The sequence below is a fragment of the Nelumbo lutea genome, chromosome 5, assembly GCF_056320005.1.
Source record: "Nelumbo lutea isolate HS-2025 chromosome 5, American lotus-T2T, whole genome shotgun sequence".
Lineage (NCBI taxonomy): Eukaryota > Viridiplantae > Streptophyta > Magnoliopsida > Proteales > Nelumbonaceae > Nelumbo > Nelumbo lutea.
The window spans coordinates 48,076,148-48,148,236 of NC_142688.1; the positions used below are offsets into that span (position 1 = coordinate 48,076,148).

At 36.9% G+C, this 72,089-nt stretch overlaps 3 protein-coding genes across 4 annotated transcripts; all 3 read right to left on the reverse strand.

Moving 5' to 3' along the window:
- Positions 1 to 292: 292 nt before the first annotated feature.
- LOC148852222 (wall-associated receptor kinase 2-like) lies at positions 293 to 11,643 on the reverse strand. 2 transcript variants are annotated; one of them, XM_088943714.1, is made up of 5 exons: positions 10,663 to 11,641; positions 10,279 to 10,440; positions 9,311 to 10,156; positions 2,226 to 2,396; positions 293 to 1,701 (listed from the first exon to the last, which is right to left on the reverse strand). In XM_088943714.1, the coding sequence occupies exons 1-5, from the start codon at positions 11,591 to 11,593 to the stop codon at positions 503 to 505; spliced, it is 3,309 nt and encodes a 1,102-aa protein (XP_088799840.1). In that variant the 5' UTR covers positions 11,594 to 11,641; the 3' UTR covers positions 293 to 502. The 2 variants fall into 2 exon arrangements, with proteins under 2 accessions (XP_088799840.1, XP_088799841.1); XM_088943715.1 differs by lacking the exon at positions 2,226 to 2,396 and having other exon boundaries at positions 10,663 to 11,643.
- Positions 11,644 to 30,110: 18,467 nt separating this feature from the next.
- Positions 30,111 to 39,593, reverse strand: LOC148852223 (wall-associated receptor kinase 2-like). The gene is made up of 4 exons (XM_088947479.1): positions 39,441 to 39,593; positions 37,116 to 37,967; positions 32,126 to 32,296; positions 30,111 to 31,414 (listed from the first exon to the last, which is right to left on the reverse strand). Exons 1-4 carry the CDS (start codon positions 39,484 to 39,486, stop codon positions 30,216 to 30,218), a joined length of 2,268 nt encoding a protein of 755 aa, XP_088803605.1. The 5' UTR covers positions 39,487 to 39,593; the 3' UTR covers positions 30,111 to 30,215.
- A 4,883-nt stretch (positions 39,594 to 44,476) lies between these two features.
- On the reverse strand, positions 44,477 to 45,464 carry LOC148852224 (wall-associated receptor kinase 2-like). Its single transcript, XM_088945753.1, has 2 exons — positions 44,612 to 45,464; positions 44,477 to 44,523 (listed from the first exon to the last, which is right to left on the reverse strand). Exons 1-2 carry the CDS (start codon positions 45,462 to 45,464, stop codon positions 44,477 to 44,479), a joined length of 900 nt encoding a protein of 299 aa, XP_088801879.1.
- Positions 45,465 to 72,089: the final 26,625 nt, after the last annotated feature.

Below are 72,089 nucleotides of genomic sequence, written 5' to 3' on the forward strand. Positions count from 1 at the left end.
ATTACTAATGTAAACTAAGTAAATAAATGTAGAAAAGAAAAAGAAAAAGTAGAGATTCAAGGAAAGCTTTTGGAATATCTCAACTCTATTTAAAATTACATTGGACTATATATAAATAGGAATCATAATTATCCATGCAATCACTCAATTCGTTATCAATAATGATTTGAAAGCTAGTTAGTACTGATATCTATTGTACCATAATACTCATGGGTCTTAAGACGAAGCCTAATCCAATCTATCATTAAGCTCATTGCTAATGATGCTTTTCTAACCAAATAAACACAAGCAATTTAGCAAACGGCCATGGGCCTCAATAAATATGGAGGTATTTCTCGTAGCATCCAAATACATAGCTTATTCTACAAACATAAAACGCATAGTTTATTGTCCTACTATTGTTCTTTTTGTTAGAAGATCTATGAGAACATTATTTTCAAATACCATGGACTTATAAAAGATAAGAAATATTTACTTACCTTAAGAGATGTGTTGGATCATCTCAACGGGGGAAATCCATTGATAACATTACATCTGTCTCCGAATTATACTGCCCAGATGCTTCACTTGGATAAAGGCTTAGTGATGTTGGATAGAGGTATGAAGGTTCATATAATAAGCTCTTGTTTTCTTCTTCTATCGGTTGAACCCATGGGTGTTTCTCTGACCTTCTCAATCCTTCTAGCTCCATTGCCACTTCTTTCATAGTGGGCCTTTCTTCACTCTTCACATTAAGGCATCTTTTTGCAAGTTCAGCAACAACAAGAAGATTTTCAGTCTTTCCTTTATCTACGAATCGATTTTCAATAAGTTGAAAGAGAAGATTCTCTTTCATTAATGAAAGAAAATATGTGGCTAGGTTTCTTTGTTCTTGTGATCTTTCAAAAGAAAGAGGTTTTTCAGCTGTTAAGAGCTCAACAAGAACAACACCAAAGCTATAAACATCACTTTTCTCTGTTAACTGACTGGTATGAAAGTACTCTGGATCTAAATACCCCAAGGTCCCTTGAACCAATGTGGTTATTTGGGTTTGATCCATGGGAACTAACTTTGAAGCTCCAAAATCAGATATCTTTGCTGTATAGTTATCATCTAATAATATATTTGTGGATTTGATATCTCTATGAATGATTGGTGTGGAAATTCCAGAGTGTAGATAGACAAGTGCAGTAGCAGTTTCTATTGCAATCCTCAACCGGTCTTCCCATGAGAGTAAGGAGATGCCATTTGCTTTATGAATGTGGCGGAAAAGGGTTCCATTGGAGACATATTCATAAACTAGTAAAGGAACTTCAGTCTCTAAGCAACATCCCAAGAGCTTCACCACGTTTCGATGGTTAACTTGAGAAAGAATGATAACTTCATTTATAAATTGTTCAATTTGACTCTCATCCATGATTCTAGACCTTTTGATGGCAACAACTCGATGATCAAGTAGAGTTCCTTTATATACTATGCCTTGACCACCTCGTCCTATGATGCATTCTTCATTATAATTGTTGGTTGCCAACTTTAGTTCTTCAGTTGTAAAGATCTTTAAGAATTCTGAACCCCTTCCATTTAAAGATATCTGTTGTTGCAAAAATAGGCCACCATTTTGTCGAAAGAATTTTTCTTTTAACTTCATGAGTTCTCTTTTCTTTATGATGAAGTATAACCAAGAGACACCAATGAATGAAAATAGAATCCCAAAGCCTATACCTATAACAAAAATCAATTACTTGTCAATAAAGTTGTTATAGAAGCAGTGAAGAAAATTGTAAAATGCATGTCAAAGTTATTTTCAGATTGTGATTTTAAAGGAGAATCATTTCCAAAATGTATTAATAGAAAAGTTTACCATAAAGGTCAATTGTGAATATTATTCCTTCTAGTAAGTTTCTATGACACAAAATTATGTTTTTAACCATGAAAATATATAACAAAAAAATCATTATATTGCAAGTTATTGAAAGTTTCATGTTATTATTTATAAAATGCATGTGTCCACGATTGATGAATTGTTGTGAATGTATTAGGTAGGCCTTAGTTTAACAAATGTAGAGTGAAATGCAGCATGCATATATGCAAGAATTCAACCATGCAATTATTGAATAATTAATTTTATGTTAAATATGGTTATGTTTCATGGAAAATTTTATCTTTAGTTATAGCACATGTATTTAAAATGCTTGAATGATAGTTGTATATTATCATGATCAACTAATATTAGTCAAAGAAATTACCTACAGTGACCTTAATAATTGGGAAGACTTTACTCTTCCGGGTGCAACCATTTCCATCTTTTCTACCATCACCATAACTACCCTTTGGACAAGAGCAGTTATAAGACCCTTCTGTGTTAGTGCAAATGCTTATGCAAAGATTACTCTTTGGATCATCACACTCATTTTTATCTGGCAAAACAATAAAATAAATGAGTCATTAGTTTAAATGTTTTGCGTGGCAGTTATAATTTGGAACCTTAACCGTTGGAACTTGGAAAAGAAAATTATATAGTACAAATCACTTCATCGAATCATAATTCAAAGATTATTTTTTCGACCATCACACTCATTTTTTTGAAAGCTCATCACACTCGTTTATCTCTAGCAAAACAGAAGATAATAAAAAAGCCATTAGTTCAAATGTTTTGTCTAGTAGTTGTAATTTGAAATCTGGAACATTGGAACTTGGGAAAAGAAAAATATGTATCACTTCATCAAACCATAATTCAATGATTATTTTCTGAATTAATACTTATTTAGGCCCTGTTTGGTTCACAGGAATAGGGGTTTGGAATCAGAATCGGAATGAACCATTTTGATTTCAACTGTTTGGTTGGGTGGAATCGGAATCTCATTCCCATTCCTACTGGAATGACATTCCCCTATTTGAGGGAATGGCCATTCCCTGCTCCTATTTCCCTTGGGAATGAAATCCCATTCCTACTGATTCTGATTTCCATTTCCATTCCTGTCTGAACAAAACAGACTATGGGAACAAACCATTCTGATTTCGATTTTGGAAGATTTTGATTTCAATTCCGATTCCAACCATGAATCAAATGGACCCTTATATTTGGTATGGTAAAAATCACATTAGGGTTGTTAGAGTAAGACCCTTCTGTATTAGTACAAATGCCTATGCAAAGATTGTTCTTTGGATCATTACACTCATTTATATTTGGCAAATAAGGGTCTGTTTGATTTGCAGTCAGAATCGAAATCAGAATCTTTTAGAATTGGAATCGGAATGGCTATTCCTATAGTCTGTTTGGTTCAGACAGAATCAACAAGAATGAGATTTCATTCCCAAGATAGGGGCAGAGAATGGCTATTCCCTCAAATGGGGGAATGCCATTCCAGCAGGAATGAGAATGGAATTCCAATTTTGCCCAACCAAACAGTTGGAATCAGAATAACCCATTCTGATTTTGATTGTTTACCCATTCCTGTTCCTGCGAACCAAACAAGAAAGATTGTTTACCTTCCATTACAAGCCAAGGTGGAGAGTGTTGTGTTTATGAGGTTTCATCAATGGCACTTTTGGGAATCTCATAAGTGTAAGTTGTCTTATAATATCAGCCATTGGAGGTCTCAATAGATCCAAAGAATGGTATCTTTTAAGTAATTTTTTTTTTGTTTCTTTGCTTTTGAGAAAAATGAGAAAAATGTAAGAAGATGGAGGTGATGGGAGACGGAGGGGATGAAAGTGTTCTTGTGTTTCCGGTTGCATCTAGATTGCAGCCTTCAGCTTGACTAATGCAAGTTCCTCATCTAAGCCTGTTCTCCCTGTTTCCTGCAACACCTAAAAGGTGCTATTCTCAAATTCAAATTCCCCACCAGGTCAGAGGTTAACGGTGTCTAGAAAACAACTAAAGTGCTTGTTACTCTGTCAGGCCCTCGATGTGGACCTCGGCCAAACCCGCACCCCCTCTCACTTGGATCCTCACCTTGGACCCGATTTTGGTATCCTATCCGATGATTCTTCCTTTGAGGGAGGAGAGCTAGGACTGCATTAAACCCAAAGCACCCTCCCCACCTGCTTGCATTCCCATTGAAAAGGCTTGGGGTCGACTCCACTCTACTATTCATTCAAGGAAGAGTGTAGGGTACCCCGTGGTTCCAACTTCCAACCTTCCAGGTCCCCTAGACAGCTCGATTCCGCCTGAGCTAGTTAATCCATAGATTCCTAAAGAAACCGCTACATCTAGCATCCTTAAGTCCATGGTCGTGTCCCAGTTGCAGATTGGGTATATCTCCAATTGTGTAGGTTCTCTTACAGATTTTTCTCATCATGATCTTGAGGCCAATAGGGTAGATCATCATGTCAAGAATATGATGGCTTTCGGCAAGGCACTTGGAGTACTTTTGGTAACGGTTAATACTACAGGCTCGAGTTTGGCTTCAAGTCAATTAAATTGCTTCTCCAAGGGGTTCCCTACCTCCTACAGTTACCAGTAATAGATCCGGGAGACATTTGGACTTGGATACTATTAGCTTAATTGGTACCTTCCTCAAATGGTCTGGATTACATACCTGGGTGTAGGAAGTCTAAGAAGATTAAGGAACTCCTTAAATAAGACAGTGGTCTCTCTATGTCCCAAGCCTCTAGTAGACCAAGGGGACGAGGTAGAAGAGGTGGTAGCAGCTCAAGGGGACGGGGTAGAAGAGGCAAAGGCAAGTCAATAATTGTTCCTTAATCGTTTTTACCGTGTTTGTTGTTTTTTAAGTGTGGGTGTGAGAGGGGTTGTGTCGTAAGTTGCAGTGGGGTTTACCTTGTTGTTTGTCTAAGGTTGTTCTGTGCTTTGTTTTTGGAGGTTGCACAGGGTGCCTCCCTGGAGTATACTCCTTGTATATATACCTTTTCTGCTCTTAATAATATACCTTACCTTTTATCAAAAGAATAAAAGAAAAAATGTAAGAAGAAAACAAGGGAAGGAGAGAGGAACATAAGAAAATGAAATGGATTGTAGAAGGGGACCCCATGCCTCCTATTTGGAGGGGTGCCAACTGCCAAGTGGCCATCTTAACTATACTAGATCATTGGCATAAGTAAGGTTTTATATTAGAGATGGCTAATTATTTTTTACTTAGTATATATTTGATTGTTGCACTAGTGGGAGTTTAGAGAGGATGAGCTAGTGTAATTTTGCTTCAGATTTGACCTTGCCTTATTAGTTTTAGAAAAGCAAAATAAAAAGTAAAATGGTATGGCCCATCTTATATGCAAAAGAATGGAGGTTGTTAGGAGGAGGGTTATTTGTTTTGGAGTGAGGTAGGAAGCAAGATGATTTCATCCCCATTTTATATGAGAGAGAATTAATGAAAGTAAAGTGATAACAAATTGAATATATCTATTCATAGTTTGTCGAAGATCTCCATGGGAATCTAACTATTTCAATTTTTTTTTATTAAATCATACTTATAAATCACTAATCTCCCCATGTTTTAGGCTGAAGAGAAATTTGAAATTCTTCCTTGAATGCAACAATCTAATCAACCCAAGTTTATCTAATAGTAACCACTGCTTGCTTCCTTAGTCTGTAGCTTTTACAATCCTCTAATCCAGATCTGTTGGGCACTAAAAGCACTAGTTTGACGTCCACTTTCTAATGCTTCATTTGGATGCAGTGTAAATACAAAAATACACCGATATATTTGAAAAATGGCCCCAGGTAAGTGCAAAAGATGAACCGGTCATGTAAAAGTTTTACATTGATGTTTGGAAGTTCAGTGTAAATTATGAGCCAATCAAATAATTCTCTGAAGCTAAAGAATCGTTGGTGGCCAAGAACAATGACCAAGTTAGCCTCACACAACTGAATCCCATTGATACAATCCTTTTGGATATCACGTCCAAAGGCTGTTTGCTTAGGCCCTCCACCACAATGGCTTTAAGGTGCGCTGCCCAATTTACGCATGCCAGCTTCACTCGTTGCCCATCTTCATCAATGATCCACCGGGAATTGGTATAGAGAGGCAGAGCAACAACCGGAGAAACATCAAAAAAGAAAGAATGACAAATGACTAGAAGAGCAAACCCAAAATCCTGAGGATGGCGGAGCCCTTCTTTAGTAAATCCTCTCTCCTCCATTGTCGGATGATGGACGATACCACGAACATTGGTGTCTCTTGGTTCTCAATCCACCACGATTTTTTTATGGGGGGGCTAAAACTTATGGATGGATCATAAAGAGAGCCAACCATTAAGTGAGAAGTGAAGGGAGGGAGGAAACTTACATAAAAACATGTATTCAAAGTGTGCAGATTTTTGGACCATAGGGAGGTCATGGCTCCCCTGGGTCCCCCCTAGCTCTGCCCCTGTTTACAGAAGGGTCCTACTCTCATTGGGATTCCACTGTTAGAGTTATAGTCTAACTAAGATTCCTAGCTAGAGTCTTGATACAAACCGATTTCTTAGCTATGACACTCTCCTCTTTCCTAAGTATGCAAATTCCTTACTGGCAATCTTCAGTATTGTTTTATCACTTTCATCCTCCCAACATTAATGGCATGTTAGTTACAATACAATAGAACATCACTCATAATATATCAAAATGATTGATTATGATACTACTATCTTGAAAATTCCTTAGGTCTAATATTAGAGAAGTCTTTGCATCTACGTGACTAGTCATTGATAGTCACTAACAAGTTCTGTGATGGACCAAACTTAGTTGAATTAGTGTCAATGTGCATACACAATGCACACCCATGGGAGTCCAAAGTTTTAGCTCAACAGTTTAGATATCACTATTAACTGTTCACATGTCAACCATAAACTGAACTACTCAACTTCAACCATAGTGGGGATTATTCTAAGCTTACAAGAAATTGAGTCATTCAGATCTCTTGCGATGAGTTTTATTCATCACCTAAATGTTTCATAATGTAACGTCTGGCTAAATAAAAGGACATAAAATGGTTTTAAATGTGCACATGGAAATTACATTTTCAACAGTTGAGGTAGGAGGAAGGAGGTGCAAATTTTGCATCTGATTCTGAGATGCAAAATTTACATGCTAGTGAGTGAAAATATGATAAAAAACACAAATTTTATATCAGCTGGTAGGAGTGCAAATCATACTTACAACCAAAAAGATGCAGAACTTAATCAAGTACAAAATTTGTATCTGGTTCAGATACTACAACCAAATACAGCCTTAAGAAATGAAGGACAGGAAGTGGAATGCAAAGACTCCCCAAATATAAGTGCCCGTTTGGGAGGAAGTTTACACAGTAACTTTTAGCATTACAAGGTAGGCCTAACATGGAAAATCATGAAGCCGTGTTTGGTGAAAAACTAGAAAAGTCGAAACTGTACTTACATGATAATGAGCAATCGACTTTTTTGGTGCAGCTATGTTTGGTAGCATCTTTCAAGTGGCTTAGTCCATGTAGCTTAATCAACACTAAAGCCCTCCCGAATGGGCTCAATGTTGCCTCTTCGAAGTTTTCTAGGTCATAAAGGATTCATTGCTAAACAGCTCGACATATACGCACATGTAATTAGGGGTGCTCACGGTTAGGGTGGGCCTTTGTTTTTAACCGAACCCGATAGTACTGGTTTTTTTGAAAACTGGTAATGGGAACCGAACTGAAATCAGTTGGTTAACCGATAGTCCGGTTTGTTGGTTTTTCGGTTTTTTTTTTTTTTATAATATTTATTATAAAAATATATAATAAAAATTATAAATATATATAAAATATTATATTTTAAATAATAATAAATAATATATTATAAAAATATATATATATATATATTTATATATAATGCATATTTATTAATTTATAATATATAAAATATATGAAATATATATAATATACATAAATATATAGAATATATATAGAAAAACATGTATACTGGTCGATTTGGTTAACCACTAATTTTTTAAATTGATTAACTGAAATCAAACGGGTACCTTCGGTTTTTATAAACATTGAACCAAAACCGAACTGACCGGTTTGGTTAACTGATTTTTTGGTTCAGTTTCGGTTGATTTTTTCGATCGGTTCATTTTTTTGGTTTTTTTTGTTCACCCCCCTACATGTAATAGGTTTCTTAAACAGGTCCACTTATAATAGGCATGTTAGGTAAGTACAACGAGTAAGCACCTAATAGCTGTGTGACATCTGTCCCAACTAATATGCCTTTCATCAAAACCTTTTTGTTCTGTTAGGAATTATCTATTATTTTATTATTTTTGTTAAAATAATTAAAAATAAAAAAAGAAAACCTAAACGTGTTGGGAGTTGAAACTTATTGGACTCTCTCCCACCTTCTGCCGTTTAAGTTTCTCTCTCCGATTCCTACCTTCAATTGTGAGGTCGACAATTAAACCCCCGAGTACCTGACTCTAAACCATATCTCACTCAGCCCTGAAACCCACCCGAAAGTGAATGGTGTGAAAAGTAGCATCTGCTCTGAAGTCTTCTTTTCCTTTCTTCGACGAGACCGAGCGGATAAGAAAAAAAAAAAAAAAACAAATTAAAAAGGTACATACCTCAAAAGAAAGGGAAGAGACGCCCAAATTGGTCTTTGAGCGGATAAGAAATCTGGATATTTGGGCACGTTGGGCCCGGAAAACAAAATTTCCAGCCCGTCCTAATGGTCAAAGCTTAGGTTTTCCAACCCACGCCTAGGATAAACCCAACACAACTCAGGTTGGGTTCAAACTTGATTGGGCCTGAGCATGTGTGGGTTGAATTCTTTCTTTTCATGTTTTGTACTTTTATCTTCCAATTGGGTTTTAAAATAGAATTAAAAACAATATACACATGATATTAAAGAATGTATTTACACTTGTTTCACACATACATATAAATATCAAAACTACTTTTGTATAAAAAAAAAATAGTTCATATCTGCGCCCCACAAGGGGCACCCCATAGTGTCCCACAGTACATTCCCGCCGTAAATTGGATAAACTACATAGTATATGGATAGATATACTATAAAACGTCAGTCTCGAGTTGGATTGTGCTTGGCCTGGGTCGGGCTATCTGAGGCCTTAAGCACTTATGATAAGGTTTGGGACTGGGAATGATCATGTATTGGGCTGGGTCAAGCCAGGCCCAGAAAAACTCAAGCACTTATGATAAAGGTTTGTAGTTATTAATTAGGGTGCAATTTGGGCAGGGTCGGATTAGGCTTTTGTCAAAAGTTGTATGGGCCTGGGCCTAGGCCTGGAGTCTCGAGCACAAAAATTTTGTACAAGACTATAAGGTATTTCTAAACCTTGTATTTGTAAATAAGAAGCCTACTAACCCCATTAAGATGCCCTATCTTATAAAGCCAAAAAGAGAATCAAGTGACGAATTCATACCTCGGCAACCATCAGGGAGATAAGGATTCCCCTCGTAACCTTGCTTGCAATGACAAAGATATCCAGGCCCATTTTTGGCGTTGGCGCAGTAGGTGCTGCTCCCACACGCATAATCGGATGCTCGACTTTGTGCTTCCTTGCAAGAGTTGCTGCTACGAATTGCCCAGTCGAGTTTTATTGGAACGAACATCCCAATGTTGACAAGTTCTACCTCATTTCTTCTATTCCATAGATCGGTCGAATGTGATTCGAACCAGTCTTGGTCGGACAGAAACGCAAAGCTGCATCTGCTGATTTTTGAAGTGTAGGCGTAGGTGATTCCTTTGACATAGGTTGAAAGGTTTAGATTAAACGTACTCAGATCCTCTGGTATCACGGTCTGGCAGCACCCAATGCCATCACAAGATATCTTCGTCAATTTTGTAGCAGATGGACAAAATGAAATGCATCCACCTTGGAATATAATGCCGTTAAAGTCAGACATGACTCCTAGTGTGTTACATCCGATAACGGTGAATTTGTTTAGGGTGTTGGAGATCCTGTATCCCTCCGGCAGTGTCATATATGTGTTGTAACCTTCTGAGGTTTGGTTTTCCCCCTTGTAACAGGAGATAGCAGACCACATGGATAGCGTCAGTTGGCCTTGTAATAATATGTTCGAGACCAACAGTGTAGAGCTGCCCAAAAGCTCCAGTTGGGGAGGGTCAACGGCGGTGTTACAGAGCAACACAAATTCATTTCTGAAACAGGTTGGATCATCTCCCTTTGGACCAAAGGGATATGGAATGCTAATATTCCCACATTTGTTCCGGCATCCCGGCTTTGTCTCTGATGATGTCAATGTTGCTGTCTCCGCAGATTATGGCAAGTGAAATTTTAACTAATATAGGAAACTGAAACTGGGAAGGTTTCATGATCATCTTCATCAATTTAAAATTTGAAACAAAGAAAAAAGAACAAATTCATACCTTGGCATCCTTCAGGGAGATAAGGATCTCCTTGGTAACCTTCCATACAGTGGCAAAGATGTCCTGGACCGGTGTTGGAGTAAGAGCAGTAAGTGTTGTTTCCGCATGCATAATTGGTGCTTCCTTTCTCACAGCTTTTGTTTACAATTGACCAGTCGTGTACTAAGCACCCAGAATTAAGGTTTTCTTAGAGTCATTTCTCAAATTAAACAACAAGTAATGAATGAAGTACTCGGAAGGACGCTTTCGTCCGTCCTGGATTAATGATCAAAATAAACTCCTTATACAACGGCCAATCTAGAGAAGAAGCTAGCGTATAATTAACTTATTAAAGATATCTTCTGTATTGAGAAACAAAAGGAAGCCATTCAAAAGAATTTATACCTTGGCATCCATTGGCAAGATAAGGATTCCCGTGGAAACCTTGCAAACAATGACAGAGATATCCAGGTCCATTAGTGGAGTTAGTGCAGTAGGTGTTGTTCCCGCAGGCGTAATCAGTCACTCCTCTTTGTGCTTGCTCACAGTAAGTATTGCTTCGAATTGCCCAGTCAAGTGTAATTCGACTGAGTCTCCCCCTTAGATTGTCTTTCACATTGTTTCTTTCATTCCAGAGGTTGAAAGTATCTAAATCGCCCCAGTTCTCGTCGTACAGAAAGGCATACCCACATTTGCTGAAGTTTAGAGCATAGATGGCCTCGTAATAGTTTCTAATTTTCATAGAAAATGAACTAAGGTTTGCTGCTATTGTGCTCTGGCAGCATCCATAGCCATTGCAAGATAAATTCGTGAGTTTCGTATCGTCCAAGCAGTATGAAGAGCATTGGCCATAGGACGACGAGACGTTATACTCAGTCAATACGCCACCAATCGCACAACCGAGAGTCATGAATTTGTTTTTGGTGTCCGAGACCCTGTACGCCTTTGAAAGATTAAAATATGAGATTTTTGGCGTGAAGTTTCCGCTTTCCTCCGCGTAACAGATCACAGACATCCAAGAGACGGTCTGCAGTTGTCCTTTCAAAGAGATGTTATAAACAGGCAGACCCTTGAAGGTCTGTAGGGGTGTGTCACTAGTGCCATTGCAGAAGAACCGAAAGTCTTTATTCAGGAAACAGTCGGGATTATCACCAATGCCAAACGGGTACGGGATGCTGAGGTTTCCACATTTATCCTGGCAGCCGAGCTTTGTCAGAGGCAACGTCGACAACGCTGCCACTGCTACTGCCACCTTCATCATTAGAAGCAGCCGTAGGAGGAGATGAAGCAAAATAGGCCAACACATGATTGTATGATATTTGGGAGTTAAAGGCATCCTGAAAGCTAGTGAAGGGGCCAAGGGAAACAGGGGGCTGCTAATACAGCTTCAAGTCACCGTGAATTGTCGGGTACGTTTCATTGACTTTGCCTGAGTCGTTACCTAATGGCGTTCGACAGGAGACCAGATGAAGCCGAACTAATGGCTGTTCCTAACAACTAGTCCAATGCAAAAAAGAGAATAACGTCCAAAAATCTGTCATAGTCGAAAGACAAAAATGATGGAAAATTTTGCCTGGTTGGAAAAAGCAGACATGTTGTTGAGCTTCCTGCACATTTCACATTTCAAGGTCACGTAGCCAGGTATGCACCACCAGATGCCAACTCCTGTCTCTCTCCATCAATATATATGAATAAATCTTGCATGGGAACAAAAAATGGAGATGTCAAGGTAAGTTATGAAAAGGGCATAATTCTGAGGTTTAATATTCTCATCAAATTTATTGATGTTTTGTAAAATATTCACTCCTAGTGCTCAGATGTCTCAGTTCCCCGTTATTATTGGTTAAACAGCCCCTAATGCAGCCATCAAACGCAATGCATCCAAATGGGCTGAGCTCACAAGTAGAAAATTGTGTGGGTCAGGGATGCTGGACAACATGGTTGGTATATTTGCTACAATAGTGTGGTAGCCTTCGCTGAGACAACTAAATCAAAGTCTTGATTTTTTTTTACGACTGTTAGCGAGATGAAGTGACTTTTCGGTGGGGTCGACCTAAGGCCTTTGAGTTTCTGTTTTAGCCCTGCGATGCGGGAGTTTAATCCAAGTCGTGTATTTAAAATATTTCCTAATTACATCATTGTTTCTGTATTATCATTTGGAGATATTTTCAATAGTGGGAATGTGTTGTAGAACGTTGTGGGGCGCAGATCTGAAGTGGTACGGTGCGGTAGAAAAAATGAATTCTGGTTTTAAAAGACAGTAAGCAATGTTTAATTTTACCTGCAGGTTAATCTGAGCCAACGATTTTGTCTATAAGGTGCTCCCATAGAAGGTAAGAAACCACACGACGGATGACACTTGGTGGTCGCTCGGTTTATGTCTAAAATTATTAAGGGTAAATTGCTGAAACCTCCCCTAAAGTTTATGGTTGTTGTGGAAACCTTCCTTGAAGTTTGATAATTGTAATCACCTCTCTTAAACTTTATAACATAGTTGCAAGTAGACCACCCTTTTGTCACAATCCTATAACAAGAGGCACAAAAATATCTAGAATATCCATGTAAATTTGAAAAAAAAATCAATTTCAGAAAATAGATTGGAAGGGTTTGTGCTAACAATTTATATGAAGAGAAAGTAATTGCATCCGTATTTTGGGCATTTTCATTTTCTATACTTCTTTTTTAGAGGATTCTAACAAAGGGAGTCTATTTGCAACTACGTCAAAAGTTCAGGGGAGGTTTTAACAATTTACCCAATTATTATTTAGGGAAAATTCCACTTTGGAACCCTGAACATTGGGAGTAGTGTCAAGTTAGTATTCAAACTTTCAAACATGTCACTGTAATACCTAAACTTTAAAAAAGTGTCAAGTTAGTCCCTACTGTTAACCAAGTGTCAATTATCTGTTGAAAATGTCAAAATTACCCTTCAAAGGAAGACATTGTTCATTGTCTTCTACCTTAAGATTGAACCGGTTAGGGTGTTTGAGATTCTAGACTAATGAAGCCATTGTCTTCAACCTTTAGATCTGAAACACATTCTTGTCTAGTTATTTCTTTTGCTTTCAATTATTGTTTCCCTATATCATCTTCTTTTGAAGGGTAGTTTTGACATTTTTAACAGATAACTGATGGACAATTAATGATAAAACCAACTTGACACTTTTTGAAAGTTTAGGTACTACAGTGACACGTTTGAAAGTTCGGGTACTAACTTAGCATTACCCCCAAAGTTCAGGGTACTAAAATAGAATTTCCCTATTATTTTTGTCATGTTTTGTACACCGAAGATTTATGTTAATTTAGTACAAAAAGAGAGAGAGAGAGAGAAACAGAGAGAGATGAATTAAAATTTTGGAATGGGCATGGCAATTCAGTTTAGATCTCCAATCCACAAGAACCCTATCCAATCCTCACTACAGCTATACATTGACATCTCCTACATTTGCATATTACCCTATGGGGAGATGTCCCGTGAGTAGGAGATCTAAATTGCAATTATGAGTCTCAATCTGTCAACTTCAAAAATTGTGCTCTCAAAACACGGCATCCAGCTGTACATTTTAATTGTCCGATTCATGCTTGCATCTTAATGATAGTGGTGCACATTAGTCATGATCTTGTCATTGTCTTTGAAACCTGTAATTTTCTTCCTTGACAAATCATTTTCATGTCTCGTACCGGAAAGAAGATTCAAGCTGAAAATATCTACCCTCTCACTCTACCGAGGGACCTAGTAAAATTTCATTTTCTTATATTATCGAAAAAGAGATATTATCTATATCTATATTATTATTAAAAGTGTGAATGAGGTTTAAATTCTGGATTTTTCATTAAAATACCCCTGCTTTTTAATTTGTTCTCTTCTTTATTATGAGGGAAAAAAGATAATTTGAATTATTAATTTTATTAAAATCATTTTATTATCTTATTTGTGAATTTGATCACTCCCTAACTGTGGGTAAAAAATGTAATGTAAATTACAATTATTATTTTTCATTTCATTCAATTTCCTCTCATTAAAGAGTTAACTCCCATTCTCTTTCTTTAGATGCTTTATTTGAAGAATTTTTTTATTTCTCACCAATAAATTTTATTAATTAAATTTATATCCAACATGGAAAGCAAATATAGAGGGTATTGAATATAGAAATTATGTTATCTAGCTTGAATTGTTCAAAAATAATTGAATCTACAACTCGTTAGCATAAAAGACAGAAAGAACGATAAATGTTGATGGAAAAAATCAACTTTAACTCCTTTGGTTGGTTGATAAAAGAGCCATGATCCACGTCATAGCCATCTTCCACAGCAGAAGTTTAAAGTTCTAATGTTAATATGGGTGACGTCTTTTATCCACCTTTGGAAGGAGCTATCCCTCCTTTATGGAAAGAGAAAAGATAATACTGTTGATCATCATGAGGTACCCAGAATGTATGTTGGATATGTTAAGGGATAGAGGCGAAATGAGAAAAAAGATGGCTGATCAAACAGACTTGTGTTTGTTCTCTGAGTCGTAGAAACAATTAAGGTGCACATGGGTTGTCTCTTCAACACTTATTTTCGTCTACAGACTACAGTAACGTTTCCAAAACGAAAATGTACAAAATATTTTATGAAACGACTAAGATGGCTTGTTTCTTTGTCTAATATTTATAGGTGCACATGGGTTCTCAGATTTATAGATGCATGTTTTGTAAAATATTCACTCCTAGTGCTCAGATTACTTGTTTCTTTGTCTAATATTTAACAACCATTTAGTTCTGTGTTCAAAGTTTGAAAAGGTGAGATTGAAGAAACCAAAATCAGAATCAAGGGAACTAGGCAATAGACATATGGCTGGGATTGATCCAGCTTACTACGGTCACCGTTTAATTAGCAAGTCAACTAATTTAATGACTCTATCTCCATCATCTTAAATTCAGAACAGTAAGTCAATGAACTATCGCGTCGTTTCTTTCCTTGTCTTGATTGAACGAGCAATTTGCCATACTAATAAACTGAGCATTATGGACTTTGCTTCTGGTTCAGTGCAGTAGCAACCGTATTACACATCTTGTATGCGGCGGTAGATCGATTTCAAAAATTTTGTATCTTGTTGATAAACAGTCTACTAGAAGCTGGTGGGTCACGGTTTAACTCTTACTCGGTCTGGTTCGAATGATTTGATTAATGGGATGTTATTAATAATACACAGTAGTGGTGGCAAAACAAAGAAATAGTTCACATTTTTTTTACAACATTTTACATATTGCTAACAGGTCACTAGTTCTCTTTGATCAATAACATTTTCCGAAGATAAAATTTGATCAATTAATTTAATAGATATATTTCTTTTTTTTTTTTTAATTTCTCTATTATATCTTATGAAATTTCTTCATTTAAACCAAAATATAGGCAGGCGATCCAATGTGAATTGTTTGTTTTGTTTTGTTTTTTGTGTTCAGTCGTTCTAAAAATAATTTGAAAATGATTTGTATTTTCGTTTTAAAACAAAACAAAGTTCAATAATGTATTTTTATTTTTTCTTATATGGTTATTTAAAAAACAAATGGAGCTCATGGTATTGTAAAGATGTAGGAAGATGTCGACATTAACAACCAAATAATTCTAATAATAAGGCTTCATGTCACAATTATAATTTCGTGTGTAGCAGGGGCTGGGCTGCAAGGGTAATATGATTTTAAAGCAATTTATTTTTGGAGAAGTAGGGACAGGCCCGATGAAGATTTCTGATTTTCACTGCATAGTTATAAACATTCAAAAGGTCAACAACCCACTCTATGCACCAATGCCGCGGTGAATTGGCATCAATTCCAAGTTAGCACCTACCCCAACAGTATTTTGTGCCTATAAATCCTGACCCTAGGCTGAACTGTCTTTCTCCCATTTATTTATTTTTTTGGTCCAAAGATTCTAAAGTCATTATCTATCCCATCATGGTTTGCATTCAATTCTAAATATCTACAAGAAGATTTATCTTTATTTTTTTGAAAGCTATTCACTTACCGGGTAACTCATAAAATTCCATAAATCTCTCTCGGTTCTGAATCACACCTCTCTTGGTGGTATTATGATTAGAGTTTGAGTCAGCTATCAATAGAAGCTTAGATATCCATAAAGCATCACCTTCAATAACAACTGGGTTGAAAGAGAATTCCTTTGTAAGAAAGAAAGCCATAAAAGAAGGCCTAACCTTCAGTTTCAACAGAAGATAACTTATGCAGAGGAATAGTGTGGGAAAAAAGATGATTTCCTCTATTATCAAGGGCTACCATGTTAGACAGTGTGTATATCCTCAACTCCAATTGATGTATTATATATAATTTTACTATAAATAACAAGATATTTATTTCATGTGTCATTGGGTTGTTTCTTAAATTACCCTTGGTTCATATAAGTATTATGTATGAGACCACATAATTAATTTAATATGTGATTAAATCATCACATATACTTAATTAGAAAAGTCTATTCTTATAAGGTTTTCATTCTCACACTGCTCAAGATCGTAGAGCAGTGGGTCTTAGCTGCTTAAGTTGTAATCTAAGGTATGAGGGTGAGTGTTTACAAAAAAATATTGAATTAGATCAAACCCAACATGTTATTTGACTTTATGATAGGTGGAATAATTGGTTGTTGATCTTAGTCTCTAGACTTGATATTGATATTGAATTGAGTATCAAACTTGCCTCTCTTTGATATACCAAACAGTTAGATCTTTCTGGGGTCAAATATCTAAGTATATCAAGGCATTCAAGGGTGGTATGTCAATTGATGATTAATGTGATAAGTTCTTCTACTATGTCAAGACATAGGGAATACTTTGTAAAACTTTCTCCTTGGACTCTTGAATCTATTGGCAATAGGATTATCTAAATCCTCAATGAAAGATCCAAGTGGTATTAGAAATTGGACACCGTGTCATAAGGACAAAGAGGGAAGAAGTGCTTCCCTTAATGTAATTTCAAGTATTTTTATTAAAGAAATTGATTGCAAGTGATTAATTGGGTTGCATTATCTTGATTATCATATAATGGGATGAACCAATGGATTTGGGCCTTTAGGATGGTAAGGTTGAAAGTAATTTAAGTGTTTAAACACTTTATGGGTCTCATTACTTAAGTTCATATTAGCATTGGTCAAATTAGCCTATGAAGCTAATGAGAATTTAAGTTGCGGGTTCTACACCATACAAGCTGTAATTTTCTAATTGAATAAGATTTCTTTTAGAATTATTAGTGTCAATGGCTAGTTAGAAGTCTCACATTAGAGAATTGGGATATTCTGCCAATAAAACACGTTCCAACACTCTACCAACTTGATCTAACACCTTACATCTCACCATAAGATTGGAACCACCATAAAAGTGGGACCTGGCATGTATGAGATGTGTGGTGTGATATCATGTTGGTAGAGGGTTAAAATGTGTTTCGCTGGCAGGTGATCCAAGCTCCACATTAGAGTCTTAGTCAAAACTATGTGCTAAAAAGTCTAATGAGACTAAGATTTGACTAATTAGACTAGTTAAATGGATTCCAATATAATAGTTGATTTAAGAGAGTTGATCTCTCTGATCTTATCCTAAATAAGCTAGCATTGATCTCTTTACTCAGAATGGTGTTGCAAAAAGCTTGTTCTCTAGTTAAGATTGTAGTTGGATCGAAAGGGCTAAGCTCAAATAGCAACTTAATTATTCCTGGCCCACCAAATAAACCATAGAATAATAACCCTAAGAATATAGCAATTCTTATCCCACCACACCTGAAGCCACCAATCAAAGGCCTATAACCATGGGAGTCCATATTGATGCTACAAACTAAGCCAAACCAAATATGTTTAATGACATGAAAATAGAGTAAAATGTGTTCAATAGTTTCATCCTTAACAAAGGGAGCAACATTTATCAATTAGTAGCCATATTGTCAGAATCTGTTGGTTCTTCACTTGCAAGAAACTTGAGTCCTAATGTAGTGGTATAGTTGTTGTGGGGAGTATGAACCCAAACAAGTTTATTTGCGATATTAGCCTAAAGGATTAAAGTATCAGGTATCATATGAATAATTCCGATAAGATACACTTTGGAAATGCATGGATGCGGACGAAAAATAAGAAAAAAAATGGATATGGTAGGGAAATGCATACAAATTCTATAAATATATTAATAACACTAAATTTAAGACCAAAACCGTCATATATAGTATATAAATACATAAAAATATGTATATTAATAATGATATATGAAAAAATATATTATAATTAATATACTGGGATGCAAAGATATCATATAATTTTATTTATAATGCATCAATCAAGAGTCTAAGACACTAAACATATGCACCTATTGTATTTTAATTTTTATGAGCATCGGAAAATGACTCACTTGGGCTGGTTTGGAATTACCACCCATTTTTGTTTAATAGTGATTTTAGAGCCAGAGTCATTAACTATATTAGTCCAGGTAAGACTTGGATGGGAGAGGGAAGGGGTTAGGCACCCCTCTCCTGGGTCTAATAGGTGGAACCCACATGGTGTATAAACAAACATAGAACAAATAGTCAATTCCTTTACTAATTACTAAGAGCATATTACTAAGGGAGAGAAAGTGAAACAAGCTAAGAGCAAATCAACATAAAATAATCCATCCTAACACTTTTATTTATCATCTGTTATTATTATTTTCTTACCACCCGTTTTTCATCTTTTTATTTATTTATTTTTGGATAAATCTCTTAAATAATCCCTACTGTTTAGCAAATTGACATGTGGTATCCTTACTATTTAGCTATTGTCTTGTAGTACCCTTAAGTTTTCTGAAAATTGTCATTGTCGTTAAGTGCTAACGAAAGGAAATGAAATGTCAAATTTACCCCTCTAAACCCATCTACTGCTACTAGGATCAGGCTCGACGAAGGCGAAACTGATGATGCCACACCGCTGGAGAAGACGAAACTGATGATGCCACCACCGACGCATCAAAGAGACTAAGAACGCTTGGCGAAGGAGCAAGAGGAGATACTAAGCGCCAACTGTGGTGACAAATCTGCTAGGAACTTCACCGGAAAAGAAATGAAGAAGGCAGCTAATAAGTTCTCTAAGGACCGGTTGCTTGGCGTCGTTGGCTATGGAGAGGTCTACAAGGGTGTCCTCGAGGATGGCACCATCGTTGCCATCAAGTGCGCCAAGCTCGGAACACCAAGGGTACAAATCAGGTGAACCATCATAGCCCGTTTGACTACTTGGATGCTGTGTTGAGCTAGAACAACCCCTCATGGTCTATGAATACATCCCCAACGGGACCCTTTATGAGCATCTACATGGTCTTCATCCTGGCGGGCAGTCAAAGCTCACCTGGCACCGGCAGCTCAACATTGTTCTTTCTGTTTTTCTCAATAAAACAAGGGCTCCACTCCTTTCTCTTTTGTTTTTAATGTTAATTCAGGGGCGGAGCTCCATTCTTCTTTTTCTTCTTCTTTATGTACAACTTGCACAAAAACAGGGGCTCTGTCTGTGAATGCCACCACCTCTTGGCTCTAGCAGCTAGCCAAAGCCCATATTTGCTCTTTTGGTTTTTCTCAATAAAACAGGGGCTCCACCCTTTCACTTTTATTTTTGATGTGCATGGGTCTTGTTTGCCTTGCTATTTCGCTTTATCACATTTTTTTCCCTTAACGAGACCAATTTTGTTGCTTTTTCTTTTTCTTTTTCTTTTGAAGGCAAGTGTCCCTTTAACTGAAGTAATTTGTATTTCACAGATTACATTCAATTTGGCAGTGAAGCAGCTAATGAGTTTTGATCTAGGGGAATGGACTGAGAGCTTGAGAAAGGCGTACCTTCTCCTCATCGAGGGCTTCTTCTCCGTTCCCTAGTGATGCCATCCTAAATTGAAATCAATTTCAATTTGAGAAAGGAGTACCTTCTCCTCATTGAGGGCTTCTTCTCCGTTCCCTAGTGATATCGTCCTAATTTCAGGTAACCATCTATTCTAACTTGGTCTGCCCCCCTTAGCCTCTCAACTCAAGCACAATCTCTAATACAATTTGACTCTCAAGAATAAAAAATTTGAAATTTTAATTTATTACAATGGTTGAACATAGAGCCAAAACCGACCCAAACCGATCCAACCCGACTCAAACCGATCAGGTCGGTTTTGCTTAACACAGGGTCGATTTCGATTTCAATTTTAGGTAACCCGACTAGGTCAAAGTTCATTAGCGCTCATTAGCTTAAAGGGACAATCACTAGGGAATGTAGTTCATTGGGCTACTGTAAAGAGGATTCTTCGATACCTTAAAGGGACAATCACGTATCGTTTGCTTCTTCAACCATGCCCTACATTCTTTCTTGTTGCTTACTCTGATGCTAATTGGGGTAGTTGTCTCATGGATCGCTGCTCTTACAGTGGTTATTGTGTGTTTCTTGGTTTTAATTTAATTTCTTGGAGCTCCAAAAAACAACCCATAGTGGCTCGCTCTAGTAATGAGTCGAAATATTGCAGCTTAGCCTCCGCGGCTACTGAGGTTTTGTGGCTTCATATGCTTCTCCAAGAAATGAATATCTTTCTCTCTCTCCAACTCCTTTGATATGGTGTGACAAGAAATCAATTGTCTCTCTCTCTCTCTCTCTTATTACTCTCATATTAAACAATCAATTATTTAAATATTCTATCTCATGTATTTAATAATTATCTCATAATTAAAACTATCCAATCAAAGAATTTACTGAAAAATATTTTATATTTATTTTGGAAACTATTTAATATTTTAATAATTATTTTGTAATTATCCATTATTATAATTTAAATAAAAAACTTATTAAATAACCCTTTATTTAAACATTCTATTTCAATTATTTAATATTTACAAATACTCAATCAAATAATCTACCAAAAATTATTTAATAATTATTTTGGGAAAATCATATTTTACAAATTAATAAATAATTATTAAAAGTTCCAAAAAATAATCTACCAAAACATAATAAATAGTCCATTATTTAATAACTTTCACATAATTAATAAATTTCCAAAATTTCATCCAATTGTTTCTTTAATTTTAAATAACTGTAATTAAATTAATTATTTTAATTTAACAATTATTGATTATATTTTTGTAATTAATTATTTATTGCTAAGTGTAATATTATAATCAGTGTAATTTACTGTAATTTTTATTAGATAATGTACTTACTGGTTTATATATTATATTTTCAGAAACCCTTTTATTACTTTTCATTGGACAATAAAAGAAAATTTAAAACAATCTTGGAAAATATTGGAAATTTTATTACTATAGTTAATAACCAAATGCAGATGGGGAAATAAAATATTATAATGTTAGAAAAGGAAATTATTGATTAATTTATATTGGAAAATAAAAGATAAATTAGTGTAATTCTGTAAGTAATCTATTTAATAAAAACAAATATTTAAAATAATTTTCAATAAATCTCCTTAATTACATAAATGTAATAAATTTTATAAAAAATTTCGTAAAGCTATATTTTCTTAAAATTGCATTTTGAAAAAAGATATATTATTGTACTTTTGCAAAAAATTGGTAACTTTATTTATATGTAGTAAATAATTATTAAAAATTATTGGAATGTTTTGGAAATTTTAGGAAAATTTATTACATTTGGTAGATTTTGGAAAATTATTGAAAATTTGTGTAAATTTATTGTAAATTATTGAAAATTATTAAAGATAAATGAGTGTGGAAAAAGAAAAATTATAATTTGAACAAAAAATTAGATAAATTATTTTCGTTTTAAAGATAGATCAGTATAATATTGGAAAAGAAATTATCGATTAGCTTATATTAAAAAATATAAGATAAATTAGTATAAGTCTGTAAGCAAACCATTTAAAAAGAAAATAATTTATTTAATAACAATTTAAAAATAAATTTCAATCATTTTTCAAAATTATACAAATGCAATAAATTTTTCAATCCAAAATTTTCATAAAATTATCTTTTTGAAAATTAAAGATAATTTAATGTATTTTTGGATATTTACCATGTGTGTGGTAGCAAATATATTCTTTATACATTTTTTGTCATCAAATTGGACATTGGATTTTTCCATGCATTGCAGGGGTCCCCACTAGTCACTTTTCTACAACAAAATGTAAATGAATCAAATTCAAACCCATCTTTACAACTATCAAATATCGAATCAAATTGGGATCACTCATTTCTTATTGCATTGGATGCAGACAAACCCCTATCTAATTTCATATAATCAGTTTATAGCCGTAAATCTACTAAGCCTCAAATAATTAGGTTGGCTCTGGGGACTAGCTAATACTTACAAAACCTATGGCTTAATTAGGTCCAGACTTGTGTGTTTTTTTGAGGCTGGATCCGGGTCTACCCCGACCAAGATCCTAACCCAATCCCTTGGCAACAGTTCTATGTTAGGAGAGAGGAATTATATGACATTTGAAAAGTTTTTTTTTTTTTCAGTAACATTTTGAAAAGAAAAAAAGTGATCCATTTCCATGGGAGGGGGTTATGTGGAAGGACTCTCCGATTAGGAATGAGAGGACACCATTTACAAGAAATGGAGATAAATAGACCATCCAATTAATTCCATCCAATTAATCCATTTCCAGTCAAGATAAATCTTCCTAATAACCTGAGCCTAAAGTTAATATAAAAGCAATGTCGATCGAATCACACACTTCCAGTCTTCTCCGAATCAATCATTCATGGCACCAAATCCATTGCCCTTGGATGAGTGGTTGTTCATTATTACAGGGACCAATTAGTTGGACATTTATTATTTTTATTGATTTCATATTATTACAGGGCCTAGGTCATTTTCAATTAGTTGGACATTTATTATTACAGGGCCTAAGTCATTTTCAATTAGGGTTCAACTAAGCTATGGGCATCAATGAATACGACTAGGTCCTTTCTCGGTGCATTAAGCGACAAGATGATCCTAGTTGTGATGGTGGCCGGCTCTATTTTTCACACCACTTTTATTCTCTATGACACGTGCAACTACAATGTAAGTATATAGAATGGATGAAACTTAAAAGATAATTATAATTATTCTTATTATTTTTAGGAAATTTATATTAATGTTTACTACTTTTACTAATTTTATCATTTTAAATGAAATTGAAACGATTTTAAATTAATAAAAAATAATTTGAAAAGTAATTAATAACATTTTTATGTTTATTGATAATTTTGTATTAATGCATATTAAATTTTATTATTATTATTTTTTTTAAAAATGTCCAAAGGCTGATCCATTCAACAATTATTCAATAACATCAGATTTCAAAGAAGGAATCAGAAAAATTATCATCTTAATTAGTTAGTTAACTAATTGAGTTATGAATTAAGCTATCAGTTGTTAATTAATTAAGTTAATAAGTTGATTTTTAATATTTTCCCATCCCCGTCCCCGTTGGGGGGAAATCATCTCCATCCTCACCAGGTCCCTGCAAGAATTAGGGAAATGAGGAAAATTGCTATCCTTAATCCCACATCCTTTTAATTTGTTGTCTTATTAGTGATAGTGGCTTCTCTTGGATAGTTCCATTGGCTCTAGTTAGTGTCGTGTATATATATATATATATATATATTTATAAGTAAAAGAATAAACTTTCACTAAAAAAACAGATTGAGGCTGCTTCAGTAAACAAACTTTGAATCCAAACCTTTAGCTACGTAAGCAAGTTCATGAGCAGCCCACTCATTGTCGTACTTGTCAATTTAAAAAACAAAAATGTAATGGCGTGGCAAGGGGAAAGGTAAGTACACCGGTAAAAGGACGATCATCATGGTCTAGGTCAAGATTTTATAGGGTATCAACATCATTAAGGCCTGCTTGGACCTAGCCTGACCCATAGCTCGGGCCTGATATTACATGTTTGGGCCCAGTCCTGGGTTGGACCAAGTTGGACATCCAAGCTAGCCCATATGAACATATGTTTTAAAACTAAAATTTAATTTAACTTTATGTTCATATTTACAAAAAAAGTCTTCGACAATGATGCTGTTAAGACATGGATACTAGAGAAACCTAGAGGCACTCAACTGGTATCATAGAAAAAGTTGCTAATCAGGTGGTGCTTTTCATAATTCATGGGGGTGTTTCGATTGGTCAAGACTCTTCCAATACCATATTTTTCTGGTATCATTGATTTTTCCTACAAAAAAATATATTTAAAAGTCATTTGTGTATATATTAATATATAATACTATTTATACATGCCATGCATACTACATTTATGTAAATATATATTTACTAAAATATAATACCATCTGGGTAAGATACTACATTTTTACCACAAAAATGTAAATTTATATATATCTAAGACGTAAGATATAATACTATAAGCTTATGGCAAGCTCAAAGAATGAGTCACCATCTATATTTTAGAGGATATGGCCCTTATCTTAGTCACGAAGAAAATGACTTTGTTTTTGGAATAGGGACTTCATTTCCCATGGGAAGGGGCACTCGACCAAAGATTTTATATTTAAATAGATTAGGAGAATGAAGGTATTAGGCACTCCTCTCTCCAAGTTTCTGTAACAACCCAAAAATGAAGGTATTAGGCACTCCTTCCTCCACACCCCTACTCTTAAGGAGGCTTACCCCTCCTTATGTTTGGGGTTGATCATTACCAATGATGAGTCTATACATGCATTTTTTTTTTCAGTTGAAGTGACTCCCTTATGTAAATAAGTGACAACTCATCTTTTTCATCAATTTCTATTTATCAACCCCAAAAGGTTACATAAGAAACTCGAATGGTACCCAACACAACTAAATAATGCAGCATAGTAATTTTCAATGCAAGATAGAAAGAAAGAAATAAAAAGTACAGACCATGGGAGAAACTTGGCTAGCAATATAGCAAGCCATTCAAGTCTATCTTGTGACATCCATCGTGAATCACAACAGTTGGACTGAGTTTCTTTCTTTTTCTTCTTTCTGTTATTGGTAATTGAAATATCAACATAGGACTACTTTCAATCTGATCACAAATCCCCAACCTCAATGAGTACTCGATAATTATACAAGGGATTCCACCGACTACAAATAGGTCTTTTTGCATAGAAACAAGGTGGATCTAATGTGATGTTATGGGCTGATTTTGCTGATTTGGGTGTGCATTGGAAGGTGAGTTGGTAAGATGGCAAGTGCTAGGTCCTCCGAGAAATACATGTATGGCATGAGTCTTCACCATCTATTATACATACCTGCATATCCAGCATATATACATGTAGAATATAAAAAAAATTAACATTGTGATTTGAGAAAAAAATATGATTTGCTTTGAGAAAATATAGTCAAAGGTTGAAGATTTGTAGATAAGATAGCCATTGTGTTACCAATGAGAAATGGTGGACCCAAGGCATGTATGAATAATGAATGGGACATGGCCCATCTAGAAGCATGTTCAATCCTGAATTTGGTTTCTATTGGTTCTTGTCTAAAAAATCAAAAGAGGAAACTAACACTTGAGTAGATGTTAACCAGATTTGATACCAATCCATGTTCTATGATCAGGCATAGAAGGTTGGACATGAACCCCACTTAGGAGTCTCAACAATTGTGAATAGGCATCCACCTCCCAATTGTTCAGGTTGCACCTGAACTGAGGACACCGGGAGATGTCTGCCTCTGAAAATCAAAACAATCTCAAATAGTAACACCCTTATTGGTCATATGTGTCAAACTTTTGGCTTAAATCTGTTGATCTTGCATTGTACTGTGTGCTTACCTGTTAAAGTAGTGAATAGAAAAGAATAACCTTCCCCTTATCTTTAAAGAGATGACAATTCTTAGATTCTTTGCAAAAGGGTTCAGATTTTATAGTTATTAGCCTAATTTAGAATAACCTACCCCTTACCTAACCCAAAATTCTTTGCTATTGCTATATAATTTTGATACTTGTTAATATTAAAATGCTCTTTCATGGTTTTCATATTGATGTTTAAAAAAAACTTGTTTTCTGAATCAGCAGAGATCGTGAACCAATCTGTTGCACTATCCATTGAAACTGGATATGTCTATGTTTCTTTATCAATCTGATAATTTTCCAATGATCATGTAGTGTAAATTTTGCATGAGGAAGAATAATCATTTTATGGATAATTTCCAACCTTCTCTCTTGCTTCTATACACACTTCCAATCCTGAATTGCATTTTTCTGCTTAATAATAAGATAACTTCTTTAAGTCTATTGTGTCCATAATGTGATTGGTTACATGTGTCGGTGGATTTAGTTCATCTATCAATAACACTACAACATCTTTCTCCATTTCCTTATTCATGTTAAGGTCATGCTTACCACAATCTGTACAAGAGGGTAGGAAAATATGATGCAACAAAGCATAGCTTGAAAGTAGGATAGGCACACCCTGATGCATGCATATAATGTTGGAAGGTTTGGAAACATGTTATCATCGTTCCAACCAGCCCATAGGAAGGTTCTCATCTTCTTTTCTAGTTGCTTTGCATCTGAAAAGGGATTTGAAGTAGTGATAAATAATAAATTTGGAAGGGATGATAAGACACTTGTTATCATGTGAACCTCTAAAGGGAGTTTATTTGAGGTTAGCAAGCTCCCTTGAGAAGGTGAAGAATGTTAAGATTTTATAGCAAGTGTAGGGGGTCTTCTCCAACCTGAATTGCTTTCTTTGTTGCCCATCTTGATTTTGATTCCCTTGGATTTTTTTCTAGGGTAATTCTTGGATGCACTTGGATCTCACACGGCATGGGTTAAATCAATGGTAAGTGTAAATGCATATAAACCTCTTACATTATTTAATTTATATAGCTAATTATTTATATCAACGCTTATGTATTCAATTTTGAACTTGACAGACCGAAATTATGATCCAAATTGAAGGTCTTGAGTATAATGCACGTGCATATAAGCTAATGTTTAGATGCAATGAGGATAATTTCGTTAATTATGTTTTCTTTTTTGGTGATGAAAAAAAATTATTAAATGTGTATATTGAACAAATACTACTATAGATATTTTGTATAAATTTGTACAGGTTTTATCATACAAGATCAGGTGAAATTAATTATTTTTGTAATGGCATTCCTTTAAAATTTAAATGAGAAATAAACTTGTAGCAACGATTTTATCACACCGTTGCTAAAAGTGCCATACAACAACAATTTTATAATGGTTATATTTTGTAACGACCATTCTACGACATCGGTTTTTGACCATGACCGTTGCTATAAGAATTTTATAGCAACCATTAATGCAAAAAACTGTGACAATACAAAAGAATAGCTAATACTTGTAGCGATAGTTTTACCTAAAACCGTTGCTATTTCTACTTATTCATCAATAAACCATATTCTATAGCCACGACTAAAACCGTTGCTATAGCAATTTGTAGCAATGGTATAAAATAAACCTATTGCAATAAAATTTTTAATTAGCAATGGTTAAAATCATGGTTATACGTACATTTATAGCCATGATGTACAATATCCGTGGCTATAGGTTTTAGCCACGCCAATATCCGCCACCGACAAAAAAACGTGGCTAAATCGTTGCTATAGCCTTTAGTAACAGTTTTTTGTATCTTTTTGCAACGGTTTTGTTCATTGCTAAAGCTGATTTATCAATTACCAAGAAACTCACATACTTGTTCAAATCAGCTTGGCTGATAGAGTGCATTAAGGAACACATCATGGTTTTGGAATTCTTTGAGCATTCATGCATTTAGTGCCCTCCACAACTGGTATTCTGTTACTTGACCTTGAGGATCAACCATCCAAAACCAAATTCTATTGCTAAGGTAAGAATCATGCAACATATAAATAGATGGTTAAAGATTTTTTGTTTTTGAAAAATTATAGTTATTAATGTGATGATTTTTTTGCTTTTTGTTATATTATTATTTTTCTTGCAGGTTGTAGAAGAAAAAAAAATGTAGATGGTGTCGAGTTTAACTACTTCTCTTCTTTTCTTAGAGTAGGAAGTGAATTGCTTTTTGTATTCTTTATTCCATGTGTTTTTATAAATGGATTGTTATATTTTTTAATTTGTATCAAATAATATGAAATAATATTTATAAACAATCAATATCTTTCAATAGATATGTCAATGAATTGTTTAAATAAAAATTTAAATGTTTTTATATAGATCTACATAAGCTTTACATATGATAAAATAGTTTTTTAAAATACAAATAAATGATCTTTAGAGACGGTCACAAGTGCTACTAAAAGCATAACTAAGATTCTTGAAATTATTTTTAGAGGCAAATAAATTTGCCTCAATAAATTTAATTAAAATACCTCTAAAAATATACATTCGGTGGCATTTATACATGCGTCTATATAACGATTTTGGCAATAATTTTTTAGAGACATGATTATGTGATTCAATATCTTATTTTTGGAGGCACTTATCAGATGTGTCTCTAATTATTAGTCAAGTACCTCTATAACATTTAGACGCTATGCTTTTAGAGGCAATCACCTAAATGCCTCTTATTCTAACATTTAGTGCATGATGTGATTCTAGACCATCAAAACCACCGCCCACTTTAGATCAATAGTTCAAATTAAGAAATCCCAAATATTTGTAGAAGGTGGTTTTCCATGCACACACTTCCCAACACACTCGTGACCTTTGGCATTTGGAAGACCTCGTGACTTAGTGATAATGCCATTAATTAATTTCTTGCTTGTGTATCTTCATTGGTTGAAGAATTGGGAGATGGACAATCATCTTCATCTATTTATTTGTTTTTGAGAGTGTAGTAAAAAAAGGGTATGTGAACTGTTAAAAACTCTCTCGAGTGTGTAATCCGTGTAAATTGCTATGCGAAGGCTATCCTCAATGTTTTGCTATAGAGAGGAGAAGACACTATATCTTCTTGTTGTAATCCCACCTTTGAAACATATGCCCCGTTCGCTTTTCGGTAAACCACTTACCCGGGTACGTCTTTCCTGGGGAACACTTACCAAAATAATTACATTTACCCATATTCTTTTATTTCCCATGTAAATAAGGCAATGACCATCTTAACCATAAAAATTCTATTATTAAACGACACATTTTTTTTGTCCCATCCAAGTATTGGCAACTTTCACTTAAATGAGAAAGTTAATTTGCCAACCTATGAGATACCTAAGAAAATAAACTTTCATTGGTCCCCACAAAAATCTGAAAAATGAACATATGTTTCTTGGTCAATGGGAATCAAAATCCTATTGACTAACTTTCCCCCCTCTCAAAATTAATCCAAAAAAAGAAGGCCCCCATAGTGGAAAGTTTTCTTGGACCAATGTCTTGTGGCTTTTACCTATCTTTCTGAAGGGTTTTTCACATTAGGAATTGTATGTGCTTCTTTTAGCTTGTTTAGGGTTTCTTGCCTTTGTTTCACTTTATATTTTCTCTCAATCTCACCTTGCGTATTTCACAACTTGGGCATCACACCCTTTCAACAAATTTGAATGAATTTAAGAATATTCCAAATAAAATAGATATCATAAATAGCTTATATGGACAATATAGACAAACTGCTTCTTTTGCTTATAAAATGTCCCTTCTAATGCACGAAATCTATTCATTATAAAAATTAGTTCCTATTGTAATATTGTGTAACAATTTAGTTACATCCCATTGACCATTCGTTATGTACATTCTAGTCTTTAAAAACCGGATGTGCCCAGGCACGCTATTTTTATTTAGTTCTTGTAATTTTCTTGCTATATTTGAAATGGCCGTTGTAGCTGGCTATGATAAATTGAATAATCATGCTTATGATAAATCAATTGTCTCTGTTAATAAAAAGATATAATAAATGTTTCAACATGTGATAAAAGAGATTGTTCTCTACTTGAATATATAACGTACTATTTAAAAGTCATAAACATAAAAAAAAAGCATGAAGAAATGAAGCATTAACATATATAGAACAACATGATTGATTTGACAAACCATTTCACCGAGGAAAATTCGTTGACAAAATCATATCATTCTGCAAACTATATTGCCCAGATGCATCACCAAAGGATTGGTTTGTTTCTATAAGATAGAAATCTGATGATTCACAAAGTGAGTTTGAACTCGCTTCTTGTTTTGTTTGAACCCCTGAGTGTTTCCTTAACCCTCTTAATCCTCCTAGCTCCTCCGCCACTTCTTTCATAGTGGGCCTTTCTTCACCCTTCACATTAAGGCATCTCTTTGCAAGTTCTGCAACCGCCACAAGTTGTTCAATAATTTCATCATTCACAACTCGATTATCAATGATTTGGAAGAGTTGATTGTCTTCCATCAAGGAAATAAAATATGTAGCTAGGTTTCTTTGTTCCTCTACTTTTTCAAAAGAAACTGGCCTTTCCCCTGTTAAGATCTCTGCGAGGACTACTCCAAAGCTGTAAACATCACTTTTCTCTGTCAATCTACTGGTATAAAAGTACTCTGGGTCCAAATACCCTAAGGTCCCTTGAACCAGTGTAGTGACTTGAGTTTGATCAACAGGAAGTAATCGGGAAGTTCCAAAGTCAGAGACTTTTGCTGTATAATTACCATCTAATAGTATATTTGCTGATTTGAGATCTCTGTGAACAATCGGTGTAGAAGCTGCAGAGTGTAGATAGGCAACTGCACTAGCAGTCTCCGTGACGATCCTAACGCGATCTTCCCAAGAAAGCAAGGAGCTGTAGTTCTTTTTATTGATATGCTGGTAAAGGGTTCCATTTGAGACATATTCGTACACTAACAAAGGAACTTCAGTCTCTAGACAACATCCCAAGAGCTTCACAACGTTTCGATGGTTAACTTGGCTAAGAATAACAACCTCGTTAATAAATTGCTCAATTTGGCTCTCATCCACTATTTTAGATTTTTTAATGGCTACTACTCGTTGATCAGGTAGAATGCCTTTATATACTATACCTTGACCACCTCGACCAAGGATGCAATTTTCATCATAATTCTTTGTTGCAAACTCTAGTTCTGGAGCTGTAAAGATCCTTAGAGCCTCATAACCAACTTCATGTGAAGATAATTGTTGCCGTAAAAGCAAACCACCATTTTTCTCAAAGAACTTCTCTCTTAACTTCACGAGTCTTCTTTTGGTTATGATAAAGTGTAGCCATGAAATGCTGACGAGTAAAAGTAAAATCCCAAGGCTTACACCTGCATGGGGTATATCAAGATATTACTTGGAAGAAATGTTATAAAAGTAGGAAAAAAGTATGCATATATAGAATAATCATTATTATATTATATTTCAGAAAGATTTAGGTCTTTTGAGTAGACTAATAGAAATTCCTAGCATGACTGATATATAAGCCAGAGATTCTGCTTTGTGGATGTCCATAATTAATTCCTTACTTATCTTTTTTCTTTTTTGTCCTTTGCATGAACTCGTATAATTTTTTGGTAGCTAATGCCACAGTATTACATTTTTTAATGACATATTACATCGAATACAAACAAAATAGATGCCAGTTTGTTTTTCTTATCTCATTCCCAACTATCCCTAACTCATTATTCTTAATTTATTAATAACAAAATACCAGTATAGATATATTAAATGTTGCACCTTGTTAATAAAGTGGGACACGTACGATTTAACTGTATTCTAACGCATAACATAAGGGCTTCATGGCTAATAAAAATCTGAGTATTTTGCCTAGTGCCTAATGAAGGACAGGGTAGACTGATGTGAAACCTGCAACTATATCAAGATGCAAACACAAACAGCTAAATCATTCTTTGTTTGGTTTATATCAAGCCTCTAACCTTGATGCAAAGTACAAAAAACAACAAAATTCAAGGCACATGTATAAAATAACAGGATGGAAATTAAATTAAATATGATTTGAAACTCAATAAGGAGATTACCTAGAGTGACCTTAATTAATTGAAAGGCCTTGTTCTTTTTAGTGCAACCATTTCCATCTTTTCTGCCATCTCCATAACTATCCTTCGGACAAGAGCAATAATAAGATCCATTTGTGTTAGTACAGATACCTTCACAAATATTCTTCCCTGGTTCCTCGCACTCATTTACATCTGGTAAATATATAACAAGATAAAATATTACCTTAAGCATTATATGTATCATAAATTGAAAATAAAGTCGAAATGTAACTCACTTTTTTAATAGAAATTTAACTCACTTGTTTAGACCACATTTTCATATTGGGTATTGAATTTGATGATATTTCAATTCAGTCATCAGCTAATTGAAGGAGAGCATGGGTTGATTCGGTTCAGTTCTAAGGCAAATTGGACCCATTTTTGGAACCAGAACTTATCCTGTCAATATCTGTCCCAAGGTTGTTTTCTGGCCTTGGTAATTTCGAGGTTGGTTCCAGTTCTACCCATGGGAAATGTTCCTTATAATAATAATAATAATAATTATTTAAAAACGTTTAGACTTCAATTTCAATGATGATAATATAATTTATAGTTCAAAATGTATCATTATGATTAAAATTTGATAAATATTATTGTCACGAACCCAATGGATTAACCGGTTTACTCCAACAGATAATAATAATAGTAATTATTATTATTATTATTAATTTATTATTATTATTAAAAAATCATAAAAACTTTTAGACTTCAGTTTCAATGATGATAATATAATATATAGTTCAAAATGTGTCATTATGTTTAAAATTTTATAAATATTGTCACGAGCCCAATGGATTAACCGGTTCACTCCAACTGATTTTCACATCAGCCTGGTGCATTCATGGGCATAGTTGGACTTCAGAGGACTTCTTCTCTTACTTTGGTTTGATGTTAGAGTGTTTTACGTAAATTTCCTAGAGAATAGCTCTAGTTTCTGAGAATAAGGAAAGGATTCTACACTAGTTGAACTTTCGTTGGTTTTTCTCATTATTTTTCTCGAAGTACTTAGTAATCACTTTATGTTCTTCTCTGAAGTAGTTGAACTGATCAACGATCTTTCAAGTTCCAAAAACACTTGAATTGGAGGGTGGGTTTCGTCAAACTGATCAATTATCCTTTCTGAAAAAGAAAAATAGGGAAGAAGAATACTTCTCCTTCACTAGCGGTAAAGACTAGCTTTGGCTCATGACAAATTAGTATTAAAGACATATATGGATCCTAACTATGAGAAACATTTCTCTTAGATTGAGGGATGCGTTAGATTCTTAGTGTCTATCCATGAATAGTTAATGAAGAAGATGAACTGGCTGAGAGTACTAATGATGTGATCTTGGCCTTACGTGTTTTGATAATAACAAGTTCATTGAAAGTATTAATGATGTGGCTAAGTATGCAGCCATTTTATGTAATCATGTAAATGTAAGAAATCCACTAAAGATGAAGTGGAACTTCTACCTAATCAATTGCCTAAGCTTCATGGTCTCATCACCACCATCAACTTTCTCTAGTGATGATGATCCAACAACATTTAAACATGACAAGGCTACTAAAAGAACTAGAAGATTTGGATTTATTCAAATGGCTATCTTCTAGAATAACTCTTCAAGGAGAAAGGCAACCTTAGAGACCAATGGATAGAATAGTTTTGGTTGCTAGGCTTTCCTAGACTTCAATAAGTAATTATAATCTTAAAAATATATTTTGAAATCCAATGGAAGAGATTCCAAACCTTAGGATAAATTTTCCAAGGTTTTTAAGTGTAGGGTAGTTTGTTAGGAAAGATTGTCCAAGTTCTATAGTGTAGTTGATTACTTAGAAATATATAGATGTCATTTGGCAGGCCTTTTTCAAAAGATCTTCTGGTAGATTTGGAAGCCAAAAGACAATGTGAGTTTTTGCACTTACATCTTAGAAGCTTGAATACTATTTGGTTAAGGCACATCTTTCCACATGTTTTTCCATGAGAATATGAATTGAAAAAAGGTGAAAAGCTTCATTTGGAGCTTCCAAAAAATAGTCCAAAATAGGTTTCCCACATCTTTTTGAGGCAAAGTTTGGTGTCTAGATCTTCTTCCAACCAAATAGGAAAAGACAAAAACTTGGGCTACTAGTCTTCTAAATAGCCGATAACACAATGTATGAGGGTGGCCTTACATAAGTACACAATTCGACCAACCCAGGGATTGAATTTAAGTGTTAATTAAATTTAAGTGTTAATCATTTTTCCACAATAACAAAATTAATGTGCACAACTCAGGGATGAAATATCCTAGAAACCAAACGTGAATCCAATTAAGCATGTCCTTGAATAAGATTAAACATGAGCATAATAAGTGAACATTCTAGAAAAGAAAATGAATCCACTAAGCACATTCAAGGATGAAAATAAACATGTGATTTAAATGACTAAAACAAAAGGGTGAAATTAGAAATAACAATTAACAAGAAAATTCTAAAATGATGGAAAGTTAGCTCACCTAAAATCTATAAATAGGGGCCCTCATGCCCATCTTGGGATCTTGGAAGCACTCTTGCTCCATCATCTTGATTTTAACCCATTTTCTCTCTTTCTTCTTCATCCATATGGGTGTTTTTCCATCTTCTATGCAATCACGTACTGTTTTCTCTCTTATCACTAGAATTCCAACTCTTGTGAATTACATTGGCCCAATCCCTCACCGGAGGATATATAGGCAGCCCCTCCAGGGGTCTAACCACTACTTTCTCTTCCTACCTTTTTCTCTCTTCTTCGTTCCGCAAAAGCTAATTTGGTTGCCTCTCTCATTGTTATTTATACTTAAGGGTAAAATATAACCCCCCGAGTTTTCTAACAATCTTATGAAATCTATGGTTCCCACTTGCTAATCACCTAAAAGGAAACTAGAAAATGAAAAGAAAAAAGTAAGAAAGAAAGAAAATGAAGAAGAAAGAGAGAGAAAGAAGAAAAAAAGAGATGGGAAATTAAGAAAATGTGAAAAATAAATAAAATAGAACAAAAGGAGAAAAAATGAATGATGATTGGTTAGCTCAATTGAGACAGAGAAGTGGAAAAAATAGGGATAGGAGAGTGGTTTGCTTCGGTTACCACTTCAAGGGTAAATCTAGTACTTTAAGACAATTAATGTATTACGTTAGGGTTTTCGGCCAGAAAAACTAATAAGTGTTAGGGAGGTATATGCACCATTTTTCAAAACTATAGGGGAGGATTCTGTTCATATCAAAACATAGGGGAGATTTATAAGATTGCTAGAAAACTCAATGGAGGTTTTGTATTTTACCCTATACTGTAAGTAAAACATAAGTATAATGACTGGTATACCCTTACAAGGTGGTTAACATAAAAAAAAAACAATAAAGAAGACAAAAATGGGTAGATTAAATACTTCCGAGAAATGGTTGTTAAATTACTTAAATAGTAAAAGGGGTCCCTTAGAACCATTTAATAAACATCTCCATGAAGTCTCTAGACTGGTTCCCATTTGCCTGTCACCTAAAAAGAAACTAGAAAATTAAAAGAAAAAAGTAAGAAAGAAAGAAAATGAAGAAGAAAGAGAGAGAAAGAAGAATAAAAGAGATGGGAAATTAAGAAAATGTGAAAAATAAATAAAACAGAACAAAAGGAGAGAAATTGAGTGATGATTGGTTAGCTCAATTAAGACAGAGAGGTGGAAAAAATAGGAGTAGGAGAGTAGTTTACTTCGGTTACCACTTCAAGGGTAAATCTGATATTTTAAGAACATTAATGTATTACATCAGGGTTTTGGGCTAGAAAAACTAATAAGAGTTAGGGAGGTATATGCACCATTTTCAAAACTATAAGGGAGGATTCTATTCATATCAAAACACAAGGGAGATTTATAAGATTGTTAGAAAACTCAGGGGATGTTTTGTATTTTACCCTATACTTTAAAGAAAACATGTATAATGACTAATATGCCCTTACAGGGTGGTTAACATAAAAACACAATAAAGAAAACAAAAATGGGTAGATTAAATAGTTGTGAGGAATGGTTGTTAAATTACTTAAATAGTAAAAGGATCGCTTAGAACCATTTAATAGGCATCTGCATGAAATCTCTAGACTATGGTTCCTATTTGCTTGTCACCTAAAACGAAACTAGAAAATTAAAAGAAAAAAGTAAGAAAGAAAGAAAATGAAGAAGAAGGGAGAGAAAGAAGAATAAAAGAGATGGGAAATTAAGAAAATGTGAAAAATAAATAAAACAAAACAAAAGGAGAAAAAATGAGTGATGATTGGTTAGCTCAATTGAGAGAGAGAAGTGGAAAAAATAGGGGTAGGAGAGTGGTTTTCTTCGGTTACCACTTCAAGGGTAAATCTGGTATTTTAAGAAAATTAATGTATTACGTTAGGGTTTTTGGCCAAAAAAAAACTAACAAGAATTAGGGACGTATATGCACCATTTTTCAATAGTATAAGGGAGGATCCTGTTCATATCAAAACATAGGGGAAATTTATAAGATTGTTAGAAAACTCGGGAGGTTTTTGTATTTTATCCTATACCGAAAGTAAAATATAAGTAAAATGATTGATATGCCTTTATAGGGTGGTTAACATAAAAACATAATAAAGAACACAAAAAACACTATCTAAAGACTCAAAATATATGCTATGGTCCCCATTCCTTGATGCAACAATGAGTGAATACATAATAGCTATGTGACATATGTTCCAGTTATTTTGTTATCTTTGTCAAAATAAATAAAAATAAAAAACAACACAAGATGAAAATGTAAAAGAGTCCCAACTCCCAACACGTTTAAGTTTTCCTTTTTCATTGTTTTTATTATTATTTTGACAAAAATAATAAAATAATGAATAATTTCTGTCTAATGAAACAAAAATGTTTGGATAAGAAACACATAAATTAAAACACGTGTCAGACCAGTTTGTACCTTTACATCAAAGGAAATAAAAAATAAAATTAAATAAAAGTAACAAGTAAATTCGTACCTTGGCATCCATTGGGGAGATAAGGATTCCCTTTATAACCTTTAAGACAATAACAAAGATATCCAAGTCCATTTGCGGAGTCATGACAGTGGGAGTTCCTCCCGCAAGCATAGTCTGTGGCTGTTCTTTGTGCATCCTTGCAAGTTTTGTTTCTAATTGCCCAGTCAAGTACTATCTCAGTTCTGATCCCAACGTTTATAAGGTATTCAACATTATTTCTTAAACTCCATAAGAAGAGTGCATTTGAACTGAACCATTCTTGGTCAGAAAGAAAAGCATAGCTACATTTGCTGATATTCCAGGCGTTGCTGGTTGTGTCGCTGTAGTTTTCAAGCCGTAGAAGAAATGTATCAAGATCCTTTGGTATTGCTGTCTGGCAGCATCCAATGCCATCACAAGATGACCCCGTAACTTGTGTAGCAGAAGGGCAAATTGAAATGCACCCACTCTGGACCTTCTCACCATTGGAATCAGACATGAGAGCAAGTGTGTTACAACCAATAGCCGTGAATTTATTTCTGGTGTTGGAGAATCTGTATACACTTGGCAATACGATGCCTATTCTGTACCCCTCTGAGAATTGGTCTTCTCCCAAGAAACAGTAAACAGCAGCCCACATGGAAAACTTCAGTTGGCCTTGAAGTGATATGTCCAAAATATATTTATTGCCATACTCTCTGAAATCATACCCATACATCTCCAGCTGAGGAGGGTCAGTGGCTTCGTTGCAAAACAACTTAAACTCATCTCTGAAACAAGTTGGATCATCTCCCACCAAGCCAAACGGATATGGGATGCTAACGCTCCCGCATTTATTCCGACACCCGGGCTTTGTATCTAACGATGACAACGCTGTAATTGCCATCATCGTTTTTTAGCTGCTGTTGTAACAGAAGCAAACCGAAGCGTTTCCCTAGTTTACTTTATGTTGTACCATATTACTACAATACTGGCGGGGACCCGTGCGGTGCACGGGAAAAGCGAAATACAATTTTTGATAAATTATTGTAATTTATTTAATTTTATGTAATTTATTTAGTTTTATCTTATTTGATAATTTGAAGTATTTATCATCCTAAGTTCTACTAATTTTTGGAATTTAGTGGTTATTTTTGCAATTTTATATTAATTTATGGTAATTTTTATTATATGCTAATTTCTTGGTAAATAGATACTAATGTGTTATATGCTAATTTCCTTTGATCTGTTACAACTCCGTGGTGCATTACAAATACCACTGAAAAAGTGGCGTGTACCCACTTTCTCGCAAATGATTCAATTTCGTGATATAATTTCTAAATGTGTACTTATTAACTTGGTTACCATGAGCCTAAATATACATGGTGCAACCCTCGGCATATTTTCTTTTTAAATTAATTTTCTCATAATCTTTGGCATGTATGTATTAAGGCCTTGTTATAAGTGAATTTATCCATTTTTTACTTTGGAAATAGGTATCACTTATTCGACTGATATCAAAAAAATTTACTTTTTTGATCTTTACATAAATCAGAAATAAAAATATAGAATTCTTAATCAATAGAAACCAAAATTCCATGGGAAAATGCCCAAGATAATTTATTTGAAAAATGTGAGTTTGTAAAACGGTTTGTTGACTAAAATCAATGATTTTGAAAAAAAAAAGAAACTGGTTCCGTTTTTTTCAGTCTGACCATTCAGTCTGATCCGATTTTGAAAACCACGAAAATATATGTCTGAAGATTTAAAAGACTTTAGACCAATTGGTTCAAACAAAATTCAAAGTAGATACAGTGCGATACGCCGATAGGGCATATCAGCCTGTAGTAGCTATTTTTCTAAGTTTTATTTATTTTTTTAAATATCAATTCAGATAGGTCGATTTAAGTACTGGTTACCCCGTTGAGCCAGACTCGATACAACTCTATAAAGATGTACCGGAAAGAGACAAATACAATATATATCGACTGATACGGGCCCATACATAACAATTTTTTAAACCTTTGGATTTAAGCAACATTCTTTACCTCATGGTGTGCCTGGGGATGCGGGTCTGCTTTGAAAAACCCAGGCCTCTACATCCTTATAATATATTCAAAACATAAAACAAATATTTTCAAAGATTTCAACCTTAAAATTATCAAATAGCTTCATTAGATAGATATGCTTTTTTCTTCTTTTGTCTTTTGTGCAGACAGATCTTGAAAAGCACAAAAGTTGCTTTCGATATTTTAGAGTTCAGATTTATTAAGCACAACTAAAGCATATTTTATAGCATATGTCTCATTTTGTAATTTCCCATTTAAAGTTGAAATAAAAGAAAACCATTTTAAAGCAAATTCATACCTTGGCACCCATCAGGGAGATAAGGATTTCCAGTATAACCTTCCATGCAGTGGCAATGATATCCGGTACTTTGATTGAAATTAGAGCAGTAAGTATTGTTTCCACATGCATAATTATCTCCTTTATCACATGTCTTCCTTTCAATGGACGAGCCAGTTGCTTCATGTAAAATAAATAAGTTTTCTCAAAATAATTTTCAATTAAATAAACGAAAATTTGTGTGGTTAGTATCATTTAGACAATACAACTGTATAAGCTAGATAAAGAATGGGCACTTCATTTCTTGTGTGTTTATTAGGACCAATGTTTTTAACCCGCCCTTGACTTTCAACAGTTAAACTGTCACGGATTAAGATTTTGGGTATGGTTTTCCTAAAATCCGGCTTTTGGTAAAACATCATTCGATTAGGGCATTCATTCATTGACTTGTTTAACTTAGGGTCCGTTTGGTTTATAGTTAGAATCGGAATCGAAAATCTTTAGAATCAGAATTGAATTGGTCCATTCCTATAGCCTGTTTGGTTCAAATAAGAATGAGAATGGAAATTAAAATCAGCAAGAATTGGATTTCATTTTCACAGGAGGGCAGGGAATAGCCATTCCCTCAAATGGGGGAATGCCATTCCAGTAGGAATGGAAATGGGATTCCGATTCTGCCCAACCAAACAATTGGAATCGAAATAGCCCATTCTAATTTTGATTCCAGACCCCTATTCCTGCAAACCAAACGGACACTAATGTATGAGTAGTATTGTTTAAACCATAATTTTGTTCTTAGCTATCCAATTGGGGTGATCTTTATATTGATTTGGAGTAATGTTTTGAATTTTACCTGTCTTAAGGAGCCAAATGTACATTTTGTTGATCCTATGTATTTCAATGATAACAAATCCATTGAGAGTGTGCTTATGAAACTATTCCCATTGAGCTAAAAATGATTAACAAATGTTAAATGAAACAAAGGCAATATGAAACATTGGGCTATTGTCAATCTTTGATGAATCTCTTTAGAAAAAAAAAGTCATAGGCTATGTTTGGTTCACTACTCTAGGCCTCATTTTTTTTAATTTTTTTCATTCTAAGCAAAAATGGACAAGAATTACTAACATTAGAGTGTTTGGTTAAAAAATTCTTCCCATGGGTTTCATTATTTTTAAAATGAAAAATCAACCTATAGTACAAAATTTGACACATCTTGCAACATGAAAAATAATCATGCCACATCTTGCTCATTGTTATTCTTTAAAGAAACTCAATATCATTGGTTGTTAATCACCATCTTAGGTTTACGAAACCACCAACATAATTGTTTATTGGTGGACTATCAGGAAAATTTATGTTGAAGGGCATTGGTCGCCGACCATCCATTGGAAAACATTTATGCGACTATTTTGGAGACCTAGGTTAGCGGTTTATGACTGCTAACACAATGTTGATTAAGAATAAAAATAAGCAACATTAGGCACTCACCACTTTGAAAAGAATTCATTTTTAAGACAAAAGTGTTTGGTTCACAGTAATATTTCCTCATTCTACTCATTTTCACCCATTCTTATCCATTTTAGAATTTTATCTTGGGTAGGAATGAAAACAAAAATGAGAATTGAACCAAATATGACCTTAGCTACCATTACATGAAAGAAGAAGAACAAAATTGAAGTCCAAGAATCTTTTACTATAATATATCTTGTCTTTGACTTATTATAATTCAAAAGCTTGGAGTGCATACAATAAGCTTAATGCTGACAAATCTTAGTAAACTAGAACCTTAGAGACTAATGGTTAAAATATGTCTAGTTCTTAGGTGTTCTTGAATTTAAAATTTTGCTTATTAGAAGCCTAAGGGATAAATTTTTGACAATTGAGAAGAATATATGCAAGGTTCTAAGGTTTTGACTAGTAAGGAGTCAACCGCCCAACATGATGAGCCAACTACCTTTGATAGTTGAGACATGTATTAAGAGGACAATGTTGATGAGTCGACTACTCATTCTAAAGAGTTGACCACCTAAAGTGTTGAGTTGACTACCCTTCATTGCAAAGAGTTGTGGTCAAGTCATTAGTTATCTAATAGAGTGGGATTAGTCAACTAATAGAGAAAAAAGAATGCCACCCATAACTAGTAGTGAACAAGTAGTGAAAATTTAACCTTTTGAAGGCTAAATGTTTAGTTACTTCATTTCATATGCCATATATATTTTAGGGATAAGTTAACATTGCTAAGAATGGCTTGAAGCAAACTCAATGACACTCTAGTAGTCATAAGGTCTTAACATCTATAAAATAATATTTGTGATGATCCTATGTGTTTTGATGATAACAAACTCATTGATAGTACTAAATGTATATCTAAGTATGCAGTTAACCTTTATTAAACTTCTCTATGTCAAAAATGTATTAAAGATAGAATGCCATAAAAGATGAAGTGGAAGCTTTGTGGTGTTGGTTGTTTGCAATTCAAATTTGTCAACACCACCACCACCACCACCATCATCATCATCATCATCATCATCATCATCGTCACTCATACAAGGAAAATCCAAGCAATTCAATCATCAAAACTAATGAAGAACTTAAATGTTCTTGAAGCTACTCAAAGAACACTTAAATGTTCTTGAAGCTACTCAAAGAACATTTGATTCAAATTCGGAATTACATTTAACAACATTACATCAAAACTAATGAAGAACTTAAATGTTCTTGAAGCTACTCAAACAACATTTTATGGTGCACTTACTAGATGCTTTATAGGATAGAACTCAGCGAATCAACCTTAGAAACCATAAACTCAAATATAAAAATCAAGAAAATACATGTGTATACACCTCTTTTTGTACCATTTAGTCTTTCTGCATCACTTCAAACTTCAAGCATGGTTCAACTAACCTCTCATATTCAATGAAGTATTAAATAGTGTTATTACCAAAAGTTAATAAATACCGTTAGTAAATTATCAAAAATTAATAAACATTGTTATTAATTAACTCATTAACAACATTTTATAGAAATTGAAAACTCTTTATCTAATTTCTATAAAATTCGGAATTACATTTAACAATTACAAAAAAGTATAAAATTTATTTATTGTTGTTATTATAATTAATAACCAAATACAAATGGGGGAACAAAATATTATAATGTTAGAAAATGAAATTATTAATTAATTTATATTGAAAAATAAAAGATAAATTATTTAATAATAATTTAAAATAATTCAATAAATCCACACAGTTATACAAATGTAATAAAATTTTCAAAAATATTCATAAAACTACATTTTTGTAAAATAAAATTTTTGAAATTAAAATATATAAAGTATTTGAAAGTTTATTTAAAATGCAATAAATAATTATTGAAAATTATTAGAATATTTTGGAAATTTTAGGAAAATTTATTACATTTGATAGATTTTGGAAAATCATTGAAAATTTATGTAATTCTCATTGCAAATTATTAAAGATAAATGACTATGGGAAATGGAAAACTATAATTTTAATAAATAATTACATAAGTTATTAAGAAAAAATTAGTATAATATGGGAAAAAGGAAATTATTGGCTAGTTTATATTAAAAATTATAAGATAGATTAGTTTAATTCTATAAGTATACTATTTAAAAAGAAAGTAAATTATTTAATAAAAATTTAAATAAATTTGAATATATTTTCAAAATTACACACGCACAATAAATTTTCTAAAATTTTTATGAAATTACATTTTTGAATATTAAAGACAATTTAGTGTACTTTTAGAAATTTACCATGTGGTTGATACTCAATACATCATTTTGATCATTTCTATCATCAAATTGAATATTGGGTTGACGAGGACAGTGTTTTCAAAACTGGATCAAACCAGATGGTTAGACCGAAAAAATTGGGAACCAAACACTGTTTTACCTCAAAACCGTTTTTTGTCCAAAAACTACTTATTTCATTAGTGAACCACTGACTTGAGTAGTAGAACCGTCAACCCAGATAACAGTTTTGGCCTTTTTTTGTTTTTCTAATTTTTTTGTTAAAATGGGTCATCATTCGACCTTAGAATGGTTCCGTATCCGAACTAATTTTAAAAACCTTGGATAGGGAGTGGGTGTCTTGCCTTGAGTTTGGCTTGGTGTGTGGCATGGCCTGGCCCAAGGCCCAACCCAATGGATCAGCCCAACCCATGACACAACATGGGCCTGTATGGGCTCAAGTCATGGGTCGTGTCGAACCGCCCCCCACCCCAAATTATCCTAGATGAGGGAGGCACGACCTGAGATGCCTCGTGGATTAGCATGGCACAACTCGCACTTTATGTAGGCCACATGTGGGTCGTGTCGTGCTAATCCAATACAACCCAATTTACACCTCTACTTAAACTTGCTCAATATTGGGGATGGGGTAGGGAAATTTGAGGATTCTCTATCGTTGATGCGGAGTGGGGTGCCTTGCCCCTGAACTCACTCGACATTGAGGAGTGGTTACCTTGCCCTGAACTTGCATGACATTGGAGACGGGGCAAGGATGGTGTGCCCTATTCTGAACTCACCCCGTTGTTATTCCTATATAATTGTTAATTGTTAGTGGAATTAATAAAAATGTTAACTTTTATAATTATTTTTATTTATTTAAAATTAATCAAAACTTCATTTGAAAATAATAAAAAGAACAAAAATTCTTATAATTACTACAAATTATTAATAAAACTAAATTTATTAAAAAATATTTATTTATATTCAAATAACAATAATTATTCTTTTATAAATCAACAGAAAATGAAAAATAAAATTATTAAGTCTTTCAGATTTTACCGTATGCACGGGTCCCTGCTAGTTAATTAGTAAAGAAAAGAAAAAAGATATAATGTACAGGGGAGGGGCTCAATGGAAGAAGCCTAAAGACAAGAGAATCCCGGAAAGAACTCAATTAACCAAACCGAATCCCAATTCAGTTCCAACAGGCCAAGCCAACACTTGTCCAACACAACAAACACATATCGCCCCAAAGAAGGAACCAGCAGATCAAAGCCGATAAAAGTAAAACGACAAAAAATCAGAAAACCAAAGGGCTTGTGCTTTTGAGTTTTGAAAGCACAAATCCTAAAACATATTCAAATGTAATTCTTGAATTGATCAATTAGTCATCTTTTCTTCTTAATTTAAAAATTCTTGATTTGTGGATTCATACCTTGACATCCATTCGGGAGATAAGGATTCCCATAGTAGCCTTCCATGCAATGGCAAAGATATCCACGACCATTTGTGGAATCAGCACAATAGGTGTTCTTTCCGCAAGCGTAACCACTCATTCTTGCTTGTGCTTCCTCGCATGTCAGATTTCTAATTGCCCAATCGAGTACAAATGGACTTCTGATCCCAGTTTGTAGTAGGTACTCCATATTGTTTCTCATATTCCAAAGGTCAGACACATGTGAAGTTATCCAATCCTGGTCCGATAATAGGGAAAGCACGCATCTGCTGATATTCCAAGTATAGATGAAGCTGTCAGAACTCAGTATGTAGGAATAGAAGGAATTGATATCCTTCGGTATTGAGGTCTGGCAGCATCCAAGACCAGCGCAAGGTAAACTCGTCACTTTGGTGTCGTGCACACACTCTGAAATGCAATCGACGTGGAGCACGAGAAAATTATTAGGGTCAACGACAAAGCCATACATGTCGCAACCGATAGTCGTGTACCTGTTTCTTGAATCAGAGACCCTGTACGCATTTGGAAGTTTGAGACTTGTATCATTCCCCATCAAAACTTGGCCCAGCCCCATGAAACAAAGAACAGTTGCTCCAATGGTGGTCGTCAGTTGGCCTTCAAGCGATATGTTCAAGACGGGCAGACCATCTTTTGTCTGCAGTGGAGTCTGATTCGTTGTATTGCATATCAACTTGAAGTCTTCGTCCAAGAAACAGTTTGGATCCTCTCCAACTCCAAACGGGTATGGGATGCCGAGGTTTCCGCACTTCTCCTGACAACCAGGCTTTGTCAGGGAAATTTTCGACGCTTCTGCTGCCGCCTCCTCCGTCATCAAAAGTTGCAGTAAGATTAGTTGAAGAAACATCAGCCAAAGCATCTCTTTCTTCCCTCTTTTTTTTTTTTTTTTTTCTGTGTAATTGTTTGATAAGAAGATAATTGGACAAAAGGAATGGGGAACCCTATCTTTCTATCGTTAAGAAATTTAAGTTTGTTGAATTCAAATATTTATAGATTTCATCAATACTAAGAATAATAAATAATTATTTTATATTAATATTTTAGCAATTTTTATTTTACTTTATTATAATTTTAATTAATTTTTCATACTTTTCAATGGATGCACCCTTTCTCTACCCGATCACAATCGGCTTTAAAAACTTTGTTGACTTCTTAGGCCATAATTGGTAATATGAAAATATAGAGATATTTTCAAACGTACAGCTGTAATGAGGCGTGATTGCGTGAATAGGTATAGGTAGGAGACCTAAATTCGTTTTGTAACAGATGGATCAAGCATCCAAATGGGCCCATCCATTACTATTCCATTTGAGTTCCCAAACTCCACATGTCCGATACTGTTCTCTTGGTCTTATATCTCCGGGTCTTGATTTAACTGCATTCCTTCTTAGCATTTCCATCACATCTCAATATTACCACTCACCACCTATCTTCTATCTTTTAGTGAATAGGATGAGTTAGTCTGGTTTTAACTTTTTTTTTTTATCTTTAATATTGCTTGATTCGTCATTTCCTTCTTATATTTATTTTTTATGTTTCCAGTAATGATGGATTGGAGGTTTGTTGCTTATAGTAAATTTCACCCTAAAATCAAATTGAAATTCCTTTTACTTCTCTAAATAAAACTGATAGCAATAACTCAATTTAGACTTCAAACTCTAAAAGACAGATCAAATTAATGTTGAAACGCAAAAGGAGACCAGTTTATAAAGGGTATTATACCTTTGTATATGTATATATGTATCTACTCATTATTTTTTTATAAAAGGTAAATTATAGATTACCACCCCATACTATGGTATATTAACACAAAAACCCTATAAACTTTCATATTCCAATACTTTGCCCACTCCCTGTTAAATGGAATAATAAAGAATGTTAATTTACTAAAGTTCCCTTTCAGGATTCATATGGGCAAAGAATGTCCTATAAAAAATGAAAAGGATGAACAGGGCAAAGAAACTAATATCACTTTCATCAACAATGTATTCATGATTAAACTGATTTATGCTTGAAAAGGATAAATAAATCACTTTCATCACTTTCATCAACTAATATCACTTTCATCAACAATGTATTCATGATCAAACCTGAATAGGGCTGCAGGTGGATCGGATTATTTAAGACAGAATCAGTTTCCTGTTTAGTCATAAAATAAGATCCATGTTTTAACTGAATATTGCTTGAACTGCTCCGTTAAAAATTAGGATCAACTTTAATTGATTTGGGGTTTAAATTCCTAGTTATGCTATATATATATATTTTTTCCAGGGGTGGAGCTAGGATTTTTTATTGAGGGGAGACAAAACGTAATAAATATGGATAGGGGCCAAAAGACGGGAAACATAGATAGGAGGGGCAAAATATACGTGAGATTTAAATAGCTACTATGTGGATTTTTAAGGCAGGGGGGGGCATGGCTCCCCTTTGCCACCCTTGGCTCCGCCTCTATTTGTTTTCTATATTTAGTTTTTTAAATTTATTCTAATTTTATATAGATTATTGATACGTTAATGGAATCAGATTCAAATTAGATAACTCTATATGTAAACAAGGTTCTAAATATCGATACGCCCGAAACGCCCGTATGGGCGCATCGGGCGGTATTGATAGTGTTTTTTTACTTTTTTTAATTTTTTCAAAACCAGTTCAGGGGCCGGTGTAAGGCTCCTCCACCCCCTGAACCGGTCAGAACCCCAATACACCCTCTATAGGGGTGTATCAGGGTGCTCTCGATACGATACGTATTGGCCATGATGGCTTTCCTAGAACCATGCTTTATCATAGTTTTGAAACCTCTCCTAAATCGTGCTGTTATTGGCCACATCCGATGGCTTTCCTATGTTTTTATGCTTAAGGGGCATTTTTGTCCCACTCAAGTGTTAGAAACTTCCCCCAGGTGGGAAAGGTATTTATCCACCTAGAAGATGGGTATCGCTTACCCGAGTAAGTGGTATCTAGGAAAATAAACTTAACCTGATCCCCACATTAATTTGTAGAAAGAACATGGAATTTTTCATCAATGGGGAACCAAAAATCCCATTGACCTACTTTCCTCCTCTCAAAATCCAAAAAAAGAATGCCCCTAAAGGATAAAAATATAAGAATATTTTGACCTCTTAACCTCAAAAACCACCAACCATTCATGACCAAATGTGTTGGTTTTGTGAGAACTATTGATTGCTAGCATTGTTTCGATGGCAGACCACTCTTTTCCGTTGTACCCACTATAGGTAGGCCCCTGTTTGCATTGTGGTTGCTAAGTCGAGCAACTATTGCAGAAAATCTAGGTGAAGGAGCTGTAATAATGTCAGATTCTGGATACTTTGACAGTCCGACCAAGATCCAACCCAAAAGTCATTTACTTCCCTTTTCCACAAATTATGCCATTAGTAATTCTCCCTTATAATTAATTCATTGTAATTTATGGGGACCCTCTCCAATGACATCTACTTTTGGCTATTGTTACTATATTCTGTTTGTTGGTGATTTTAGTTGTTATAGTTGGATTTTTCCTCTCACTTGCAAATCTGAGGCCTTTGCTATGAATAAGGTTTGTTAGTTCATGCAAAACCCTACTATTGTTCACTGGGCTGATGCAAAGAGGATTCTTCAATACCTCAAAGTAACAATCACGTATGGCTTGCTTCTTCAACCATGCCCTACATTCTTTCTTGTTGCTTACTCTGATGCTAATTGGGGTAGTTGTCTCATGGATCATCGCTCTTATAGTGGTTATTGTGTGTTTCTTGGTTTTAATTTAATTTTTTGGAGCTCCAAAAAACAACCCACAGTGGCTCACTCTGGTATTGACTCGAAATATTGCAGCTTAGCCTCCGCACCTGTTGAGGTTTTGTGGCTTCATATGCTCCTCCAAGAAATGAGTATCTCTCTCTCTCTCCAACTCTTTTGATATGGCGTGACAATATGGGGTCTAAATTTATTGCTAATAATCCAGCACTTCATTCTCATTCTAAACACATTGAGTTGGATATTCATTTCATCTGGGAAAAGGTTGCAACGAAGCTTCTTGATGTTCGGTACATACCCTTGGCTAATCAGATAGCAAACATTCTCACCAAGCCCCATGGTTTTATGCAATTTGAGGTTCTTCATCACCAGCTCACTGTTTCTCCCTCAACTGCGCTTAAGGGGGGTGTAAGCGATAACGTGCATGGCACATGCATGTATCCGGTGCATGACGCATGCACCCAAGACTCCTACTTCATTTCATCTTGCAAACTCCTATTCATTCTTATACTGTAAATATCTCTCCTACTGTACGTCCTTCTTGTAGATAATCTTTATCCCTGTTGATTATCTTTGTAAAGGATAAACCTATCCTAGTAAGATAAGGATTATCCTAATTAGGATTACATCTAACCTATCCTAATTCAGATAGAACTTTACCATTCTTATACTCTATATAAACCATCAAGGAGAGTCGAATATCATTGATTTGACCATTGTTCTCAATTTTCTCTCTCTCTCTCTCTCTCTCTCTCTCTCTCTCTCTTATTACTCTCATATTAAACAGTCAATTATTTAAATATTCCATCTCATGTATTTAATAATTAGCTCATAATTAAAACTATCCAATCAAAGAAGTTATTGAAAAATATTTTATATTTATTTTGGAAACTATTTAATATTTTAATAAGTATTTTGTAATTATCCATAATTATAATTTAAATAAAAAATTATTAAATAACCCTTTATTTCAACATTCTATTTCACTTATTTAATATTTACAAATATTCAATCAAATAATCTACCAAAAATTATTTAATAATTATTTTGGGAAAATCATAATTTACAAATTAATAAATAATTATTAAAAATTCCAAAAAATAATCTACCACAACATAATAAATAGTCCATTATTTAATAACTTTCACATAATTAATAAATTTCCAAACTTTCATCCAATTATTTCTGTAATTTTTAAATAACTATGATTAAATTAATTATTTTAGTTTAACAATTATTGATTATATTTTTGAAATTAATTATTTATTGCTAAGTGTATAATTATAATCAGTGTAATTTACTGTAATTTTTATTGGATAATGTAATTACTAGTTTATATATTATATTTTCAGAAACCCTTTTATTACTTTTCATTGGACAATAAAAGAAAATTTAAAACAATCTTGGAAAATATTGGAAATTTTATTACTATAGTTAATAATCAAATGCAAATGGGGAAATAAAATATTATAATGTTGGAAAAGGAAATTATTGATTAATTTATATTGGAAAATGAAAGAAAAATTAGTGTAATTTTGTAAGTAATCTATTTAATAAAAATAAATATTTAAAATAATTTTCAATAAATCTCCTTAATTACATAAATGTAATAAATTCTACAAAAAATGCATAAACTATATTTTCTTAAAATAACATATTGAAAAAAGATATATTATTGTACTCTTGAAAAAATTTGGTAACTCTATTTATATGTAGTAAATAATTATTAAAAATTATTGGAATATTTTGGAAATTTTAGGAAAATTTATTACATTTGGCAGATTTTGGAAAATTACTGAAAAATTGTGTAATTTTATTGTAAATTATTGAAAATTATTAAAGATAAATGAATGCGGAAAAAGAAAAGCTATAACTTAAACAAAAAATTAGATAAATTATTTTCGTTTTAAGGATAAATCAGTATAATATTGGAAAAGAAATTATCAATTAGCTTATATTAGAAAATATAAGATAAATTAGTGTAAGTCTATAAGTTTGAAAACTAAACAAAAGCAATAAATTTTCCAATCCAAAATTTTCATAAAATTATCTTTTTGAAAAATAAAGATAATTTAATGTATTTTTGGATATTTACCATGTGGGTGGTAGAAAATATATTTTTTATATCTTTTTTGTCATCAAATTGGACATTTGGATTTTTCCGTGCATTGCAGGGATCCCCACTAGTCACTTTTCTAAAACAAAATGTAAATGAATCACATTCAAATCCATCTTTACAACTATCAAATATCGAATCAAATTGGGATCACTCATTTCTTGTTGCATTGGATGCAGAGAAACCCCTATCTAATTTCATATAATCAGTTTATAGCCGTAAGTCTACCAAGCCTCAATTAATGAGGTTGGTTCTGGGGACTAGCTAATACTTACAAGACGTGTGTTTACTTGAGTCTGGATCTGGGTCTACCCCGACCAAGATCCTAACCCAATCCCTTGGCAACAGCTCTATGTTAGGAGAGGGGAATTATATGACATTTGAAAAGTTTTTTTTTTTTTCAGTAACATTTTGAAAAGAAAAAAAGTGATCCATTTCCATGGGAGGGGGTTATGTGGAAGGACTCTCCGATAAGGAATGAGAGGACACCATTTCCAAGAAATGGAAATAAACAGACCATGCAATTAATCCCTTCCAGATAAGGTAGAGAGAGACGGAGGGGACCAATGGAAATTAAAAGAACCGGCTCAAGACAGAAATTTTAAAAGACAAGAAGACATGACTGGGAGATTTTGAATCTTCCTAATAACGTGAGCCTAAAGTTAATGCAAAAGCAAAGTCGATCGAATCACACACTTCCAGGCTTCTCCGAGTCAATCATTCATGGCAGCAAATCCATTGACCTTGGATGGGTGGTTGTTCATTATTACAGATCAATTACTTGGACATTTATTATTTTTATTGATTTCATATTATTACAGGGCCTAAGTCATTTTCAATTAGTTGGACATTTATTGTTACAGGGCCTAAGTCATTTTCAATTGGACATTTATTATTTTTATTTTATATTGTATCTAATTCTTTTTAACTATTTTGAAATTTAATTTAATTCTAGATTTATGTATTACCTTTTTTTTTTTGTTGATTTCATATATTTTACAATCTACATCCATACGTATGAAATCAATTTGAGTTTGGTGGCATTCTCACTGGGTTATTTGGACTCAGAAGTTTTGGATTTTATGGGCAAAGATTCTATCTTCGGTGCCTAGGGTTCAACTAAGCTATGGGCTTCAATGAATACGACTAGGTCCTTTCTCGGTGCATTAAGCGACAAGATGATCTTAGTTGTGATGGTGGCCGGCTCCATCTTTCACACCACTTTCATTCTCTATGACATGTACAACTACAATGTAAGTATATAGAATGGATGAAACTTAAAAGATAATTATAATTATTCTTATTATTTTTAGAAAATTTATATTAATGTTTACTACTTTTACTAATTTTGTCATTTTAAATGAAATTGAAAAGATTTTAAATTAATAAAAAAATAATTTGAAAACTAATTAATAACATTTTTATGTTTATTGACAAGTTTGTATTAATGCATATTAAATTTTGTTATTATTTCTTTTTTGAAAATGCCCAAAGGCTGATCCATTCAACAATTACTCAGTAATATCAGATTTCAAAGAAGGAATCAGAAAAGTTATCATCTTAATTAGTTAATTAACTAATTGAGTTATAAATTAAGCTATCAGTTGTTAATTAATTAAGTTAATAAGTTGATTTTTAGTATTTCCCCATCCCCATCCCTGTTGGAGGGAAATCATCTCCATCCTCACCATGTCCCTGCAAGAATTGGGGAAATGAGGAAAACTGCTATCCTTAATCCCACATCCTTTTAATTTGTTGTCTTATTAGTGATAGTGGCTTCTCTTCGATAGTTCCATTGGCTCTAGTTAGTGTCGTGTATATATATATATATATATATATATTGATAAGTAAAAGAAGAAACTTTCACTAAAAACATGAAGAAACAGATTGTTCTATACAAGGAGGCTGCTTCAGTAAACAAACTTTGAATTCAAACCTTTAGCTACGTAAGCAAGTTCATGAGCAGCTCACTCATTGTCGTACTTGTCAATTTATATAAAAAAGAAAAATGTAATGGCGGGGCAAGGGGAAAGGTAAGTACACCGGTAAAAGGACGATCATCATGGTCTAGGTCAAGATTTTATAGGGTATCAACATCATTAAGGCCTGCTTGGACCTAGCCTGATCCATAGCTCGGGCCTGCTGTTACCATGTTTTTATGGTACCATTGATTTTTCCTACAAAAAAAATATATTTAAAAAGTTATTTGTGTATATATTAATACATAATACTATTTATACATGCCATGCATACTACATTTATGTAAAAATATATTTACTAAAATGTTATACCATCTGGGTAAGATACTACAATTTTACCACACAAATGTAAGTTTATATAAATGTAGTATGCTTGGTGATGATGCACAATCCAGCCGATCTTTGCTGTCAACGACCTTGCCTCTGAGTTGAGTAACTAGGGACCTGAAACAGGGGAGATGAAGAAGCTCCGGGGAGAACCCAGTGTAGAGGCTCCAAAGCTTAAGTTAGAATCCTTCAAAGGCAAGATAAACCAGATAGCGCAAAGTTTGCATACCTCGTTCTTTGGGGGGTAGGGAGCCTTTTATAACCACCTCGCGCACTCACTTCCAGGCTTCTGTCAGATCGAGCATGATTATCTCTGAGCTCCTGCCAGTTCGGATGTCATTCCCTCTGGCTGGGCAGAACCGCCACTGCTCCTTTTGTCGGAGCTGTCTCTGCGGTTGGTGATGACGGTGGCAGGTGGCGGTGGCAGAAGGCCATTTGAAGTGCGGCTGTCAAGCGTCAGATCCCAAATCAGTCAGGTGCGCCGCCCTTGGATACGGACATCCTCGGTGTCAGGTGCGTTTGGTCAGTCTGGTGTCTCGGAGGCAAAGTGTTGGAGTGGCGAGCGAGATGGAGTCTTGAGTTCGGTTTGGGGAGTGTTTCGAGCTGCCATGGGCCAGCTCGGGTCATGGCCTTGTGAGGCTTAGGACCTGAGATAGTTCGGGCTCCTTGTAGGGAGCTTGGGTTCTTAGTAGGGAGCTCGGGTTCTTAGTAGGGAGCTCGGACTCTTAGTAGGGAGCTCGGACTCCCAGTAGGGAGCTCGGGTTCTTAGCAGGGAGCTCAGGCTCCTAGTAGGGAGCTCGTGCTCCTGGACTGTTGGTTCCTTTTGGTACTTGTGTTTTGGGCGCTCTATTGCCCCGAGCTACTTGCTTTTGCCACGCGTCGAGTGATGGCGAGGTCGGGCCAAATTTCCCTTCATCAATTGCCCCCCACTCCCTGCGCTAAGGGTCCTGTCTTGGCGCGGGGAGTTCATAAGGCGAGAGGATTTTGGCCCGTAGTTTGAATTTTATTCAACTGATGGCGCGCACTTTGGTTTGATTTTTTTTTAAAAAGGCGCACGTTTGGGAGACGTGACGATAGCCGTTTTCTCAAATTTCGGGAATCGTGCTGCAGCCGCTTTTACTGTGGGGAGACGTGCGCTGACATCCTGTCAGTTTCGAAGAGACGCGTGTCGCCGCCCCGTTGGTTTCGACAAGACGTGCGCGATGCCTCGTCAGTTTTGAAAGACGTGCACCGGTGTCATCCGTTTCAGAAAGACGTGCGCTGGTCACATCTCGGCTTCGGAGGACATGCGGTCAGCACGATTGTGGGCCGTTGGATCAGCTTTGATCTGGATCATCGTTTTTCCGGTTGCTGTGGATATAAATAGCGGCGGGGGGACCCCAGTCGCTGCTACTGTACCCCTCGAGCTCGCATCTAAGTTTCAGTTCGCGTCCAGGCTCTTCAGCTCGCGTCCCGGGTTCTTCTTGTTTTGAGCTTTCGTGGTCTACTCCAGTCTTCTTCCCGGGTGAGTTCTTTTCCTGGAACCCTTCTACCCCCCGATGTCTAGCTCGGATGGCTCAGACAGTCCAAGCGGGTCTGATGCAGGTTCTACGAATCGTTTTGCATCCCCTGGTAGTTCTGGCGAGCCCGACGGAGATCTTGAGGAAGAGGTTGAACCCGTAGGTCGAGGGGCCTCGGGTAGTTTTGCGTCCACCTCTCATCGGGGTCGGGCTCTAGACCAGTTCGGACCTTCGACCATGACGCCTGAGGGACTCCAATCCCTCATAAATTACTATAACTTGCCCGGGGAGTATGCCTACTTTATCCCTACGGGCAGCTTACCTTGGGAACACGGTCCTGATGAGATCGTGATATTCCGGGAGCAGCTCGCTGTGAGGCTGTGGCTTCCTTTCCATCCTCTTCTTGTCGAGGTCCTGAACCACTTCGGTGTGACGGTCGGCCAGCTTCACCCGAACTCCATTAGGAATTTAGTGGGGACGATCTCCCTATTCTGCGAGGAGAACTTTCCTTTGGACTTGGAGATTTTTTCTTCCATTTTAATGCTTAAAAAGCAAGAGGGTCCCCTTCCTGGGCGTAGGCGGGCATACTACCTGTCTCCTCGCCTTGCTTTCAAACTTTTACATGAACTCCCTAATAAAGTCCCGGCGTGGAAGTGGGACTATTTCGGGGTGCGAAGTGCGCTGGGGTGGCCGTTTCAGACCGGCTGGGGGATGGCCGCTCTTGACTCCGGCGTCACACTTGACAAAGAGACGGTGAAGGGCCTCCGTCAATGGGCGCGGCTTGGGCTGAAGTGTCAACAGTATCTGATGGAGGCCAAGCTTATTGCTGCTGGCCTGAGTTCGGGTAGGTTCTTCCCCTAGCGATCCTATCTTGTTCTTCTTTTGCTTGTTTTACTGATGCCGAACTCCTTTTCGCAGGTGCGATGGACTCTCGAGGGACCCGAGGTGGGCACTTGTTCCAGGGCATGAAGAGGAGAAAATGGGTGGCTAAGCGAACTCGCGCCGAGCTACCCCAGGGTGCGGAGCCCGAGGTGTCGGACTATCCGGCAGAGGATCAGCCTATGGAGCCCGAGATGGTTCCTCCTATGCAGGAGCTAGCGGGGGCTCCTTATGCCAAAACTACTCACACAGGGGCTCCCGCCTACTCCGGGTCTGCCCACACGCGAGCTGGGCCATCAGGCTCGGGGGCCCCGGGGGACTTTAGGAGTGTGTTGTCGCCTACTTACGCTCTTCAGAGGAGTAAGGAGGCCATTTTCCCCGAGGAAGTCGCGGCGTGCATGGACCGATCTTCCTCTGCACCAACTGGCCTACCGTGCCGTTACCCATGCCATGGTGGTAAGTGATCTTCCTTTTTCTTTGGCTTTTATCCTTCTATTCGTTCCTTTGATCACTTGTTTCCTTTTGGTAGGTAAACTCTTCCATTCACGCCTTGGCGAACCAGATGGAGAGGAGCTCGAGGCAGGCGTGAGCTGCTGAAGAGGCTGCTCGCGCTGCCGAGGAGGCTGCTCGCCTCGCGCGGTCTAGGCAGGCAAGGTCTCGGAGAGATGCTGAGGCCATGGGAGTGGTGGTGAAGCATATGGCGGAATTGAAACTGGATCTGCAGCATCAGGTCGAGTATCTTCAGGAGGATATCAGGGAGAGGACTTAGATTTTCTCTCAAGGCATCGAAGACGCGAAGAAGAAAGCTGTTAGTGATTATATTGCTTCGCCGGATTTCGATGATCTGATGGTGGACTCCTACAGGAGGGGTTTCAAGCTAAGCCGGTGGATGATCCGGAACACGTACCCCGAGCTCGACACTAGCACCATATCCACTTTGCGCATTACTCAAGAGATGGCCAACACTGCGGATGCCGAACCGAACTCCGAGGGGGAGGCAGGGCCTTCGGGTGTTGTCGAAGTGGCTTCTGATAATGATGAAGTAGCCCCGGACTTGTAAAAAATGAAATGAAATGGCTCTTTTTTTTTGTTTTTTTTTGAATGTACACCTCATTATCTGAAATGAAATGGCTTCTTTGTTCAAGTGTTGGTTGTCCTGTCTTCGAGCTGTGTTTTGTTGTCGAACTGACCATTTCAGTCCTTTAGTTCGTTTTTTACCTTGGCTTCGAGGTACTTTTCTTGGTGGTTTATACGTAGTACCTTCTTAAGTTGATGATGTTCCATGCTCGGGGTACTTGTTTTCCCTCTAGGGTTTCGAGCTCGTATGCCCCCCCGAGTGCTTTCTTTACTCTGTAGGGTCCTTCCCAATTTGGTACAAGTTTCCCTACGCCGGGTTCGGGCACCATGACCTTACGGAGAACCAGGTCGCCGACGCGGAAGTTCCTCTTCTTTACTCTGGCGTTATAGTACCGAGCTACCTTTTGTTGGTAGGCCGCAGTTCGGATGTGCGCGAGGTCTCTCACCTCGTCCAGTAGGTCGAGGTTGGTGCGTAACTCGCCCTTGTTTGTCTGTTCGTCATATGCTTCTAGTCGCAGTGTAGGTACTTCGATTTCCGCCGGGATCACCGCCTCGGTGCCGTAGGTGAGGTTAAAGGGGGTCTCTCCTGTGGCGGTTTTTTCCATGGTTCGGTGGGCCCATAGAACACTTGGTAGTTCGTCTACCCACAACCCTTTGGCTCGGTCTAGTGGTGCTTTCAGTCCGCGGAGGATGGCTCTGTTCATTACTTCTGTTTGGCCATTTGCCTGTGGGTGCGCGACCGACGTGAAGTTCTGACTAATTCCCATACTTTGGCACCATCCTTGGAACTTGATATCCTCGAACTGTTTGCCGTTGTCGGAGATCAGTACCCGAGGTAGCCCGAAGCGACATACAATGTTTTTCCAAAAGAAGTTTTGTATGTTTCAGGCTGTAACTATTGCCAGAGGTTCAGCTTCTATCCACTTTGTGAAGTAATCTACTGCCACCACTAGGAATTTTCTCCCACCTGTCGCTGGTGGGAATGGCCCCATAAGGTCGATGCCCCATTGGGCAAAGGGCCATGGACTGGTGAGGTATTTGAGGTCGACAGCGGGCTGATGGTGGATATTGGTATGCTTCTGACACTTGTCGCATTTTCTGACGAGTTCAATGGCCTCTGTCTTCATTGTTGGCCAGTAGTATCCTTGTCGAAGTGCTTTTTGGGTGAGGGCTCTGCCCCCAAGTGTTCGCCGCACAAGCCTTCATGAGTTTCGCGGAGTACCAGCTCAGCTTCGGCTGGGCGCAAGCATCGTAGGTAGGGGAGCGCGTAGGATCGTCGGTACAACCGTTCGTCTATCATGACGTATTTGGCTGCCTGGCGCTGCACCCTCTTGGTTGTGTTGCGGTCTACGGGGAGGGTTCTGTCTAGTAGGAAGCTCGCGAGTGGGTCGATCCAGCTCGGCTCTGCTTCAGTGACGGGAGCGACCTCTCCTGCCCCACCGAGAATGCTGGGCCGAGGTAAGTCCTCTACGTACACGGTTCTCATGGCGTTGTGACTCATGCTGGCTAGTCGGGATAGGGCGTCGGCCTCAGCGTTCTCTGACCTCAGGATTTGCCTGATGAAGTGTGACTGGAATTTCAGCAGAGCCTCCTTTACCTTCGCCAAGTATGCAATCATTGTGAGCTCGCACGCTTCGTATTCGCCTGTAACTTGGTTGACTACGAGCTGGGAATCACTGCAGATAACTACGTGCTTTGCTCCAGTCTTGTGCGCTAGGTTCAGCCTGGCTATCAGTGCCTCGTACTCCACCTCATTGTTGGACGCTGTGAACTCAAAGCGTAGTGCGTATTCCAACTTTGTCCCGCTCGGGCCGCGTAACACTATTCCGGCCCCGCTGCCTTGTTGGTTCAAGGAGCCATCTACGTGAAGGATCCAGGGCTCCTCATCCCAGTTCGCGCTTGCTTTAACCAGGAGAGATGCCACGTTGGCTGCTACTCCATGGGGTTCGGACTCGATTGGCTTGGGAGCTCCGAGCTTGCCCGAACTAGGGATCTCGGGCTCGACCGACCCAGGGGCTTCGGGGCTAAACGTGCATTCAACGATAAAATCTGCCAAGGCTTGGGCCTTAATGGAAGTTCTCGGCTTGTACTGGAGATCGTACTCGCTGAGTTTGATGGCCCACTTCGTCAGTCGACCGAAAACCTCGGGTTTGAGTAAGACTTGTCTCAGAGGTTTGTCGGTCAGGACGATGATGGTGTGAGCCTGGAAGTACGAGCGGAGTTTCCGAGCTGCTATCACCAGTGCATATGCTAGCTTTTCTATCTGCGGGTACCTTGTCTCTGCTCCTTGCAAAATTTTACTAACATAATATATGGGTCGCTGGAACCGGTCTGTTTCCTTTATTAGTACCGAACTGACTACTTCGTCGCTTGCCGAGAGGTACAGTTCTAAGACCTCGCCCTCCTCGGGCCGAGCTAAGGTTGGCACACTGGCGAGGTAACTTTTTAGCTCATCAAACGCGAGCTGGCAGTCTTGGGTCCACTCGAACCCTTTGCCTTTGATTGCTTTGAAGAAAGGTAGGCAGCGGTCTGCTGACTTGGACATGAAGCGGCTTAGAGCGGCTACGCGGCCATTTAGCCTCTGAATTTATTTTACTTTTCGAGGTGGCCTCATATCTAGGATGGCTTTTATCTTGTCCGGGTTGGCCTCAATACCGTGCCGATTGACAATGTAACCTAGGAATTTGCCCGAGGTGACACCAAAGACACATTTGTTGGGGTTCAATTTCATGCTAAATCGACGCAGGATTTGGAAGACAGAATCTAAGTCTTGTATTAATTCTTGTGAAAACTGTGTCTTGACGACCATGTCGTCTACATAGCACTCTATCTTGGTGCCAATCAGGGGTCAAAACAGCCTATTTATAAGTCTTAGGAAGGTCGCCCCGGCATTTTTTAATCCGAAGGGCATGACCTTGTAACAGTACAGCTCAAACTCGGTTATGAAGCTGGTTTTTACCTCATTGGACTGGTCCATCCGGATTTGGTTGTAGCCCGAGTAGGCGTCCAGGAAACTTAGCAACTCATGTCCCGAGGTCGCGTCCACTAGGCGGTCAATTCTGGGGAGGGGGAAGCAATCTTTTGGGCAAGCTCGGTTCAGGTCGGTGTAGTCGACGCACATGCGCCACTTGCCGTTCGCCTTTTTTACCAGCACAGGGTTGGCCACCCAGCTCGGGTAATGGACCTCCCTTATGAAGTCTGCTGCGAGGAACTTCTCGACCTCCTCGTCGACCACCCTCCAGTGTTTCGGGGCTAAGTTGCGTTTCTTCTGTCTAACGGGTCTGACTATTGGGTTAGTGTTAAGTTTGTGAGTTATAAGGTCAGGGTCAAAACCAGGCATATCGGCCGCGGACCATGCAAAAATATCTAAATTTTGAAATAAAAAACTCACCAGTTTGGTCCGTAGGGGTTCTTCAATGGAAGCACCAATCTGGATTGTGTGAGCTGGGTCCGTAGGCGAAGTCGGGATGGCGACTGTTTCTTCTGTGGGCGAAGCTCATCCCTCACCTTGCTCCGTAGGCCACTCCAGATCGAGGTCGCCTGCTGCCTTTGTTTTTCCCTTCAGGGCGGCAACATAACACTTGCGGGACTCGAGCTAGTCGCCCCGCGCTACCCCCACACCGAAGTCCGTAGGGAACTTCATGGCCAAATAGTAAGTGGAGACCACCGCCCGTAGGATATGCGTGATCGGCCGTCCTATTATGGCATTGTATGGGGAGGCAGTCGCGACCACCAGGAAGTCATGGTTGAGTCTGACCGCACAAGGCCATGTGCCAACTTCCACAGGTATTGTTATTTTCCCGAGGGGCCTGACTTCCTCTCCGCTGAAACCCACCAGGGGAGTGTTCGTGGGCTTTAGTTCGCTCCTCCGTAGCTATAGCTGGTCAAACGCTGATTTAAAGAGGATGTCTACCGAGATGCCCGAATCTACGAGTACGCGTCTGACCTCAAAGTCGCTGATCCTTAGTTTAATGACAAGCGCGTCATCGTGGGGGTAGCAGACTCCTCATGCATCGTCCTCCGTGAAGAAGATTGTTTCTTCAGTCTTTGGTCTCTTTGGAGGGTTTCGCTCCTCGAGGGCCGCTTCGCGAACTGAAGTCCGAGCTGCTGCCGAGGTACACCCTGCTACCACTGAACCTCCCACAATTACTTGGATGGTTCCCTGAACTGGCCTCTCCACCGGAGGCTGTTGCTGTAATGGTTCAGCAGGCCTGCTGCTAGATTCGGGGGCATCCTTTTCGTGCTCCCCTGGCTGATCTGCCTTATTGTTATTATTGTTGTGCTGGACAAAGTTTCTCAAGTATCCGCGACGGATGAGCCCCTCTATCTCGTCCAGGAGATTATTGCACTGATCGGTACTGTGACCATGATCTCTATGGAAACTACAATACAAATTCTTATTCTTTCGTTCGGATTTCCCTTTAGGCGAGGTGGCCACTTCACGTATGGGGCGTCCTTGATCGTCATTAAGATCTTGGTCCGCCTTGTGTTTAGTGGCGTGTAATCTGTCCGAACTGCTAGGGGAGCTCGGAATGATTGGTTTGGCTTCAGCTCTTGGGCCGGGTTTTTCCGGTCCACTGGGTTAGAGTGCTCGCCTTCCCTCTTTCTTTTCTCGTTTCCGCCCTCGGTTCATTGGTTGATTTCTTCCTCTGTCCTCATGAACTTGTCTGCGAGCTTGAGGAATTCGGCCACGGTTGCAGGCTGGTTAGCTACCATGTGCCATTTGAATTCTTTGTGCGTTACCCCTCTTTTTGCCGCCGCGAGCTGCACCGCGGGGTCTAACCGCGGTATCTGCAAGCATTCTTCGTTGAATTGCTTGATGTAGCCCCGTATGGGTTCTCCTTCCCTTTGGACTACTCCGAAGATGCTTTCCTCTGCTCTGGGGCACCGTTTGCTGCTGACAAAGTGTGCGGTGAAGACCTGCACGAACTGAGCCCAGCACTTTATCGACCCAGGGGCCAAGTTCTTGTACCAAGTGTGGGCTACCCCTCTGAGGGTGGTGGTGAAGGCCACGCACATGCATGATTTGCTGGCCCTGGCGAGGTGCATTTGGGACTGGAAAGCGTCAACATGGTCGTTGGGGTCAAAGGACCCGTCATACTTGTCTAGAGGTGGGAGCTTGAAATCTCTGGGCAAGGGAACCGCTAGGAGTTCTGATGCGAGGGGCGAAGGAACTGAGAGAATCGGGGCAACTCCTACCTCGTTCGAGCTCGTCTTGCCTTTGCCTCTGAGCTCTGACAGGACACAGGTGGCAGTTCGGCGACTTCGTCGACGCCTTCACTGTTGAGTGGGTCTTGTACTGGTGCTGCTGGCCTCCGTGTTGCCGAGCTCGATGGGCCCGGAATGCTAGTAGTCTGCTGCTGCCAGTGCGCCGAATCGGTTTTCCATGAGTGGGAACTCTGGTTTGGAGCGCCGAGGTGCCGATCTCATGGGCGAGGTTCCCGACCCGCCTGCGAGCTGCGAGGCGGGGATGACTTTTTTCTCTCTTCGGCCTGGAGACGAGGCCTGGCTGTTAGGGTGGTTCAGAGGCCTGGAGGCCTTTCCTTGGTGGGGGCGCCCATCCTGCGGAGAGGCCTTGGCCGGCCTCGGAGCAGGGTGGCGAGGTGGACGTAGTGGTTGGTTCAGTGGCAGTTGGGGGAACTGCTGTTGATAGTGATACTGGGAGATGTTGTGCAACACTTGGTGCTGGTGAAGCTGGTGTTGCTGGAACTGTTGCATCTGGGCTTGCATTGCCCGCATGCACTGCATCAGGTCGTCCAACCGGTTTTGGCTAGCTGCCAGGGGGACGGCGGTTGGTTCAGCAAAGGTAGTCTCAATGGGGGGAGGAAAGGGGATGTTTTTGGTAGGAAGGTTTACAAGCGCCACTGCTTGTGGCGTATTCAGATTGGGGATTCCGTCCACCAAAAGGGGGATGGTGAACTGCCCAACGCACACCACGGGAACTTGAAGCTGTTCCCCGGTGGTGTTAGTCTCCGTGCCGCATCCGGCGTTGCTGGAAGAGGCCATGAGTGTTGGGTTTTTCAAAGAAGAAGAAAGGGGTATGAGAGTTTGGAGGGAGGCTTTTTGAAGCTTTCCCACAGACGGCGCCAATTGATGATGCACAATCCGGCCGGTCTTTGTTGTCAACGACCTTGCCTCTGAGTTGAGTAACTAGGGACCTGAAACAAGGGAGATGAAGAAGCTCCGGGGAGAACCCGATGTAGAGGCTCCGAAGCTTAAGTTAGAATCCTTCAAAGGCAAGATAAACCAGATAGTGCAAAGTTTGCATACCTCGTTCTTTGGGGGGTAGGGAGCCTTTTATAACCACCTCGCGCACTCACTTCCAGGCTTCTGTTAGATCAGGCATGATTATCTCTGAGCTCCTGCCAGTTCGGATGTCATCCCCTCTGGCCGGGCAGAACCGCCACTGCTCCTTTTGTCGGAGCCGTCTCTGCGGCTGGTGATGACGGTGACGGGTGGCGGTGGCAGGAGGCCGTTTGAAGTGCGGCTGTCAAGCGTTAGATCCCAAATCAGTTAGGAGGCCATCTCTGTGGCTGGTGACGATGGTGGCAGGTGGCGGTGGCAGGAGGCCGTTTGAAGTGCGGCTGTCAAGCGTTAGATCCCAAATCAGTTAGGTGCGCCGCCCTTGGATACGGACATCCTTGGTGTCAGGTACGTTTGGTCAGTCTGGTGTCTCGGAGGCGAAGTGCTGGAGTGGCGAGCGAGATGGAGTCTTGAGTTCGGTTTGGGGAGTGTTCCGAGCTGCCATGGGCCAGCTCGGGTCATGGCCTTGTGAGGCTTAGGACCTGAGATAGTTCGGGCTCCTTGCAGGGAGCTCGGGTTCTTAGTAGGGAGCTCGGGTTCTTAGTAGGGAGCTCGGACTCTTAGTAGGGAGCTCGGACTCCTAGTAGGGAGCTCGGGTTCTTAGCAGGGAGCTCGGGCTCCTAGTAGGGAGCTCGTGCTCCTGGACTGTTGGTTCCTTTTGGTGCTTGTGTTTTGGGCGCTCTGTTGCCCCGAGCTGCTTGCTTTTGCCACGCGTCGAGTGATGGCGAGGTCGGGCCAAATTTCCCTTCATCACTTGGCATGTATCTAATACTATATGTGAGCTCCAATAAGTTTATGGAAAGCTCAAAGAATGAGTCACCACCCATATATTACAGGATATGGCCCTTATCTTAGTCGCAAAGAAAATGACTTTGTTTTTGGAATAGGGACTTCATTTCCCATGGGAAGGGGCACTCAACCAAAGATTTTATATTCAAATGGATTAGGAGAATGAAAGTGTTAGGCACCCCTCTCTCCAAATTTCTGTAACAGCCCAAGATGGGAGTTCCTTAGGCTTAATTTCTAATGAAGACCAGTTAAATAGATCGCTAAGGACTTAGAATTTTGTGAAAAGTTCTCCTAACTTCTTCCAAAACTGGTTTGAGGAGATACCATCAGACATTAGGTACTAATTTCACTAAAAGCCTCTCCCCTCTACCTCTTTATCCCAGTTTAGAAGAAGTTGGAAATGTAAATTTTCTAAGTTTATACAACTTCAAACAACCTAGAGCTAAAGTGAAACAAGAATTATGAACTTTATGAGCTCAGAGGTTAGCTGAGAGCCGTTTATGAGCTAAGAGACCCCAAAGGTACTCCTTAGAAATTAAATCTCTATGCCTCTAGAAAATGTAAAGAAATTATCTAGAATGTCGGTTGGCTTTTTCTCTACCGACTTCTCTCCACTGTAAATAGGATTAAGATGAGGACAAGCCAATACAAATTCCCATTTTGCAAACATCTTGAGCCTTTACCACTTGCTACCACTCTATCTTATCTAGTTTATTTTCTCTCACATCCTAAGTCTTATGTCCTAACAATAGTGATATCAGAGCCCGTTTGATTACTTTTGGGTGTTATTTCCTTTTAGCTAAAAATTCCTATTATCACAAACCTTATCATAGCCACCATTCTATCTAAATGCCAAATTCGAATCTCCATTTTTTCTTGAGAAAATTACAACTATTGGGCCATAAAAATGAGGACTATCCTTAGAAGCAGTTCTACTTAGTATGTAAGAAAGTAAGAGAAATTATAAAAGAATATAGAGAAGGATAATTTTACTCTCTATCACATACAATTGGCAATGGTAGAACACTACAAAAAAATGGTTTTTTGCCGGCGGTTTGGGACCGCCAACAAAAACTACATGATCGTCGGCGATGACCAATGCCAACGATCTACCAGCAGTGTTTCTTTGCCAGTATAGCCACCATCGGAGAAACTCATGACCGCCAACAAATCTGTACAAACCCACTGGCCTAGGTGGCATCAATTTGGACTATTAAATTAAGTGTTGCCGGCATTTTGTCAGAACTGTCGCTTAAATTAAGTATTGTCGGACTAAAAAGCTAGCACCGCTAACCTTCCGAGAGTCCGTGATCAACCCCAGAATCAGAAGAATCATACTATGAGCTGCTCGAGAACTAGTTTCGAACTGAGAAAGACTTAGAAGAGGGAGACATTTAGTTTCCTTTTAGTTTCTCTCTCATTCGCGGAGCGAAGAAAGCGGGCTTTGCCCCTGCTACCGCTATCCTTAGGAAACCCAAAGAGCTACCGAAGGAAAGGGATGCAGTCTCTCCCTTGGCCTTTGGAGAGGAAAGGGCAGAGAAGAAAACGTCCTTCGCGCAAGTTTCTTTGCTTCCTGCGCTGCTTTACGATACCAACAGTCCTAAACCATAGGTAAAGTAAAAATAAATAAATAAATAATTTTTAAAATATAATATAAATACCTACATTACAACGTAGACACCATGGACCGCCAGTGTAGGTTTTGGTAAAATGCCCTACTCTTTTAGGTGGTGGTCTGAACCGCCGGCTTTAGTTTGTCAAAAACTGGCTGCTTCTTTAGGCGGCAGTCTGGACTGCCAGCTTAGATCACCTGATGACCTAAAAGTTGTCCTGCTTGTTTCAGTGATGACCTGAACCGCCAGCTTAGATCACACTTAAGTCGCCATTTAGGCCTTATGTATAGCTACACCAGGTGATTAGGCGACCACCGGTTTTGATCACTATTAATTTCTTTTGATATGTTATTTTTAACATCATTTTATATCTGCACTTCATTGATCCGCCACTATAATACATACTTAATACACTTGCAAATTGATATATGGAAACTTAAACAACTTGAACAAAAGTTAAAATGTAAAACTCAATCTATTGATATAAAGATTAAATGTAAAACTCAATCATTATAACATCGAAAACAAATTGTTCAAATACATTTTATTGATGTATGACAATTTATTGTTCCTTCGATCTTTGACTGCTACTGCTTTCTTCCTCTGATTGTTCATCTTGCCAGAATAATTGGAACGCTTCAGGGCAACCAGGAATTGATAATCCTAAAACTCCCCTACCTGTACATAGATTACAAACACGTAAGTCATAATACAAGTTTGAATGGTATATGATAATATAACATGCATAGAACACAATAAATAAATGCCCCATGACAGGTGTATACATTCTCCTAAGAATAGGTAGTTGAATTGAAAAAAAAAAAAAAGAGAAAAAAGTGTACGAAATCGAACCCAAGTTAATTTATATCTGGGTTGAGTTTGATGATAGTGCAATTATGATTGAATATATATGAAAATGGATTCAGGACTATAAGAAAAATAAGCTGATGTGAATAAATGCAATTATAAACTCCAACAAATTTAAATTAATATTTAAAATCTGTAGATAGTTACTTTTTATTTCTTTCTAGATCCTAAAATGTTGAACAATGGCATACAAGCAGGCCACATATGCACAAAAAGCCACTGCTAAGCTTGTGCCTATCTTTTATAGAAAATTGACACTTCTACACCTATCATGGTGATGCTTTCAGAATGCCACTGCTTAAGCCTGTGAAGCTACAATATATCTCAACCAAGCAATGAAAGGCATCCGAATAGAAAACTTAGACTCCTCGTGTGCCCACTTATAGAAATGGTAAAATTATTCATCAATCACACACAACCACAGCATTAGATTTCCATCAATATCTTCTTTGGTAAATTTATCACAAATAGAAGAATGACTGTTGTAGGTACATTGTAGAGAAAACATCAAAATAAACCATCTTAATGGTTACTTGTTTAGGTTATGGCCTCTGACAATTAGGCCATCTCTGTTCCATTATGGTGAGACCGTGACGTGATGTGGGCTCGCCTAGAAGATTATGGAGATTCAATATTTTGGGCCCTTTGTGCCACATTCTCAGCCATGAGGCCTAAGTTTCCAAACCCATACTTCAATTTACTTGGAACAAGATTGGCATTTTGGACAACACATTAAAAAAGACAAATGGCACTGTACCCTACCAACACATGCATTGAATGTGAAGATCATGGTAGAAATCTACTAGTCTTTCTTCTGTCCCTAGGGTTAAAAATTGGTCAGTAGGGTCACCAATCATTCAAAGTATCTCCTGAACAGGAGAAAACCGTGGAGAAGCTGGGAATGTCCCTGTAAGCTTGTGGATCAAAACCAGATCATTTTCATTGTGGGCAAATCTTCATCCGCAAGAAAATAAAGTGTTTTGGTGAGCCTGTATTGTGTAGCCAGCTTTGAGTATTGGTTACACTGATGAGCTACTGATGGCACCCACAATTTCTGGATAGAAAGCTGGAAAGGAAGGTATTGGGGACCCAAAGTCAGCCAGTGAGCCCTACCGATTATACTTCCATAGGTAGCAGATCAACTTATTCTGAAATCTCCTAGGCATGGATGTAGATGTAAACCCTAAATCAATGTAGCATTCTTGTGCCTTCAAATTACAAAAAATAAATTAAGAAGAATGTACACCATCATTTTCCATCTAAAGTAGTAAGACTTAATATATACAGTTGAATTGGCAAGAAGAAATGGGAGATGAGTTCTTCTTCCCCTCTTATTCCAGTACATGAAATAAAGTTGAATGAAATCCCGGTAACTAGAAGAGTTTCTGACATTTTATACATCAATATGTATAGAGCTTTTCAATAAGTGGCCATCTTTCATATATCTTGACTCAGCAGAGAAGCTAAGAAATTAAGAGCATTTCAATTTAACAATCCTCCATTCTTTTGAAGCTAAGAATAAGAGTATGACAAAGTAAAGAAAAAATGTGGCATGATTAATACAGCAGCATCTTTATTTGATTTAAAAGATCACTTGCCATTTAAAACCCCATCAAATTTGAGATTCTAACTCAAATACAGTTATCATCTTTTTTTTTTGTTCAGCCTTCTTGATCTACTCCCGTCAAACCCTTGATTCGTCCTAATTTAATTTTGAAATGCTGATGATGTCTTAACAGCATTGTTGATGAAGTATGAAAAGCGTCTCAATAATTATTTTTGCCTCAAGAAATATATCAGCAAAAGAATCGAATTCTTTATTTAATTCTTAATAATGTGGTGATTCAAAAGAAAAGAAAAGAAAGAAAGAATGAATGAAAGAAAGAAAGAAAAGAAGTGGGCTGATCAGATTAAAATCTTTTGGTAATTTTGTATGGAGAAACTAATTTGATCTGATGCTGTTTTTTCTTTCTAATAATGAACGGCACCAAAAGATCTTCAACAAGAAAAACTCTAAATATGTAATTATTTCTAACCCTGATCCAACACCAGTACAGTATGCAAATCTGAATCTCACTTGTAAAAATCACTCACTGGTGCTGTAAGCAGTTTACAACACAGACATGGTACTAAATTTGAAGTCTGCATATGAATTGTTGTTGTTGTTGATAAGCAACAGAAGTGATTGCATTAATAAATTTAAAATCTTCTGATGGCCCAATTCATGAGTGACATGCTAGATAATACACAAGATGCAAGACAAAATCAAGGAAATTACAAATTTACTCATTGCAGAGGTAATCCCCATTCTAGACTCTCCTTTACTACCTCCAATCAAGTACTTAGCTCATTGCAACATAACTTCAAAAGGTCCAACCTGGTTTTCTTGACACAAACCTTCATTATTCTGTTTTATTATTTGCTTGTAGAAGACAATAAGGCAGTTCATATCAGATATCCTATTACAACCTGTCCGACTTGAGTTCAAACCTCATTCTTGTTGCCAACGAGTTCTAAAAGCTAACAATGCAAAGCTACCTGGGTAAAGCAACAAACCAAAACCTATCATGCTACAGTCTCAAATTGATGACAGTAGACCAATTCATCAAAGTAGTTCAAGTCAAGTGATAGTGAAACCTCTGTTCTACTCAACTAGCATGCAACAAATCAAGATTGGTGCCATGGGATTAATGCTAACATGAAATCATCTGTTCTACTCAACTAAAATGCTAAATTAATGCTAACCTGAAATACTCTCTATTTTACCAAACTCACAAAGGGGGATAGACTGATGTTGCCATGGGATTATGTAGATACAAGCAAACTCAAATATGATAAACTGACCCAAGTTCTTATTTTGATAATGGGATCTTCACCCATCTTGAAGGGAAGAAAAAAAAAATGTTTAGGGAACACAGAAGAAGATTCCTCTTGCAAATTCTCGTTAAAAAGTAGGATATACTCAAATACACCACAGAAATCACATCAGCGCCCCACATGCTCATCTCAGTGTGCATTGGGAACATCTCTTCTACTTATCGTTGAAAGATTGATATTTTTAATACCCGGTTGGAATGTGCTGTGGGGCATGCCCTGTGGGGCTCCGAGTTTCCAGAATGCAGTCCTAAGAATAATTCAACACTGTAAAGGTGTTAGCTGGAGCAGTGGCTTAAGTGGAAGCTAGGGCGGCCAAGCATCCCATTACTTGAAGGACCAGATTACCCATTTTGATAAGCACCGAATTGGTGCCATTTTCTTATTTTGATAAGGACAAGATTGGTGCCTTCTTAAAAATCTACTCAAACCACTGACCCCAAATTACCTCAAGGACCAGAAATCTAGTTAAGGATTTAAAAAATTAAAACTTGGAGGGTACTCATTCAAATTTGCCACAGCTGGGCATGATAATCTGGAATAAAATTATTCAAATTTAGAAAGACTTTAATCTGGAATAAAATTAAAACCAGCTTGACTTAAATCAAAACAAATAGGAATTGCTAGACTTAGTTCAGCAACCTCTGAGTTCAAAGGCAGAATATGAATAATAAAGTTTTTAAGGAGGGAGTGACGGATAACAAATAGGAACAATAAAGTCTTTCAGTTCAAAACAATCAGTGACTAAGACTTTAAGGAGGGAGTGAGGGATAATAAAGTCTCAGTTAAGCAACCTCTGAGTTCAAAGGCATCTTGATGGGTGATCTTCAAATGAACTTGTTAGAGATCCTCCGTTCATCTCCTAGGCCATTAAGTATTATTACCAGAAGCTGTCCTATACCAGAAGTGTTGGAGTTGAAAGTAAATTTTGATGGTAGTGCCATTGGTAACCCCGTTTCAGCAGGGGTTGGTGGTCTGTTCAAGAAGAGGGATGTCAAAATTTGGTGGGTTTTTTAGTGGTCCGATATAGGGGTGTCAACAGTATTCGAAAATCTGATTTTGAATTCGATATTCGACATAATCGAATTGAATTCGGATAATCCGAATATTTAATCAGTCGAATTTGGATATCCTATTCTTACCAAATAGTTAATCGGATTCAAATTCGGATATGACCTGATTCGATTCGATAAATATCTGAATTCGACTGATTATTTAATTCTTATATATAATATATATAATAATTAAGTTATATAAATAATTTATATATTTATTTATTATCTAAAATTATTAATTAATCGAATTCGAATTGAATTGAATATTAAAATATTTAATTGGGTTCAAATTTGGATATTAATTTTCAATATCCATCGGATATCAAATCGAATTCAGATATTAGATTTTCTAATCAGATTCGAATTCGGATATTGCCTGATCCAATTCGAATTCGATCCATTTACACCCCTAGTTTGATAGGGACACCTCACTCAACAAAGGCTGAAATTCTAGCTATCCTCACAGGTCTCTGAATTGCTAAAGACAAAACTCTGCAAACACAAATCCAAATTCGATTATATTATAAAATTCATTGATTTTAATATATAAAATTTAGATAATCATATTTGAAATTATAAAAAAAATAATTGTATATTATCTTATATATGAAAATACATATAATATATTTAGTATGTCATATTTATATGAATTTATTAAAACGTCATCAACTTTTTAATTTTTTTCTGTATTTTAAGAATTAAAGTAGTGTCGGATTAAATTTGAATCTGATCCAAGTCCATTAAAATTCAAATTCGAACCCGGGATCTTCGAATCTGATCAGAATTCGGATTGGATTCAGATGTCATTTTTCTAATCGGATTCGAATTCGGATATTGCCTGATCCGATTCGAATTCGGATATTGCCTGATCCGATTCGAATTCGATCCGTTTACACCCCTAGTTTGATAGGGACATCTCACTCAACAAAGGCTGAAATTCTAGCTATCCTCACAGGTCTCTGAATTGCAAAAGACAAAACTCTGCAAACACAATAAAATGGTTAGGAGAAAAGGATGGAGGTCCTTGGAGGTTAGCCCACTATCTGACAGAGGCCAGAAACATCTTGGGTTCCTTGCATGTCAACCTTAATTGGGTTCCTAGGGAACTAAATTCTATAGCTGATCAATTGGTAAAATTTGGATCTGCTAGGCATGGTGGTACAGAAAAATAAAATATACCTCACCTAGCCTAGGGTTGTCAATGGCCTCTGAATGTCTGATGTCTGTTCTAACATCCAATCCAATTATCTTGGATTAGGATTATGTGTTTACATAATCGGATAGGATTTGGATTTTGCAATCTGCATTACTGGATGTGGATTTAACTCCATCCAATCCAGTTAAAATCCAAATTTGATTATATTATAATATTCATTGATTTTAATATATAAATTAAGATAGTCATATTTGAAATTATAAAATATATAATTGTATATTATATTATATAAGAAAATATATATAATATATTTAGTATGTCTTATTTATATGAATTTATTAAAAAGTCATCAACTTTTTAAATTTTTTCTGTATTTTAAAAATTAAAGTAGTGTCAGATTAAATTTGAATCTGATCCAAGTCCATTAGGATTCAAATTTGAACCCAGGATTTTCAAATTTGATCAGAATTCGGATTGGATTCGGATGTCATTTTTCAATATTCAGATTGGACTCAGATATTGTTAAATGCAATCCATTTACAGACCTCACGTAGCCCACTACTCCTGATTTACTGATTATCTATAAGTGGAATCAAGTGCTGGATCTTCAATTGAATGCACATCCATCAAGCAAGCATGTAAGTATGGTCAGCTACTAATAAATAACCAGCAGGTCCAAATGCATTTTCTGCAGCCTTGGTTGAAGTATTTTGTTGTGACTGACCATAAAATATACACACAATTCCTATAGTTTTAAATTCAAAAGACCAAATCATCTGGTCTTTTTGATTTGATCACTACAATTAGGGTTGTAGACATGAACCCCCTCTTGATGTGCTAAATTGTTTTAAAGTCAACTCCTAATCATATTTGTCAACGCATCAGGTAATTCCGGGTGACAGTGGGGTACCTAGTTGCCTAGGTGGGCTCTTAGGCAATGCCAAAATGATAAGAATTTTATAAAATAAAGATCTAAGTTTTTGATATATCACTAGTTTTATATACCATTCAACATACATATCATTTGAAAGAACAACAATTCTTGTGGTTAGGATGCAACGAAAGCATTAATGTGCAAAAATCATGCGACTATTTTACTTTATAAGAAGCTTACTTTCCATAATTTTTATAGTGAGGGAGCCTCTATTTGTACTA

Coding starts and splice junctions, on each gene's coding strand:
- LOC148852222 (XM_088943714.1), bottom strand. CDS start 11,593: ATGCCTTTAACTCCCAAATATCATACAATCATGTGTTGGCCTATTTTG. Junction 10,157..10,278: donor TCTCCCTGAAGGATGCCAAG/GTATGAATTTGT, acceptor CTGCGGAGACAG/CAACATTGACATCATCAGAG. Junction 2,397..9,310: donor TCTCCCTGATGGTTGCCGAG/GTATGAATTCGT, acceptor TTGTTTTGCCAG/ATAAAAATGAGTGTGATGAT.
- LOC148852223 (XM_088947479.1), bottom strand. CDS start 39,486: ATGGAAGGTTATACTGGAAATCCTTATCTCCCTGATGGGTGCCAAG. Junction 32,297..37,115: donor TCTCCCCAATGGATGCCAAG/GTACGAATTTAC, acceptor TATATTTACCAG/ATGTAAATGAGTGCGAGGAA. Junction 31,415..32,125: donor ATTAATTAAGGTCACTCTAG/GTAATCTCCTTA, acceptor TACCCCATGCAG/GTGTAAGCCTTGGGATTTTA.
- LOC148852224 (XM_088945753.1), bottom strand. CDS start 45,464: ATGACGGAGGAGGCGGCAGCAGAAGCGTCGAAAATTTCCCTGACAAAG. Junction 44,524..44,611: donor TCTCCCGAATGGATGTCAAG/GTATGAATCCAC, acceptor AATATGTTTTAG/GATTTGTGCTTTCAAAACTC.